The sequence below is a fragment of the Castanea sativa genome, chromosome 3, assembly GCF_040712315.1.
Source record: "Castanea sativa cultivar Marrone di Chiusa Pesio chromosome 3, ASM4071231v1".
Classification (NCBI taxonomy): Eukaryota; Viridiplantae; Streptophyta; class Magnoliopsida; order Fagales; family Fagaceae; genus Castanea; species Castanea sativa.
In genome coordinates this window covers 58,623,763-58,683,853 of record NC_134015.1, presented here as the reverse complement: position 1 = coordinate 58,683,853, position 60,091 = coordinate 58,623,763, and the positions used below count along the sequence as shown (strand labels likewise).

General features: G+C 37.4%; 5 protein-coding genes across 5 annotated transcripts in view; all 5 read right to left on the bottom strand.

Annotated features, from left to right (window-relative positions):
- The window catches only part of LOC142629251 (uncharacterized), a 13,446-nt gene extending 719 nt beyond the window's left edge, over nucleotides 1-12,727 (bottom strand). The window contains exons 1-3 of the mRNA XM_075803208.1: nucleotides 12,561-12,727; nucleotides 12,008-12,453; nucleotides 11,481-11,924 (exon numbers count right to left, since the gene is read on the bottom strand). Of these exons, the coding sequence (XP_075659323.1) occupies nucleotides 11,481-11,924; nucleotides 12,008-12,451 (888 nt within the window). The 5' untranslated portion in view covers nucleotides 12,452-12,453; nucleotides 12,561-12,727. The remainder of the gene's footprint in view (nucleotides 1-11,480; nucleotides 11,925-12,007; nucleotides 12,454-12,560) is intronic.
- Nucleotides 12,728-17,796: 5,069 nt separating this feature from the next.
- On the bottom strand, nucleotides 17,797-22,589 carry LOC142629250 (putative UDP-arabinopyranose mutase 2). The gene is made up of 4 exons (XM_075803207.1): nucleotides 22,266-22,589; nucleotides 18,951-19,201; nucleotides 18,676-18,844; nucleotides 17,797-18,123 (listed from the first exon to the last, which is right to left on the bottom strand). Exons 1-4 carry the CDS (start codon nucleotides 22,587-22,589, stop codon nucleotides 17,797-17,799), a joined length of 1,071 nt encoding a protein of 356 aa, XP_075659322.1.
- A 2,679-nt stretch (nucleotides 22,590-25,268) lies between these two features.
- LOC142629249 (cytochrome P450 85A1-like) lies at nucleotides 25,269-31,262 on the bottom strand. The gene is made up of 9 exons (XM_075803206.1): nucleotides 31,078-31,262; nucleotides 28,889-29,210; nucleotides 28,294-28,443; nucleotides 27,785-28,030; nucleotides 27,610-27,696; nucleotides 27,172-27,250; nucleotides 25,661-25,767; nucleotides 25,466-25,590; nucleotides 25,269-25,356 (listed from the first exon to the last, which is right to left on the bottom strand). The coding sequence occupies exons 1-9, from the start codon at nucleotides 31,260-31,262 to the stop codon at nucleotides 25,269-25,271; spliced, it is 1,389 nt and encodes a 462-aa protein (XP_075659321.1).
- Nucleotides 31,263-34,703: 3,441 nt separating this feature from the next.
- On the bottom strand, nucleotides 34,704-38,881 carry LOC142629248 (cytochrome P450 85A1-like). The gene is made up of 9 exons (XM_075803204.1): nucleotides 38,697-38,881; nucleotides 37,168-37,489; nucleotides 36,534-36,683; nucleotides 36,189-36,434; nucleotides 36,016-36,102; nucleotides 35,558-35,636; nucleotides 35,122-35,228; nucleotides 34,899-35,023; nucleotides 34,704-34,791 (listed from the first exon to the last, which is right to left on the bottom strand). The coding sequence occupies exons 1-9, from the start codon at nucleotides 38,879-38,881 to the stop codon at nucleotides 34,704-34,706; spliced, it is 1,389 nt and encodes a 462-aa protein (XP_075659319.1).
- A 17,327-nt stretch (nucleotides 38,882-56,208) lies between these two features.
- Nucleotides 56,209-57,443, bottom strand: LOC142629247 (uncharacterized). Its single transcript, XM_075803203.1, has 3 exons — nucleotides 57,246-57,443; nucleotides 56,716-56,966; nucleotides 56,209-56,515 (listed from the first exon to the last, which is right to left on the bottom strand). Exons 1-3 carry the CDS (start codon nucleotides 57,441-57,443, stop codon nucleotides 56,209-56,211), a joined length of 756 nt encoding a protein of 251 aa, XP_075659318.1.
- Between the last annotated feature and the right edge of the window lie 2,648 nt (nucleotides 57,444-60,091).

Sequence of the window (60,091 nt, the reverse complement as noted above, 5' to 3'; positions counted from 1 at the left end):
TGAGAATTTGAAATGTTATTCAAGTACAATTTCCTCGTCTAGAGTGTTCTAGACGAGCTTATGAACAATGTCTTTTACTGTTTATTTTATAAGGGTTTTTGGACGGTGGCCGTCTACCCTTTTCAAGTTAAAGAATATCTTCTTTGTTTGTTTTCATTTATGTCATTGTCCTTTAAACTATGCTCTAAGTGTTGAATGACCGTCTACAATCTTTTTATGGACGACCCACTTAGGACTGATGATGACTGCATTACTTTAGCCTGTCCTTTAGGCAATTATTATTCGCCTTCTCGAAAGCAGTTTATAATGTTTGTGTTTTCTCGTCTTGACGAGTGCTCGTCTCTGGAATGTTATATCTTAAGGCTTACTTTTCTTCCTTAGACGAGTGGGCCTTGGCCTTCTTCCTTTTGCTTTATTCTTTTTATTTTTTTTTGAAGGAAAGCTTTGGACGAGCAGTCCTTGGCTTCTTTCTCTTGCTTTATCCTTTTTGAAGGAAAGCTTTGGACGAGCAGTCCTTGGCTTCTTTCTCTTGCCTTTTTTGAAGGAAAGCTTTGGACGAGCAGTCCTTGGCTTCTTTCTCTTGCTTTATCCTTTTTTGAAGGAAAGCTTTGGACGAGAAGGCCTTAGCATTTTTCCCTTTGCTTTGTTCTCATTTTTTTTTTTTTTTAAAGGAATCTTGGACGAGCATGCCTTAGCATTTTTTCTTTGCTTTATCCTCATTTAAAGGAAATCTTAGACGAGTTTGCCTTCGTCCCGAGATTTTATTTGTCTAAGGCTTTTGCCTCGTCCGTGGATATTATCAAGGAAACTGGAATTCAAGTACATAAGAAATCCAAACCATATTATTACATGAACATTGTTCACAAACTTGGCACACGCTTACAAGCTAGTGCCTTATTAAGATATCAAGTACATAGCATCGTCTTTCATAAGCTAGTCTGTAAGTAATGCAAAAGTTTAAGAACTAGTGCACTTTTATTCATAACACACCATAATAGTAGTAAAAGCACAAGTAAATATAAGCAAACACGCAAATCACAATTGTAATTTTGCCACTGACTTCCCTTGTCCCCGCTCATCACTGATAGTACCTTCGCAGATGTTCCACGTTCCAAGAATGCTCTAACTTCCGCCCGTCTAGGGCTTCCAAGTAGTAGGACCCTTGCCTTTTGCAATTGATTACCCTGTAGGGTCCTTCCCAATTGGGTCCCAGTTTTCCATGAGCTGGGTTCCTGGTCGCCAAGGAGACCCTTTTGAGGACAAGGTCCCCCACACCGAACCGTTTGGGTTTCACCATGGCGTCATGCTGTCTGGCCATGAGATTTTTGTACCTTGCCGTCTGTTGTTCCGCATCCATTCTTACCTCATCGATAAGATCGAGGTCGAGGCGAAGTTGTTCCCCGTTGTCTTTCTCCTGGTACTCCATCACTCGGTGACTCGCCATGTGGACCTCCGCTGGTATGACAGCTTCACTCCCATAGGCTAGTTTGAACGGGGTCTCTCCTGTTGGAGTTCGTGCAGTCGTCCTATAGGCCCAAAGAACACCCGGTAGCTCGTCTGGCCATATCCCTTTTGCCCCCTCAAGCCGAGTCTTGATGATTTTCAGCAGGGATCGATTTGCTACTTCTGCTTGCCCATTTACTTGTGGATGGGAGGGTGAAGAGTAGTGATTCTTAATTCCAAAATGATTGCAGAAATCCCTGAAGGGTGCGTTGTCAAATTGACGCCCGTTGTCAGATACTAATACCCTGGGTACTCCGAACCTGCATAGGATGTTCTTCCATACGAAATTTTTCACGTTCTGCTGAGTGATTGCTGCAAGAGGCTCGGCTTCTACCCACTTGGTAAAGTAATCTATTCCAACCACCAGAAATTTCATCTGCCGGATTCCTACGGGGAAAGGACCCAGGATATCCAGGCCCCACTGTGCAAAGGGCCATGGGGCCGTCATTGGGGTCTGGTACTCTGACGGCTGTCTAGGCACGTTGCTATAACGCTGGCATTGGTCACATACCTTGACATAGGCTTTAGCGTCTGCCTGCATTGTTGGCCAATAGTAGCCGGCACGGATGACCTTATGGACAAGGGACCTTGCCCCTGAATGATTTCCACACGATCCTTCATGAACTTCCCTTAGAACATAGTTTGACTCATCAGGAGCCAAGCATCTTAAGTAGGGTTGGGAAAAGCCTCGCTTGTACAACACTTCATTAACGAGGACATACTTGGCCGACCTGACCCTCAACTTTCTCGCCTCATCCTTGTCCTCTGGAAGCCTCCCATCCTTGAGGTAAATTATTATCGGACTCATCCAATTCTCTCCTCCTCCTATCTGCTGTATGTCAGGGATGTCTATACTCGGCATGTACTGGATGTCGTCGAACTCGTCTATAACCCCTGCCGAGGCGGCTTTCGCCAAGGCGTCTGCTTCTGCATTCTCCTCCTTAGGAAGTTGAATAAAACTTATGGCTGAAAATTTTCGGGCAAGGCGTTTCACTTTGTTAAGGTACTTCTTCATTTGATCCTCCTTGACATCACACATCCCATTTACTTGGTTGATGACCAGTTGAGAGTCTCCTTTGATTGTTAACGACTCCACCCCTAAGGACTTGGCCAATTCCAACCCCTTGAGTAGAGCCTCATACTCAGCCTCGTTGTTGGTAGTTGGATACTGCAGACGGGCCGCATACTCCAACTTGTCACCCTCAGGGGACTTCAGTACAATTCCAATCCCTCCTGCATACATTGTGGACGATCCGTTTACATTTACCACCCACATTTCATTTCCTTCGTCCTTGTTCAGGTCGTCCTGACTGGGGGTAAATTCTGCAATGAAATCTACCAACGCTTGCGCTTTTATTGTGCTCCTTGGGAGGTACCTGACATCGAACTCGCTGAGCTCAACGGCCCACTGTACCAGCCGTCCGGTAGCTTCCAACTTGCTCATCGCCTTTTTTATGGGATGGTCTGTCAGGACGTTGATGACGTGTGCCTGAAAATAATGTCTCAGCTTCCTGGAAGCCGTGACTAATGTGAAGGCTAGTTTCTCCATTATCGGGTATCGTCCTTCTGCCCCTCTCATCGCGTGGCTTGTGTAATAGACCGGCCTCTGGACTCTCCCCTCTTCTCTGACCAACGCTGAGCTTACTGCGTGTGGGGACACTGCCAAGTACAAGTACAACTCTTCCCCAGGTACAGACGGACTCAACAATGGGGCCGTCATTAGATACGCCTTCAGGTCTTGGAAGGCCTTTTGACACTCGTCTGTCCATTCAAAAGCCTTCTTAAGGACTTTAAAGAAATGTAAACATTTGTCAGTAGCTATCGATACAAACCTGTTGAGGGCGGCGACTCGTCCAGTAAGAGACTGGACTTCCTTGATATTTCTCGGTGGCTCCATGTTCAGTATCGCCTGGATTTTATCCGGATTCGCCTCAATTCCCTGTGCGACACCATAAACCCCAAGAACTTACCCGACGAAACTCCGAAAGCACACTTGCTCGGATTTAACTTCATGTGGTACCGTCGTAACATATCAAAAGTCTCTTGAAGGTCGTCAAGATGTTTATCCTTAACCTGGCTCTTCACCAGCATGTTGTCCACATAAACCTCCATATTTCGCCCGATTTGAGGACGGAACATATGGTTAACCAGCCTTTGGTAGGTCGCCCCTGCGTTCTTCAAACCGAAGGGCATAACCTTGTAGCAATACAACCCTTGACTTGTGACGAATGAGGTCTTCTCCTGATCCGCTTCATTCATCTGAATCTGGTTGTACCCTGAGAAAGCGTCCATGAAGCTAAGTATCCTGTGACCTGCCGTCGAGTCCACTAACTGGTCAATGCGCGGCAGTGGGTAGCTATCCTTGGGGCAACCTTTGTTGAGATCAGTGAAGTCCACGCACATCCGCCACTTGCCATTGGCTTTTTTAACCATGACTACGTTCACCAACCAGTTTGGGTAATGAACTTCTTGGATAAACTTTATGGCGACCAACTTCTGCACCTCTTCCTTAACGGCATTATCTCACTCGGGAGCAAAAACTTTTCTCTTATGACGCACTGGTTTCGAATAGAAACACACGTTCAGGATATGTGTAATGATGTTTGGATCAATGCCAGGCATGTCCTCATGAATCCATGCAAAAACATCGAGGTTTTTCCTCAAAAACCAAACCAAAGTGTGCTTTGCCCCCACTTCCATGTTTGCCCCAACTCTGGTAGACTTCTCGGGCTGGTCATCGTCCAAAGGGACGTCCTCTAATGCTTCAGTGGGCTCAGCCACGACCCTTTTTCCGTCTATACTCATCGTCTGCATATGCTCGTCCATGGCCAGCATGGCTAAGTAGCATTCTCTGGCAGCCAGTTGGTCTTCTTGTACCTGGCCTACTCCGTACTCGGTAAGGAATTTAATGGACAGGTGGTAGGTAGAGGTTACTGCCTTCCAGCTGTTCAAAGTTGGCCTTCCAATAATTGCATTGTATGACGATGCACAATCAACAACAAGGAAATTCACCTCTTTGGTTATCTGCTGCGGATACGTCCCGACGACTACTGGCAACATGATGGTGCCCACAGGTTGCACCTTCATTCCTCCGAATCCCACCAACGGCGAGTTCACTGGTCGAAGCCGATCTCGTCCTAGCTTCATTTGTTGGAACGCGGGGTAGTAGAGAATGTCTGCAGAGCTGCCATTGTCTATCAATACCCTCCTGGTCGTGTAGTCAGAGATGAGTAGGGTGATGACTATCGCGTCATCGTGTGGATGGTGAATTCGTCCTGCCTCCTCGTCCGTGAAAGTAACAGCCTGTTGGTCTACCTCCCTCGCCCTAGAAGGTCATCCAGACTGTTGGATGTTCTGCACCACCCTCAGGTATGTCTTCCTTGGTTTGGACGACTGCGCCGTTGAGCTTCCTCTTATAATTACCCTTATTTCTCCTAGTGGGGGGCGTGATGATTCTTCCACCTTGGCCTTCATTTTCTCATCTCTCTGATCTCGTCCAAGGAAGTTCCTCAATTTCCCCTGTCTAATGAGATTTTCTATCCGTTCTTGCAAGTCAAAGCACTCGTCTGTATCATGCCCGTGGTCCCTATGAAAACGGCAGTACTTGCTCCTATTACGCTTGTTGGGGTTTCCCTTCATTTTGTCTGGCCACTTCAAGGACGGATCATCCTTGATCTGCATAAGAACCTGCTCTATTGGCATAGTCAGGGGCGTGTATTGCTGATTCCTTGCGGAGGAACTGGCCTACTTACCATCCTTATCTTTTCTCTCGTCTACCCGAACTTTCTTCGGACGAGGTACCTGGTCCCGGTAGCGATGGTGGCCCACCTCCGAGCGCTGCGCCCTTTTTCTTTTCTTGGCTATGATGGCGTCTTCGGCATTCATAAAATTCCGGGCCGAATGGACAAGCTCGGCCATAGTACGTGGTTCCTGCTCGTAGAGCTTATGAATAAACAAGTCAGAATTGACCCCATTGTGGAAAGCGGCCAGCAATAGCTTGTCATCCATCTCGTCCACCGTTAAGGCTTCTCTGTTAAACCGGGTGATAAAAGATCGCAAACTCTCATTGTCCCCTTGCTCTATGGTCAGCAGGCTAGAGGAGGAACGCTTGTGACGCTGTCCTCCAATGAAGTTGTTGACAAACAGCTTACTCAGTTCTTCAAATGATCCCACTGAGTTTGGGGGAATCTTGCTGAACCACACTCGCGCTGGTCCCTTGAAAGTGGTGGGAAAAGCTCTGCACATGATCTCGTCTGGGACCCCCTGCAGGTGCATGGTCGTCTTGAAAGTTGCAATGTGATCGCAGGGGTCGCGATTTCCATCGTACGAGTCTAGAGAAGGCATTTTGAACTTCGGGGGTAGAGGGTGACTGTTGATGGAGGCTGTGAAAGGGGAGTCCGTTCGGTGGACCATATCATCTACTGGGTTTGCTCGCCTCATGTTTTCCCTCATTTCATCCATGGCTTTTCTCATCTGGTCCATTTCTTTTTCCAAGTGCGGCACCCTTCTTGAAGCGGTACCCCTTGTTTGATCTTCGGACTCTACATTCTCCCCTCCTCCTTCCTGACTTGGGGCCCTTCCCTCCATGTGTCCTTGACGCTGCCTCCTGAAGTTGATCTCCTTATTCAATTCCTGGTTCTGACGCGTCAGTTCTGCCATAGCGGCAGCCATGGATTGTATGTGCTGCATAGAAGGCGGTTGCATTACAGGTGCTGATCTGCGATCACGAAGGGGATTGCTGGAAGCATCCCTACTCTCCTGGTGGCCTGGGCTGGTAGCCCTTGATCTTGTTCGAACCATTCAACCTTTTGTCTGGGATAGAATAACAAGTTTACTTTTCCTACAGACGGCGCCAACTGATGATGCCAAGAAAATCAGTAGGCTGGATGTTTCGGACTTGAAAGGACTACTGGTTCTTTCTACGGCCTGAAAAAGAAAGAAAAGCGTATCAAAGGCGACCGGGGCTGCTGGCCAAAAATCCTCCGATGGTAAAGTTAGTTTTTTCCTCTAAGTAATCTGAGTTCCAACTTTTTTTGAGTAAAAACTGAACATACCTTTGCCTTTTCGGATATTCAGATTCAGCTCTCTGCCTCTCTCACTTCTCCTCACTTCCTCAGTCCTCACGCCTCCAGCAGAGTAGCCTCATTCCTCAAGCTCTCTGCCTCAGCCCCTCGCCCCAGCCCCTCGCCCATCCCCTTGCGCGCGCCCCAGCCCCTCGCCCCCTCGCGCTCGCCCTCTCTCAGCCCCTCACCCCCTCGCGAGCGCCCAGCCCTAGCCTTCCCCCAGCCCCTCGCGCATGCCCCAGCCCCAGCCCCTCGCGCGCGCAAGCCCCAGCCCTAACCCCAGCCCCTTGCGACCCTCGCGCCCCTCGCGCACACCCTAGCCCCTCGCGCGTGCAAGCCCCAGCCCCAACCCCAGCCCCTCGCCCCAGCCCCTTGCCACACCCACGATCACTCTCTCTGCCTCCACATATAGTTTGATGTGGGATGAAAACACTCAAACCACCCAAACCGTCCATGGACGGTCATCACCTCGGCAGCCGTCCAGAAGTTATCCTCAGGACGAGGGTAACGAACAAGGACGTCCAGAGGGTGATAGCGAAGCTACATCCCTCGTCCGTGGGATGCGCACAGCCTACCCTGAGAGGACTCGTCCACGTAAAGATCCATGGACTAGGATTTTACACTTGGAATCAGCAGGTGCACTCGACGAAGGAAATTCAGGACGAGGATATCATACTTAGGAGAATCTCCGAATATAATGTGACAATCCCTTATCCCACGCATAACGGTCATGTATCCGTTGTGAAATAGAAGTGTAACTCCTGAACGGTTATGGCAGTTACGTTTAAGCCTCGAATCCAGGAGAGGTTCCTATTTCGATAACCGTCTATGAAGGCACTATATAAAGACTGATTCAGACAAGGCAAGGGTATGTTCAGTTTTTACTCAAAAAAAGTTGGAACTCAGATTACTTAGAGGGAAAAACTAACTTTATCATCGGAGGATTTTTGGCCGGCAGCCCCGGTCGCCTTTGATACGCTTTTCTTTCTTTTTCAGGCCGTAGAAAGAACCAGTAGTCCTTTCAAGTCCGAAACATCCAGCCTACTGATTTTCTTGGCATCATCAGTTGGCGCCGTCTGTGGGAAAAGTAAACTTGTTATTCTATCCCAGACAAAAGGTTGAATGGTTCGAACAAGATCAAGGGCTACCAGCCCAGGCCACTAGGAGAGTAGGGATGCTTCCAGCAATCCCCTTCGTGATCGCAGATCAGCACCTGTAATGCAACCGCCTTCAAGAGACTTTTGATACGTTACGACGGTACCACATGAAGTTAAATCCGAGCAAGTGTGCTTTCGGAGTTTCGTTGGGTAAGTTCTTGGGGTTTATGGTGTCGCACAGGGGAATTGAGGCGAATCCGGATAAAATCCAGGCGATACTGAACATGGAGCCACCGAGAAATATCAAGGAAGTCCAGTCTCTTACTGGACGAGTCGCCGCCCTCAACAGGTTTGTATCGAAAGCTACTGACAAATGTTTACATTTCTTTAAAGTCCTTAGGAAGGCTTTTGAATGGACAGACGAGTGTCAAAAGGCCTTCCAAGACCTGAAGGCATATCTAATGACGGCCCCATTGTTGAGTCCGTCTGTACCTGGGGAAGAGTTGTACTTGTACTTGGCAGTGTCCCCACACGCAGTAAGCTCAGCGTTGGTCAGAGAAGAGGGGAGAGTCCAGAGGCCGGTCTATTACACAAGCCACGCGATGAGAGGGGCAGAAGGACGATACCCAATAATGGAGAAACTAGCCTTCACATTAGTCACGGCTTCCAGGAAGCTGAGACATTATTTTCAGGCACACGTCATCAACGTCCTGACAGACCATCCCATAAAAAAGGCGATGAGCAAGTTGGAAGCTGCCGGACGGCTGGTACAGTGGGCCGTTGAGCTCAGCGAGTTCGATGTCAGGTACCTCCCAAGGAGCACAATAAAAGCGCAAGCGTTGGTAGATTTCATTGCAGAATTTACCCCCAGTCAGGACAACCTGAACAAGGACGAAGGAAATGAAATGTGGGTGGTAAATGTAAACGGATCGTCCACAATGTATGCAGGAGGGATTGGAATTGTACTGAAGTTCCCTGAGGGTGACAAGCTGGAGTATGCGGCCCGTCTGCAGTATCCAACTACCAACAACGAGGCTGAGTATGAGGCTCTACTCAAGGGGTTGGAATTGGCCAAGTCCTTAGGGGTGGAGTCGTTAACAATCAAAGGAGACTCTCAACTGGTCATCAACCAAGTAAATGGGATGTGTGATGTCAAGGAGGATCGAATGAAGAAGTACCTTAACAAAGTGAAACGCCTTGCCCGAAAATTTTCAGCCATAAGTTTTATTCAACTTCCCAGGGAGGAGAATGCAGAAGCAGACGCCTTGGCGAAAGCCGCCTCAGCAGGGGTCATAGACGAGTTCGACGACATCCAGTATATGCCGAGTATAGACATCCCTGACATACAGCAGATAGGAGGAGGAGAGAATTGGATGAGTCCGATAATAATTTACCTCAAGGATGGGAGGCTTCCAGAGGACAAGGATGAGGCGAGAAAGTTGAGGGTCAGGTCGGCCAAGTATGTCCTCATTAATGAAGTGTTGTACAAGCGAGGCTTTTCCCAACCCTACTTAAGATGCTTGGCTCCTGACGAGTCAAACTATGTTCTAAGGGAAGTTCATGAAGGATCGTGTGGAAATCATTCAGGGGCAAGGTCCCTTGTCCATAAGGTCATCCGTGCCGGCTACTATTGGCCAACAATGCAGGCAGACGCTAAAGCCTATGTCAAGGTATGTGACCAATGCCAGCGTTATAACAACGTGCCTAGACAGCCGTCAGAGTACCAGACCCCAATGACGGCCCCATGGCCCTTTGCACAGTGGGGCCTGGATATCCTGGGTCCTTTCCCCGTAGGAATCCGGCAGATGAAATTTCTGGTGGTTGGAATAGATTACTTTACCAAGTGGGTAGAAGCCGAGCCTCTTGCAGCAATCACTCAGCAGAACGTGAAAAATTTCGTATGGAAGAACATCCTATGCAGGTTCGGAGTACCCAGGGTACTAGTATCTGACAACGGGCGTCAATTTGACAACGCACCCTTCAGGGACTTCTGCAATCATTTTGGAATTAAGAATCACTACTCTTCACCCTCCCATCCACAAGTAAATGGGCAAGCAGAAGTAGCAAATCGATCCCTGCTGAAAATCATCAAGACTCGGCTTGAGGGGGCAAAAGGGATATGGCCAGACGAGCTACCGGGTGTTCTTTGGGCCTATAGGACGACTGCACGAACTCCAACAGGAGAGACCCCGTTCAAACTAGCCTATGGGAGTGAAGCTGTCATACCAGCGGAGGTCCACATGGCGAGTCACCGAGTGATGGAGTACCAGGAGAAAGACAACGGGGAACAACTTCGCCTCGACCTCGATCTTATCGATGAGGTAAGAATGGATGCGGAACAATGGACGGCAAGGTACAAAAATCTGATGGCCAGACAACATGACGCCATGGTGAAACCCAGACGGTTCGGTATGGGGGACCTTGTCCTCAAAAGGGTCTCCTTGGCGACCAGGAACCCAGCTCATGGAAAACTGGGACCCAATTGGGAAGGACCCTACAGGGTAATCAACTGCAAAAGGCAAGGGTCCTACTACCTGGAAACCCTAGACGGGCGGAAGTTAGAGCATCCTTGGAACGTGGAACATCTGCGAAAGTACTATCAGTGATGAGCGGGGACAAGGGAAGTCAGTGGCAAAATTACAGTTGTGATTTGCGTGTTTGCTTATATTTACTTGTGATTTTACTACTATTATGGTGTGTTATGAATAAAAGTGCACTAGTTCTTAAACTTTTGCACTACTTACAGACTAGCTTATGAAAGACGATGCTATGTACTTGATATCTTAATAAGGCACTAGCTTGTGAGCGTGTGCCAAGTTTGTGAACAATGTTCATGTAATAATATGGTTTGGATTTCTTATGTACTTGAATTCCAGTTTCCTTGATAATATCCACGGACGAGGCAAAAGTCTTAGACAAATAAAATCTCGGGACGAAGGCAAACTCGTCTAAGATTTCCTTTAAATGAGGATAAAGCAAAGAAAAAATGCTAAGGCATGCTCGTCCAAGATTCCTTTAAAAAAAAAAAAAGAGAACAAAGCAAAGGGAAAAATGCTAAGGCCTTCTCGTCCAAAGCTTTCCTTCAAAAAAGGATAAAGCAAGAGAAAGAAGCCAAGGACTGTTCGTCCAAAGCTTTCCTTCAAAAAAGGCAAGAGAAAGAAGCCAAGGACTGCTCGTCCAAAGCTCTCCTTCAAAAAGGATAAAGCAAGAGAAAGAAGCCAAGGACTTCTCGTCCAAAGCTTTCCTTCAAAAAAAAAAAAAAGAATAAAGCAAAAGGAAGAAGGCCAAGGCCCACTCGTCTAAGGAAGAAAAGTAAGCCTTAAGATATAACATTCCAGAGACGAGCACTCGTCAAGACGAGAAAACATAAACATTATAAACTGCTTTCGAGAAGGCGAATAATAATTGCCTAAAGGACAGGCTAAAGTAATGCAGTCATCATCAGTCCTAAGTGGGTCGTCCATAAAAAGATTGTAGACGATCATTCAACACTTAGAGCATAGTTTGAAGAACAATAACATAAATGATAACAAACAAAGAAGATATTCTTTAACTTGAAAAGGGTAGACGGCCACCGTCCAAAAACCCTTATAAAATAAACAGTAAAAGACATTGTTCATAAGCTCGTCTAGAACACTCTAGACGAGGAAATTGTACTTGAATAACATTTCAAATTCTCAAATACATTTTAAATAAAAAAGAGAAAAAGGGAAAAGAAGAAAGCTAAACAACAATAACAACTTCTTCAAGAGGAAGGGGCATCAACGTTGGGGTCGTCCTGAGCTGGTTTGGTGGAAGCGTCGTCCTCGATGTTGACATCGTCTGAGCCTGTGTGGACGAGGGAACTTGTAGCAGCAGCAAGGTTGAGTTTAATGGTGCTAAAGTCAACTTCAGGAAAGTTGTCCATAGCATCCATTCTAAAGTCCTCAAACCCTGTTGTGTAGTTTGTATCCATCAAGTCAGTGAACTCTTTGGACGCTTTGAATTCTTCCACTGCCTCGTCTTTAGCCTTCTTCAAAAGTAGATTCAGCTCGTCGTTCTCCTTTTGAAGAAGTTCAAGACGCTCGTCTTTCCTAGCAGTGTCAGACTTCAGCTCCCCCACCAAAGCCTTGAACTCCTCAGCCTCGTCCTTGGCCTTGTTCGCCACCTCTGCCCACGTCCTACAGTCGTTTTTGACCTCTTCTATTCTTTTCTCCAGGAGGACCCTCGTCCTGTCCATCTCTGTGGCCTGCCTGGACACAGCTATGAACTTGGACATTGCCTACATAGAAGAATAGGAAGTTCAGATGATAGAAGTAATATTGGGAAAACATGGACAAATCAGGACGAGGCAAAGATGGTTACCTTGAAGAGATCGTGGACGCCAGAGTGCTCGAACTCTTTCAAGGACATGTCGTAGCACGCAGCTACGTCCTCGCCCTTCACAGCCTCTTGGAATCGTTCCCAAGCCAGATCCTCGTTCTCCAATAAATTAGTAGAAGTCCTTTGAGGAGGCTGGGACGAGTCAGGAGCAGGGGACTTGGACGGAGTGGCGCTGAGGGGCGTGGACGAATCTACGTCAACGACCAAGACGAGTGGCTGAGGAGGAAGTTCAGGCCTAACGGTTTCAGTCCTGGACGGCCCGGACTTAGCTTTCTTCCCCCGACGACTTGGCAAGCTAGCCAAGTCCACATGCTTGGATAGGCTTTTCCTTTTTTCTCCAGAAGCAGGACGAGGCTGGGGCTGAGGCTCAGGTCTGGCTACCTCGTCGACAACTTCCTTCCCCTTGTTTCCCTTCATGGTTGCCATTCCTAAAAAAAAAAAAATATATATATATATATATAAATATATAATAAATAAATATAAATAGTAATCATAAACAAAAATGAAAAGTGCATATCTTAAGAGGAGCACTCACGTCTACGGGTAGTTAACTCGTGTGCTAAAGCTTCGACGGACGGTTCAGGGCCGAGTCCCCACTTGTATAGACGCTTAAGGGTCACTAACAAGTGAAAGTCTCGTTCAGGATGTAGACGGGCCCTGTGGACGCGGTCACGATGGAACTTGCTCAAAGAGGGTCGTCCAACGGCTGGAAAGGGAAGAAAGAAATTAAGGTTAGACCATCGTCCAAACAGAAAGTATAATATAAAAGAAACAAAAAAGAAGAACGTAACATACCTTCTGGACGAAGGTTCCCTATGTCTCCAGTATAAGGAGCAAATGAGTCTCTACCAATCCCAACGGGATGCCCCGCCCAGAAACCAGAGACGAAGAAAAACTCCGTCTTCCAGTTTCTGTCAGACGAGGGCAAAGACTTAATCAGTCTACAATCATTGCCCCTGGCTATGAACTGATGGAAGCCTCGAGATTGATTTATTTTGGAGGGTTTATAGCAGTACAAGAACTCGTCCACGGTAATAGGACGGTCCCCGTCAAACACCTCCATCCATAAGACTTGCATGGAGACAATTAGTCTCCATGCGTTGGGGTTAAGCTGATACACCCCCAAGCCCAGCCTAGTGAGTAATTCCCTAGCAAAGGCATTTAAAGGAAGTCTAAGCCCCCCTAACAAATAGGCTTCATAAACACCTATTCCAAAACGAGGCTGGCAACACCACTCACCTCGGACAACTAGCCTAGGGTTTAGATCATCAGGAATCTGAAACCAAGTCCTAAGGGAATCTAACCTTCTCTCGTCCGTCCTAGAAGGAACCTCTAGAGCGCAACTATATACGGTTTCCTGTTCGTCTAAAGGGGAGGACGGCGGGGAGCTCGTCGAGGTATCAGCCCCAGAGGCTGTCCTCGTCCTAATACTCTCTTGAAAAGTTTCTACAGGAATTCTAGGAACACCAGATGTGTATTCCTCAGTTGTGTGACCACTACTACTACTGACGTTACTAGAGGTGTCATAACTAGAGCCGTCGTAATACTCGTCTATGGCGCTGACCACACTGTCGCTAGACGAGCAGGAGGCCATTGAAAACGTCCTAACACTTAACAAGGAAAGCTAAAGTAAGTATAGAAAGATTACCTGGCTCTAGACGAGGGACACTAAGGACGCTGAGGATATTCTTAGACGAAGCGAAGGACGAGAGTGTCAAAGTGGAAAATTTGAAAAAGTGAGAGGGGCATGAGAGAGAAACCACTATTTATAAGCAGAAAAGTCTTGGTAACCGCAACGACGGACCTAATCATAAGTTGACACATGGCGCATGCCTCGGAGGAGTAAACCAGTTGACTAACCTCCTATGGATGTGCGACACGTGGTGCGTTTTAAAATCTGTTGATACATCGTATAACTCCTGGACGAGGGGCAACTGATGTGGGATGAAAACACTCAAACCACCCAAACCGTCCATAGACAGTCATCACCTCGGCAGCCGTCCAGAAGTTATCCTCAGGACGAGGGTAACGAACAAGGACGTCCAGAGGGTGATAGCGAAGCTACATCCCTCGTCCGTGGGATGCGCACAGCCTACCCTGAGAGGACTCGTCCACGTAAAGATCCATGGACTAGGATTTTACACTTGGAATCAGCTAGCGCACTCGACGAAGGAAAGTCAGGACGAGGGTATCATACTTGGGAGAATCTCCAGATATAATGTGACAATCCCTTATCCCACGCATAACGGTCATGTATCTGTTGTGAAATAGAAGTGTAACTCCTGAACGGTTATGGCAGTTACGTTTAAGCCTCGAATCCAGGAGAGGTTCCTATTTCGATAACCGTCTATGAAGGCACTATATAAAGACTGATTCAGAAAAGGCAAAGGTATGTTCAGTTTTTACTAAAAAAAAGTTGGAACTCAGATTACTTAGAGGGAAAAACTAACTTTACCATCGGAGGATTTTTGGCCGGCAGCCCCGGTCGCCTTTGATACGCTTTTCTTTCTTTTTCAGGCCGTAGAAAAAACCAGTAGTCCTTTCAAGTCCGAAGCATCCAGCCTACTGATTTTCTTGGCATCATCATAGTTAAAAATGGGTATGGTAACTATGGTTCAATTTCATTTTTGCCTTTATTTTTTCATTTCAATTTCCCTTTCTTTCTTTTCATTTTTCTTTTCTTTTTTCACTTAAATTTCTCATTTTCATGCTTCAATTCTTGTTTGCAGGAGAAATTTATAGTTGTGATCGTGGACTCTGAAGTCTGAAGTGTTGTTTGCTGAAATGTTATATACTTCTTTAAAAAATTTATTAATTATTTATATAATTTAAATAAATAATAATTAAATTATTTATGACGTCACCGGTTCGACCATCGGTCAGACCCCAGTCCGACCTTAAAACCGGTAATTAGCTGCTTTTCCGGTTCGTTCACCGTACCGGTTTTTAAAACCATGCTACTAACGTTATGCTAAGAATATAACATAACTGTCAATGAAGCAGCTTCTCTTTATACATAAACCCCTCCTCCTAAAGCATCATCTAAGTAGACTGAAATAGAATTAATGGATAAAAGTGGACCATATGGACTGAAGGGGACCAAAATTGACCAAATGGACCAAATAGACTGAAATGCACCAAAATGGATTGTATGGACCGAATAGACTAAAGTGGGATGTAATGCACTGTAGTGGACCATATAGACCGATACGGACCAAAATGCACCAAAGTGGATCGTATGGACCAATGTGGACTGAATTTGACTAAATGGACCGAATATACTGAAGAGGACCGAAATTCACTGAAATGGACCATATGGGCCGAAATGGAGCAAATGAACCGAATAGACTGAAGAGGACGAAAATGCACTAAAGTGTATGGTATGGACCGAAGTTGACCAAATGGACTGAATAGACCGAAGTGGACCAAAATGCACCAATGTGGATTGAATGGACTGAAGTGAACTGAATTTGAGCAAATAAATCAAATAGACCGAAGTGGCCGAAATGCACTGAGGTGGACCACATGGACCAAAATAGACCTAAGTGGACTGAAATCAACCACATAGACCGAAGTTGACTGAAATGCATAGAAGTGGACCATATGGATCAAAGTGGGCGGACATAGACCAAAGTGGACCAAAATGGGCAGAAATGAACCCAAGTAGACTAAAATGCTATGTTGATGTGACTCAATTGGAGTGTGGTAACAATAAATGCAACACTTTAGTTTTTAGATATTATATAAGGAAAATGTTAACAAGCATCGTGCGGTACTTGTTAACATTTCTTTTTTTGTGTTTCATTTAAAAAGAGGAAAAAAAGCTGTCAAAAGAATTGTCAAAAGAGATTAAAAAAAAAAAAATTGCCAAAAACTGAAAAAGTGTCAAAAGTTATAAAAGTTACACAAAAAATTACCTAAAATGTGTTGTTAACGAGCACCTTACGGTGCCCGTTAACACAACCCATTATATAAATAAGTTATGTTAACGGATGTTCTTAGAGCAATTGTTAAAAAAACATAATAGGAAAGTTTTGACACCACTTTCATAAAAATAGAAAAAGCTATCAACAAAATTTATTATTTTATTATTCTCCCAACAAAATGTTTTCAAAAATAGCTCCTAAATCAATGCTGTATATAAATATAGATGTATAAATGTAGATGTATAATTTTTTCTATCACTCCGTCAATCTCGATAAAATTGTCATCTTTGTTAAATGAAAAATAAAGCAATATCCGAGGCAACAGAATTACATCTCTAGAATTTTATTTTTTATTTTTGGGTGGGGGGGGCGGCGGGGGGGCTAGTAAGTTATTAAATTCTTGGGTGTTGAACCATTGAAACCCATGCCCATTACAGATTTGCATGCACCGTAAGAATCTTTGTACACTAGTATCAAAATGTGAATCTTAAGGTCAATTATTATATATTCGAGGGGTTTTAAGCAATGTATGGAAAGTTTGGTATATATCTAAGACGAGCACACAACTTTTATCCCTTAACTTTTTTGACAATATATATTTCCCCACCCAAATTTACAATTTACTAATTTGTGCGATTGTAAATGGTTGACAAAACATGGTGGGTCCAAATCACAAAAAGTGTCTACCACCAATACTTGCTTAAATTAGCAAGTAGTGAAATTAGGTGTGTCATGTGCGATTAGTGTGACTTATTCCTACTTTTATGTTACAACATTTGCTACAATTTTGATATGGCAACCTATAAGTGGTGGATAAAAAGTGGTTGATTTATGTAAACTGATACACAACCACTCACAATTGGTCAGATCAGAGATGTTACAGAAGTTTTGGTCCAAAAAGTAGTTAAGTTATGTAAAAGTGATAAACAACTACTCACAATTGGTCAAATCAAAGTTGTGACAAAAGTTTTGTTATAGAAGAACACTTATGTGAGTTTTTGTTAATTGAAATGACTATTTAGAGCTGAGGTTGACATATTTATGTAGGATAACTATAAATATATTTCATAATAAATTTGAGGTTTAAACCCATATTTCCCTCCTCCATTATCCGCTTATCAATATATAAAATTAATCAATCAAGATTTCTATAAGACTAAATTTTAAGGTTTGTTGATTAGGTTGGACACATACTTTTGTCATTTTGTGATGATGGTTTGCCATTTTTGTAGTTATAGAATGGTGAAGAACACTATGGACTCAATGGTTCGAGCATTGACTAAGGGTTCGTTTGGATGCAGCTGAAACTGAAAACTGAAAAATACTGTAGCAAAATAATTTTTTAATGTGTAAATAGTACTGTGGGACCCACTTTTAATAACAAAAAATTGAAAAAGTACATGAACAGTGCGCACAGTGCGTGCACAGTATGCGCACAATGCGCGCACTACGGTTTTGTCCCCCGGCAGCCGAAACAAAAAAAAAAAAATTACTAAAATGCGTTTTGCGTCCAGACGTGGACACAAAACGCAGCTCCCAAACGCATTCTAAGCCGAATTCCCACCATGAAATATCCTCCACGGAACCATTCTTTACTCATTTGCCTTTTTTGTCTTCTTGAAATTTGCCTGTCGTTTGATTGTAAATATTTAGCGATTGAAACAAATCTACTTACTAAAGCATCTCAAACTACAACGAAAAAAAAAAGAAAGACATATTCAATAGAAAAAGAAACTAAAAAACCAAGCTATTATTAGGTCTTATTTTCAATCAACTTTACCACAACTAGTACTCTAGCAATTAAGCAACTTGCAATTTTAATAAATAGTTCTCCACTTTGCAGGATTATGGGTTAGCTGCTGAGTTTTCTCCAGAGGGGTTAAACTCTTCCCAAACTTCAATCCAAGTCACCATGGCATCTGCTAGCATGTTAAAGAACGGATCGAGCTTGCTAAGCTTATCCTTGACCAGCTTGGAGAGTTCAATGTAGCATTTTTGAGGAGTTGTGGATTCCTTAGAAAGAACAACAGATTGGAAGAATGGGATCAGCTCTTCTTGCCAAAAGAGACCATTGTACTCCTTTTTGAGGTTAGAAAATGGATTGCTGGCTTTGCTGTGCCATAAGTAGGGGAGACCAGTCTTGACTCCCAACCCCAAATGGTCACATACAACCTACAAGTGCATCAATATGATGAGTATATTAGTGAAGAAGTGAGCCTAAAGGTGGACACATTTGATTTTGAACAATATATTGAAAAGACAATTAGATTGAGCTAGGCGATATATTCACCCAATAAACCTAGTAATCATTTATAAGACTAGGATAATAATTTATACCATAATGAAGACAGACTTGATTATGAGAATTTTGCTTGTTAAGATGAAATATAGGAATTATCAGTATTACTTGATATCTAAACAAGGTCATGTATGTTATTTAGAAAGAGACTCGTGTAGTTTCAAACGCTAACAAAATTATGATGAATATAGATTTCCTACTAGATTGAAGAAATAACTTCAAAGGAAGACTTTTTCATGATCAAAACCCACTATCAAATCCTTATTTCTAGATAATTTTGTTATTTAAAGTTTAAAACTCTTCAATTACAAGACTTTTGATGAAATAATCAGCCTAAACTTACTAGATATTCAAGCAGAACCATGGCAAATAATGAACATGAAAAAAATGGGAGAATAATATGAATGACGACTAAAAAAAAGTACCTTGGAGCACCAGCCAGCCCACATATCATCATATCTTTGAATTGGCTGACCTTCACCAAAGAGTCCAAAGTACATTGCAGGTCCAATCAATTCACGATTGAATGCCAAATTCATACCACACATGGGGTACAGGGTTCCCTTGGGTATTGTCAACACAGCATCAACATACCTGGGAAAAAAACTAGTCAAGGCATACATAGCTAAACGAGCAAATGTTCATTGAAAACATTTTACAGCGAAACAAATAGAGCGATTAGACAGATGTATACATATACCTGGTACTTCTCTCCGTTGGCTTAACGAGCTGGGTAGGAGCATCATAGTCAGGGATGTTGAGCCAGAGGCCATGAGAAACAGCAGTAGGGACACCCTCGCGGAGACTGAAAGGGTATCCACGGACGAAGTCAGCACCCTCTCTGTATGGATCGTAAAGAGTGTTGAAGAAAAATGGAGCGGATGGAGTTAGAAGATTCTCTATGTGCTGTTGAAGCGCGTTGATGTCTTTCCCAGATGGGTCTTTGGCAACCTGCATATAAAATGTGAAATCTTACAACTACTCTGGATAATGCAAAGAAGCAGATGTGATTCATGATGAAAATAATAAAAGGTTTCTTGAGCATGAAAGGGGCATGTTGTAAAGATCTAGCTCATTATCAATTAGTTGAGACCTGGTTAATGGCTATAGGACATTAGGACTATCTCCATCCAAGAAGCAAATGAAAGTAGATTAAAGATTATCATAAATTTGTAAACCAATGATGAATTATGGAACTTGGAGGATTTCTAGTCCACTCTACATGTTATTAGCAAACTGCACCGATTCAAATTAAGGGGGAAAAAGGACGAATGAATATTTAAATTCTAGGTACATTTTTTAAGCACATAAAAAAAAAAAAAAGGAACTAGAATAATGGAGATCTAAGTCTGATATACCATTTGAGCGATTTGTCCGAGGCATAAAGAACGCTGAAAATGTCATGAAAGCATTTTCAATATGCCCCAGTTCCATTAAGTAGAACCAGCCATTATTTCCCAAAAAGACAAAAAAAAAAAAAAAAAAAAAATCATATACTGGAATTCTACTCAATTGCATATGAATAGAGGACCAAAAACAAGAAGCCATTATCTAAGGCAAATTCTTGACATGACAATGCCATATGCAAATATATATATTCTTTTTTTAAGAATATTGCTACTATGAACTGCAATTTATAATTAAAAGCTTTCAAAAATTTTCAAGAAAAAAAACAGTTGTGATATTATGAAATTCAAGTGACATCTTACACCTAGTGATATAAGGAACAAAGCCCTTTATAAAATTCATTACTATAAAAAAAAATCTATTGTCATCTTGTACCTATTCAAGTCATTTAAACTAAAGATTGAAATCGAAATTTTGTTTTAGAATTCCTTTCTTTATGTTAAAATCTAAAGATTAAATTGTAGAAATTGATGTAGAGAAGTGGAAGCAAGAGAGAAGAAAGTGATCATGAAGGTTATTTGATTCGGCCTGGTGGCCTACATCCATGAGATAAAACCTTTTAGGGCTACATCGTTACAACATCCTCAATTCTGTGTTACAAGAAATCCAATGTGAGGACATTTAGAGCTAAATACTAACCATAAAATAAAGTATGGTTAATGGACTAGTAGTATAAGTAATATCCTTGGTTTAAACATCAAGGTTGGGATTGGGTCTTGTCTATAATTGGGCTTAATACTTATAACAACCCAAATGAACCCCAAAGAAAAAACATAATTTTTAAATCACATACTGAATAAAATACCATGAACAAGGAATTTTTTTTAATAAAAAAAGTACCAAGTACAAAGTGCTTAATTGACACATCTTCATGCACAAAATGTTTAGGAGTCTGGAGGAAATTAAAAGAGTTCAAACTGCAGGGTTAGTACCATATTGTAACTATCTAAAAAAAAAAAATCTTCATGCTAAATTTAAAACCAACCTCAATTGTGTGTCTATGTCGGACAGGAATACACCTTGAACATGGTTGCATGCATGTCCCCAACGTATTTGGCCAAAAAATAATAAAAATTTTTCAAAAATTATTTTACTAACTTTAACTTCATTTCTTTGTTTAATATTTTTTTAATTGTTAAAATTGATAAGATTTGGTTATTAATAAATGATGGTCTTGTTAGTATTTGACGGGTTAGACTCTTTTTTTTTATAAAATTAATTATATTCTAAACATCATTTAATAGTCATAAATTCACTTTATTATCCATGAGTACTCTTAAATTAATACTCCATATGTTTAACAATATATGAAAAATAAATGCTGAACAATATATACAAAATATTAGACAAAAAAAAACAATACATAAAAAATAAAACATCTAATAATTATATATATATATATATATATATAGAGAGAGAGAGAGAGAGAGAGAGAGAGAGAGAGAGAGAGAGAGGTTCAAGTTACACATTTTCTTCACTATTAGATTTAAGTAGATTTAAGGGTAAAAAATATGAACCTATTAATATTGATTATCATATCATTTATTATTCCTTATTTTTTGACTTTCCATATCTATTTTTACTCCTAAATGTTTTTACATTATCTCTCTTCTCTCATCCTCCATTCCTCCTACTCAATATAGTCATCATGAAAAGACAAGATTGAGTTTATAGTTTGATTTATAAAGATTTGTGTTGGAGCATTATAGTTTGTTTCAACAATTGCACAAATGATACCATTATAAATATTTGTAGTTTGCATGAATGATACCATTATACAAAAAATCATTATGTTGGAGCATTATAAAGATTTGTTTCAACTATTGCACCAACAATTTGTTTTGTTTGTATAAGTCACAAAAGTCCAGGACTTTGAGTTCGCAAAAGAAGCTTTTGAATTGGTTTCAAGTCTTTGTATAACTTGGAGTAGAGGTGGTGTTTTCCTCTCTGAGGATGCAATGACGCTTAGTTTCTTAATGTAGATTTGTAGTGAACTAGTACTAAAACCTTTATCTAAGATTCTAAATTCTCTTCTTTTTTTTTTTTTTTTTTTTTTGATAACCGATTAGAACTAAATTCTTTTTTAAACTATTCCTAAGGGTCATGATATGGAAATTAAAAAAAAAAAAATTTTGAAATAGAGACAGATATATGAAAATAAAAAGTTTCACATATTATGGTTGAGATGAATGTAAGCACATTTTGGGAATAGAGATAGATATGGAAATTAAAAAAATAAGGGATAATAAATGATATGGTAATCAACATTAATGGGTTCATATTTTTTACCATTAAACCTACTTAAATCTAACAGTGTAGAAAGAGTGTAACTCTAAAGAGTTATATCAGGTGTAACTTGAATTCATCTCATATATATCACCGCCTTGTCATATTCTAATTTTTCAGAATCTATACGTGTGCCCATGTTCATGATTTCTAGGGAATATAATTTGCTCATATATCTCAATTTTGCTACCAAAAACACAATCACACAAAAGTCAGTTCAACAAACCACTTTCTCTTACTTATATCAAAGCATACATTTCAAAACTTTTCTCAGCCACCAAAAGAGAAACAAGGAGAGAAAGAGTGAAAAAAAAAAACTTACGAAGCAATCATCATCAATAGTGAAAATATACTTCTTCTTGGAGATAAGGAAGGCAAAGGAACGACAAGCTGAGTCCTTGTAAGAAATGCACGAAGCTCTTGGACCCAGAATCCGATTAACATCATTACGATTGTATAGCTCATAGTCAAAGCCTTTTGGGACCTCTATGGTCTTTGATGGGTCACCATCTTGCACTATGATCAGATGGTACTGCTCGAAGAATGGCCTCCAACTCTCTAAGAAATCTAGAGTCCTGATAGTGGGGATCACTATGTCTAGCTCGTCTTTCAAGAGGGGTGTGACTTTGGTCGAAGGCTCTGCCATTGGTAACAAACAAATAAAAAGGGAGAGTTGCAAAGGTTTTGAGAGAAAGACAGTTGGGTTGGATGAGGAAAGCAAGACTTTGTCTATGTGTATATATATATACTAGATGCTATTTTATTTATTCATTTATTTATTTTTTTGTTGGTAGTAGTGATTTGTATTTTTTTAGAAAGATAATTAAAGTATTTGAATTCAAATAGATAACATATATAGATAGGAATCTAACATTTGAATACACATTTGGAGTAATTATTTTCCATAAACAAAAGAGTAATATTATATACACAAACTATTTTACAACAATTTTACAAATGTTGTAAAATAGTTTGTGTCTGTAGCATTACTCTAAACAAAAATGGTAGAAGATGATGACTTGAGTTATTACTTCCTAATTAGACTTTGTCCTGACATGTTTGGAGTAATTATTTGCCATAAAAAAATTGGTAAGTGAGGATGACTTGAGTTATTACTTCTTTAATAAGACTTTACCATAATAATGGAGATAATTATGAGTGCAGGATATGCATTTATAATACTTTGATCCCACCTATGAACAATTATGGAAAACTTTCAAAGGTGTAATCTGGTTGGAATATGATCCTCTCTAATCAATATGTATTACTATTCCCAATAAATATATATAAATGTGCATTAAGTGTGAAGTTGAGGCTAATTTAGGTTTTTAGCCGTAAATTTAAGCAATAACACAATCTTGCAAATCGCACGATGCTGAAAAATCAGAAGAAAATTGCATTTTCTAAATCACGAAAATTTGCGAAATTAAAAACGCAATCCTGCATATATTGCCTAGCCAAATGTATCATCGAAATTGTGTTTCGCTAAACTGCCATTTTGAGCTCTCTAAACACCTAAACAACGGGCTCATAAGGTCTTCCGTTATACAATACCTTTTGTAATTTCTTACAAAATTTTAGTTTCCACTAATTTTTCCCAAAAATTGGGAGATTTTGTCTAAATTAATTTGGACATTTAAGTATGATTCTTATTTCTTAAACTGCTAATTAAAACTAATGACAACAACAAAAAATAAAAGAGAAATGTTATATCCATAATATTTTCATAACAATTTTGCTACAAATATTAAATGGTAGGTTGTTACTAGCTTAGTCTGGCTCATTAATTGACAAAAAAGTAATTTAAGTAGTGGATTTCAATTATAACCGTCACAGCTTATTACCTAGGATTTATTGTGCAAATGTTATGAATATAGTACTTCTCAAAATTTAAATAAAAAAAAAAATACTACACATCCACGGCTTAAAAGATTAATAAAAAAACACACTACACATTAATGATCGAACATGAAAAGCTTTTTTTGATAGTAACCTAAACGAAGGGTCTGTAACAATGGAAGGTATTAAGTATTTAGTATGACTATTTAGTAAATTCTAATATAAATATATAAAACTATTTGGTCCAATTGACGTTAATTAGTTGTAAAAGTTTTTTTTAAACCCTTAGATGTTGAGTTTTTTTTTTTAATAATAAAATATCCAGGTATTTAGTATTTTTTGAAACAATTAGTTCCAATTGACATTAGCTTTAAAAAGTTAAATATAAAAAAAATCAGTGATGTTAAAAAAAAAAATCTATATGATGTTAGTTTGTCTGTACATCAAAATGACATCGTTTTGGAGTATGAACCAACATAGTAACTCTATTTTTTATCCTTGGCAGCCTCCAAATTCTCTGGCTTGACTCTTCATCTCTTCAATTAAATGACAAATTAATTGTTTGTCGTTCTTTTTTGTCCATGATACCTCATTGCTTTCGGATTTTATCGCTTCAGCATCAAAGGCTTGCTGCTCCATTCTTTTTTTATTTATTATTTTTTCCCTTTTACTCTAATTTTAATAGAAAACCATCTTCTTCTTCTTTTTTTCGTTGAAGGCATAGAAAACCACCTTTTAATGTATGTTTATGATTATCCATGTAGATATACCCTTATCCCAAAGTATATTTGGTTCAGGTATTGATCACTATAAATTGTGGATTTTCTACTATTTGAGTTGCGGTATGATTAATTACACTTTCGGCTAAAAATGGGATGCTTACGGGTGATTCCTATTGTAAAAGCAGGTAGATAATTTTGAATTTTCTTTACATTACATGAAATAAACATCTCCATTAAAAATATTAGAAAGTATAGTTTTTTTTTTATAGAAAGTATAGTTAAGTTACAAGATTTTTGCCACTTTTTAATTAAATTAAATTCAAATAAAATTACTAAAAATATTTATCAATCTTTCAAAGAAAGTAAAGAATAAGTTTAGAAAAGTTAATCAATTTGACTTCTAAAACAAAGACTGCTTTTTTGGGGGAACCTAGAATGGGGGAGAAAAAAGAAAGAAAGATGGAGCAAGTATATAACATTGGAAGGGACAATGGCTTCAATTAGAGAGTCCAGTCGGTCTAGTACTAACAGGTAGGACTTTAATTTTGATCCTCTCTAATTTACATAAAGAAAATAGACATAATACAAAATGGCCTTAATTTTAAAGCTTTGAACTCAAAAATGGCAAAACAAAGGAACCTTTGATTCTCATTTGTACCATGCATAAGGAAGAAAAAACTTGTTCCATACATTCTTTGGATAAACTGTTCATCTTTATGTTCCTTCTAATATTTCATATATCCTTACTGTATAAAGTATAAACACTAGTGCTTTGATACCCTTACGTGCAGCCCATTTGGTACTTCAACTCTAGGAAATTTTATGATCTCTACTTCTCCAACTTCCTCCCATCTGTAACCAGGACAATTTCTTTAGCCAAAGTTTCACTTTTTCCAAAGAAAACAAAAAATGCAATAGGTTTAAGGTATCAGAATTAAATTAGTGTACTAATGCAACAAACCTGTATTTAGTAACAAAGTAGTGAAGGAATGTAGAAACTTTAACCAAGCCCAATTCCTTTCCAGGACACAGCCTGCCTCCAGCTCCAAATAAGAAGCAATAGCTGTGAGACTCCAAGCTCTTATCCTGTATTCCATTTCATTAATAATTACTTTTTAAGAATATAGAAATGAAATGTTTGGCTTAAGTAACTAACCATCCATCTCCAAGGATTGAATGTAAAAGGCTTTGGATAGAGGTGTGGATCATAATTGATATCCCTTGTGAAAACATATATTCTCCATCCTTTCGGAATTAAGAATCCTGAAAATCCAATAGAAATGTTATAAATTGGTTAGACAACATTTCCCACAATGATTTGAATGATACTAGGGACATAACATTCTTCACAATTTTTTTCACAATTATCGATATGATATGTTGTGATTAGAGCAACATTACTTTTATATGGATCAATCAATAACACTACTTTTATTTTATATATATGCACACATCATAACAAACCATGTCAACAATTAAGAAAACTAGTTGCAGACCTACGCGATGCATGAGAATATAAATATCATGTAATGAGGCATAATATATAAAAAGTAAAAATTACTTCAAGTATTGTCTTTTTTAAAAAAATGAATTCTACAAATATATATATATATATATATATATTTTATCTTTTTATCTCTACAAATATATCATTTTATTATTATAACTTTTGTTGTAGTGTATTATTATATTTGCCTAATATACAACTAAACTTTATAAGTTTCAAATTTATTATTCAAAATTTTCATCTCTTAAGAAATAAGGAAATTATCATAATAATAAAAAATTATCACAAAATTACAATGTTATCTTAGCCAAAATTAAAATGAAATTAAAAGAATAAAAAATGGACTTTATACTCAAAAAATTGGTAGGCATATTCAAATTCTTATTTTTTAAAAAAACTAAATATTAACCCAAACCAAAGTTTAATCAAAACTATAAAAGGGAAAGAGAAGAATTTTTTATGGGAAATTAAAAAACACACACACACACACAATACCAAAACACATATTAAAAAAGAAAAGAAAAAAGAACCATTAACCTTAATGAAAGTTATAAGAAATAACAAAAATCCACCGAGAGAGAGAGAGAGAGAGAGAGAGAGAGAGAGAGAGAGAGAGAGAGAGAGAGAGAGAGAGAGAGAGAGAGAGAGAGAGAGAGAGAGAGAGAGAGAGAGAGAGAGAGAGAGAGTACCCACAGTTTTGTGTGGGAAAAATACGAATTGAATTGGGAAAATGATATCAAATTTATGGAAAATAAAATGGGGAGACGCAAAGTCAAAACAAAAGAAAGGAGAAGAAAGTGTAACAGTAAAATAGAGAGTAGTGGGAAGATAAAGAGACAAAATGGAAGGGAAAATGTCGGAGGAAGTGTAATTATAAGTATGAACTAATAGAGAGAATAAGAGTTTTTTTTTTTTTTTTTTTTAAATAGAGGGAAGAAACGTTTAAATAGATAAAAGATAATATAAAAAATAAGTGAATGATGTGGCTGCTGATGTGGCTCAACAGGAGGGTAGCAACTATAAATGCTACGCTTAATCTTTTAAATATATATAGATATAGATAAACTTGAAAAATATTGTCAAAAAAAACTTCTTCTTTCAGTTTTACCGCTACACATTGCAAAGGCTTATAAATGAAGTTATAAGTTTGTTGAACATACCATTCAATTCCAAATCTTGTGTTGTCTTCCTCAGTACTCCATTAACAACAGTGGCCAACCTTGAGGTTTCAAGGATCACCTATATGAAGAAAATACGAAATATCTTTTTTATTAAACATTGAAAAAATTAAAAAAGACTTTTTTTTTTTAAATGGGGGTCCTTTTTTTTTTTGAATGAAAAGAAGCATTTATGTAAACTTGTTTGAAACCAATTTCAAGGAATTTTCTACCCATTATGTAGCAATTGATGAAATTATATATATATATATATATATATATATGTATATATGTATGTACAAAATCAAATGACTCATTAAATAAGTTCTGTGACCAACAATACACGTGGATACTCATTTTAATCGTCACATAGTGAGTTAAAAAAATTTTCTTCTAAACTAGTTTGGAAGAAAACTCTGATTAAATTTCAATTTTACTTACGGCACGAGTGAAACTCATAGACTTGTAGTCATTCCAGTCAATTGGCTCCTCCGGTTTTTTTCTTTCTCGTATTGCTAAATGTTCTTCCTGATTGAGATTCAGCCAAAAAGAGTTATGAACATTTTCATGATTAAAAAAAAAGTTATAAACCATAGCTGATTAGTAAAACTCTCACTCTAAGTTCTTGAAGAGCTTTAGGGTGATCATGTAAAAACTTGATGGCCATCATGCTAGTAACGGAGACAGTTTCATAACCGGAATACAGTATTGCAAATATTTGATCAAATATCTGCTCTTCGGATAGATGATATCTGGACTTCTCATTTCCTATAAGCTCGGCAAACATGTCATCATGAGTTTTCCCAGAAGCACTTCTCTTTTCCATAATTTGTTTCAAAAGTATATGGATCTTCTTCCTTGCCTGTAAAGGAATAATCTCAATTTCACAATGGTCAAAATGTTCCTAAAATATCCATTAATAAAAATATGACATGTGTCCCATCATATGTAATTCACATGACTTACGGGTATTATCTTCCTATTGGTGATCAGATTCTGAGACTCCAAACTTGTTTAGAGTCAAATTTTGTGTGTTCCAATATCAATATATATAGATATATATATACACACACATGTACATGAAATAGAAATATTATGTGACATGATGCATCTTCAATTACATACCTGTAAACCCTCGTAGTAATTTGTGCCTGGAATGTTGATAGGCAAAGAAAGTGATGCTGTTGCTACCTTATCAAACTCCGCTTTAAAAGCCTTACAAATTAAATCATATTCAGCTTTTATAATCTGCCTGAAGGCTGCGTAAAAAGCCATCTGCATAAATAAATAAAAAATTGAAAAGTGTGAATTGCTGCCATCATTTTTTATTTTTTTGGAAAAAAAAAATACATTTTAAATCCTAGACGTTTGGCATATATCAATTTTTTATCATATAGTTTCAATTCAAATGTAACAAATTAAATACAAGGTTCGGAAATAAACATATTAAACCTCAGCCATATTAAACTTCAAACATGTCTTCATTCCAGTTAAAATGGGTTAGTGTTTAAAATTTAAATTGTTATTTTTTGAAATTTCACAATTTAATTTGTTACCCTTTAAACAATAGGGTTTAATTTATTACATTCCTAAACTATGAGGTTTAATATATATATACTTCTGCCTAATTTTCTTGTAGCCAACAACAATGGAAGGGGTTTGGGCCACTATGGTGAAAACATGTGTTTCTACTTTCTAGAGATGTATTGTGATTATATACCTCAATGGCTTTTTCCTGAATGTCAATAGTTTTGCCATCCCAGTTGTTGATAAAATTTCTCATGAACTTATCAATTTCTGGAAGAAGTTGATCTCGAATTGCTTCAGGACCAATAAGTGTTAGCAATGCCCCCCTAATGAATTTGTGAGCAGAACCATGCACAGCAGCAATATTGGTCTTCCCCATTACATCCAGCATGGACTTTGGGTATCCAGGAACAAGTCCTTTTCCTTCATTCATAAGGACATATCTGTTGAGCTCTTGATTCAGAGAGATAATTGTAGGACAACCCAATAAGTGGGTCTTGAATACACTTCCAAACCTGTCAACACAAAAATCACAATATGTATTTTCATTTTTGTCAAATCGTTATCAACATAAATCTAATTGATATTACCCTTTTTGATGTGTTTTCATTTTTATTTTTTTATTATTACCTTAGAATTTGATGTGAAAGTCATTTTCATGTTCGGAGTTTGGACTTTTGATTTAACCAATTATACCCGAGAACATTGTGCTTGTGACAAATTAGACCTTTTGTTAGTATTTTCCTTTAAAGATAAATGGATTAATCACGTGACGTGCACATGATTTCTACCAGGGCCGGCCCAACAAAATTTGGGGCTTAAGGCGAAAATTTTATATGGAGCCTTTTTATATGTAAACATTAATTAAATAAATTTATATAATACTAATTAAATTAAGAATAATTTGATGCATATGCAGATTTTGATGAATAATACTAATTAAACTAAGGTTAATTTCATACAGACGATTAAATATCATAGTTTAACCATAAATTTAAATAAAAAGAACTAAAAAAATTATTTTTTTTTTTTAAAGAAACTTACTTTAACTTAAATATATGACTATGCATAGTTAAGTACAATTATAATATAAATTTTAATTTTATATATTCTTTTTAAGAGAAAGAGATAGATAGATATTATTTGGTGTGTGGCTTTGTAGGAGATTAGTTTACAAAACTAAGATCTCAAACTATCAGAGGAGATTAGTCATCATTGATGATCTATCACATTTGCAGCATTTTCTTTGAAACATTTTAGGGTTTTAATTGGTTTAAATTTCTATTGGTCTCCTATTTTGGAAGCCTTGTTAGAAATGAAAAAAAAAATACTAAAAATACTACAAAATGTTCACAATATAATGTGATAACGACTATAATTGATGAATTTCAATAATTTAATTTATTTGTGTTTGAATTACTTTTTTATGTGATTGGTGATATGTTAGTTAAACTTAAACCTATAATAAAATTTGTGATATCTTTAACACCACTCTTTAAAAAAGAAGTACCAATTATTTAAAAAATGTTATATTTTTATAAATTTTGGGGCCTTTACAAAAGGGGATGGGGATTTTTTTTTAGTAGGGAATTTTTTTTTTGGTTGTGGGGCCTTAGGCCTAGACCTTGGGCCGGCCCTGATTTCTACCACTTCATTAATAATTTGTAATTATTATTATTGTTATTATTATTACAATCTTTTAAGTAAAGCCTCAGTAAAGTTAGTTATTACATCATTTACATGTAATATACAACTACAACATGCATTCGAAAAGTGACAAAAAAATAGCCAAAGTGACATGTTTAACACACAAATTATCTTATGAAATGGCTTCGTGAAGCCACTCTTTTATAGCATGCACACATCAATGAGAAGATGAGAGTTGCTTCATAATTAAGATGCCTCCTTTCCAAACACACTATCATAAGTCATTTGTGTGTGTATTTAATTAAATTTGAGACAATTAGATAAATAAGAAATTAATTTTGAGGGAGAGAGAGAGAGAGAGAGAGAGAGAGAGAGATTTAGGTCAACTTTTAGTTTTGGGGACTAAGTATTAATTTTTTAAGATTCAAACTTGAAAAACATATATATATATATATATATATATATATATATATATATATATATACACACACATATATACTATTTAATATATATATATATGTATTAAAAAATTTTTTTGTCCTTGACAATGAATTAAGGTCCATTCCTTTTGATATGGAGAAGATCTTAATTAATTTACTATATGCATTGTCGTGGGATTTTTCATTCACTAATAAATCTATGAAAGATGGGGTGACATTCCACTCGTAATTAATAATATTTATAATAAAATTTAAAATAATAATAACAAAAAGAAATCCATCATGAAAAGCTCACTTTGCTTTTTTTTTCTTCATGAAATCCGGTCCATATTTGAGAAAATCTACAGTCTCACCGAAAATTGGCCACCCCATTGTTCCTGGTGGCAAGCCTTTCCTTCTATATTTTAAGTCACTCCATTTCAGCAGAGCAAAGCTAATACCGAAGGCCAAAATTAGCCCCCAAAACACCAAGACTGTCATTTGAATATTTGATGTTATGGTACCAAACTGAAAAGATTTGAGCTAAGCTATTGAGATTGCAACAGTGAATTAGCAAGGAAAAAACAAAGTGTTTGTTCAGAGAGAAAAGGAGAGAAAATAGAGAAAGAAAATTCAGAGAGAGAACGCAGGAAGAAGAAACTTTTGGAATAAAATCCGTGCTTAAACTCTGATTACAATGAATGTCATATATACATACAGTCCACAAGATCATTAACTACCTAACTAATTTCCCTTAAAATCCGAAACTGGTCCGTAAAGATTGGGAACTAAAATAACTGAAAATAATTGTCCAAAGCCAATAATAGTTCTGTAAAGTTGAATTTATTCAATCATGTGTTAGCTTTATTCTGTGTCAAAATTGCTTGTAATTTAGCAATTAGATACCCTATATTTAGGTGGGAATTATGTAAGGGTTGTGTGTGAGAGAGTGTGAAAAAATCTCAAGATGTGTGCACTCAAAGGAGGCTCGCAATTGGATCTCGCCAAAGTGGCACGTGTGGGTCACGACAGCTGGAGCACTACAAGACAAAAAGTACAGTCTAGTTTGACAGTTAACTCATGACTCAGACTCGCGACTAGTTCCAATCGCGAGGTCAAGTCGCCAGAATGCCCTTTTTGGATGAAAAATATCTTTTGACATTTCTCATGTACCCTACTATAAATACCTTTATACCCACAAAATATAGAGAGCTTCTAGAGAGAATTTTGAGAGAGAAACCCTAGAGAAAACCAAGATTGACTCATCCACAATCTTAGACATTTGATTCTCCAAATTCCTCTACTCTCACCCTCTCCATTGATATATCCTTAAGAGGTTCATTTGCCAAATCTTTATCTTACCATACCCATAACAGTGAGGAGGTATTTTGGTGCTTGGGAGGCAGTTCAGAGAGGACCAATTCATTTGGTTGATGCAATGGGCTTATTGCAGGATTCAGTAACCTAGAGAAGACAAGGTTCGACGTAACCCTGTTGAAGCAAGAAGCTTAGAGGGTTTAAGTGCATTGGGTAGATTAGGCTTAGAGGGTTTATTGCTATTCATGTATCTCAACTTCATTCTCTAATGGATTATTTAACCACTTGGAAGGTGGCGGAGAGGTTTTTCGCCGAATACTTCGGTTTCCTCTTCCATAACACATCATTGTGTTATCTTTGTGTTAATTTGCATCTCTCTTCCCTTACTCTTTACCTTTTAATTACTGATATGTTTGTGATTAATTTTGGTTTAGAGTGTTTTATCAATTTGAATTTAGCTTATATTCATCATTCTGCACATATATTGTTTGTCTATAAGCTTGTATTGATAATTTTGTATTTGGGGTCTAAACGTTCATTGGTATTTTATACACTATTTGAACTTTAAATCTAACCAAAGCGACGTCGTTTCCTTCTTAATTATAAGACTCAACTCACTTAAATAGAATGACATCGTTTTAGAGAAATCACTTGCAAGCCGTTGGATGAAACTAACCGTTAGTCATCTGTAACAAACACCGTTGGATGAAAACTAACCGTTTGAATTGCTCTGGCTTGTGTGAATTACTGGCTTGCTCTTAACACAAACAATCAGGATTTACTTCTTCAATGGTGTGTATTTTGTGGTCTCTGAACAACTCATTCTATGTGAAAATTAAAGGAAAGTATTGCAGTTTAAATAGGCCAAGCCATGCGCCTATTTTTATTATTATTTTTTTTTTTTTCGCGTATGAGCTATACTTGGCATTCATGTATTCAACTTAAAGAAACTTTTCTAAAGTCTAAACTTAGATGATGCAAAAGTAATTGTGTAAAAAAATTAACCTCCAAGCCTTATCCTTAGCAACAACATCACATACAATAATTGCATACTTTTTTTTTCCTCATATTTGGTAATATAAAGATATTATATTCCGAACGAAATCCTCATATATCACTTCATCTTTTTTTTAAAAAAATATAGAAAATATCACTTCATCTTAACTAGTACAACCAATATTTTTTGTACCAATGTTGAACCAATATATGTAGGAACCCTTAGTTTTGTATTAGTTAAAATATCAAGTGCTACCAACCAATATCAAGTGCATGCACTAGCTAAATGATGATTATAATTTTTTTTTAAAATTAATAATGCCATTAAATATTTTAATATTTTGTTTGACAGGACGTTATATAAGCCTATTATATTTATAATGAGGAGTTATAGTCTTACAGCAACAATAAAAACAAAATTTTAGTCCCAAAATTATGAGGCCGACTATAAATTCTTAATAGATATTAGTTAGTGTAGATCATATATTTTCTTTCCTTAATTCTAGTCTATTTGAAGTTATACTTTATATTACTTCTTTAATATACATTCTTTTTTATTATTTCCACTAACAAGAATAAACATATAACACAACATTTTTTTTAGAAGAATATATATAAAACAGAACCTTATAATACATATATAACAAATATTTTGTTCCAATATGTAAACGGGAATGGTTACCAAAACAAGTTTAAAAATTTGCAAAAGGTTCATTTTTTTTGGGAGAGAAATTTGCTAACACCATTGATAGAATTCTTATTCCTCCTCTACCATCTTTGGAGTATTAGACCTTAGTCCAAGCAACACATGCCACCAACCACAATGGTAAAAGGAAGGTTGGTTCCATTGGTAGAATCTAGCATTGGCAACATCAAATCTTCCTTATATGCATGGTAGAACAAACTGAAAATTTTATGTGGATAATTTCAACAAAATAACCTCTTCTTCACTGTAATTCATTTCTTTACGTGAATATTGGTAACATAATGCAATTTTGGGTCTTCCAATTCAAGTATGTCGTGCGAACATATTTATTTTTGGGACTGCAACGAGTGCTAGATGATATATAACATGTATATAGGTTATTCTGTTCTGCTTTTACAATTTCACAGTGATACCAACTTATAATTAGAGGTTAGTTTTCAATGTATGTAACGTGCCACATTGCACTGAGCAGCTAATGAATTTCAGCTTCTAAAGTCTTGACCTTGATACACGTTTATTCTGATTGTATCATGTTCTTCATTTTTCTCAACTGAAACACGTTTGTTCGAAATGATTACTGGTAAAATGTTAAAACAGCCGCTTTTGTTGAGGTAAGATCCTCAAAGCTCAAATAAATCATGTCACTTAATCTCAAAAACAATGGAAGGAACAACAATGGCTTCCCTTAGAGAGTCCAGTCGGTCTAGTAATTTTGATCCTCTCTAATTTGCATAATTAAAATAGAAATGGCCTAAATTTTGAAGCTTTGAGGTCAAAAATAGCAAAACATAGATAAAAATTGATTCTCATTAGTACCATGTATAAGGAAGAAAAAACTTATTCCATACATTTTTTGGATAAACTGCTCACCTTTATGTTCCTTCTAATATTTCATATATCCATACTCTATAAACAATTAAACATTAGTGCTTTGATACCCTTACGTGCAGCCCATTTGGTACTTCAACTCTCGGAAATTTTAAGATTTCTACTTCCTCAACTTCCTCCCATCTGTAACCAGGATAATTACTTTAGCAAAAGTTCACATTTTTTAAAGAAAAAAAATAATGCCATTAGGTTTAAGGTAAACAAATTAGTGGGCTAATTATGCAACAAACCTGTATTTAGTAACAAAATAGTGAAGGAATGTTGCCACTTTAACCATGCCCAATTCCTTTCCAGGACACAGTCTGCCTCCAGCTCCAAATAAGAAGCAATAGCTGTGAGACTCCAAGCTCTTATCCTGTATTCCATTTCATTAATAATTACTTTTTAAGGATATAGAAATGAAAAATAGAAAAGGCTTTTAGTTTTATAAGATGTTTGGCTTAAGTAACTAACCAGCCATCTCCAAGGATTGAATGTATAAGGCTCTGGATAGAGGACTGGATCATAGTTGAGCTCCCTTGTGAAAACATATATTCTCCATCCTTTTGGAATGAGAAATCCTGGAAAGTGAAAACCCGTAGAAATGTAACAAATTGACCAAACAACACTTCCCATTATGATTTGAGTGATACTAGGGACAACATTCTTCACAATTATGGTATGTTATGATTGAAACAACATTACTTTCACATGAATCAAGCAATAACACTATTTTAATGATGCACCAATCCTAACAGATAATATCAACCATTATAAAAATAACCGTGAATAATATTGTCCCTAAATTCATTCTTTTGGTTTTACGGCTGCACATGCATGTTGTTTCGCCATGTGGCCAAACCTTCACTGCAAAGGCCAATAAATGAAGTAATAAGTTTGTTGAACATACCATTCAATTCCACATCTTGTGTTGTCTTCCTCAGTAATCCATTAACAATAGTGGCCAACCTTGAGGTTTCAAGGATCACCTATACCAAGAGAATTAAGAAATATCTTCTTTTTTTTTTTGGTAAAACATTTAGATAAACAATGCTTTTTTAGGAATATAAATATATATATATATATATATATATATATATATATATATATATATATATATATATTCCTATTTGAATAAAAAAAAGAAGCATGTAACACGGTTTGGAAACTAATTTAGAGGAATTTTCAATATATTATGTGACGATTGATAATACTATTCATTTGTATTAAATAAAATGACTTATTAAATAAGGTATGTGACTAAAAGTAAATGTGGATAATTAATTTAATCGTCTCATAACAAGTTGAAGAAATTTTCTTCCAAACCTATTTGGAGGAAAACCTTAATTAAATTCCAATTCTACTTACAGCACGGGTGAAACTCATAGACTTGTAGTCATTCCAGTCAATTGGTTCGTCTGGTTTTTTTCTTTCTCGTATAGCTAAATGTTCTTCCTGATCGAGTTAAGCCAAAAAGAATTATGAACATTATCATAATGAAAAAAAAGTTATAAAACATAGATGATTAGCAAAACTCTCACTCTAAGATCTTGAAGAGCTTTGGGGTGATCATGTAGATACTTGACGGCCATCATGGTAGTAATGGAGACAGTTTCATAACCTGAATACAATATTGTAAATATTTGATCAAACATCTGCTCCTCGGTTAGACGATATCTTGACTTCTCATTTCCTATAAGCTCGGCAAACATGTCATTATGAGTTTTCCTTGAAGCTTTTCTCTCTTCCATAACTTGTCTCAAAATTTTATGGATATTTTTCCTTGCCTGTAAAGGAATAATCTCAATTTTACATTGGTCAAAGACTCAAAATGTTCCTACATATGTACGTGAAATATAAATATTTTACATTCTTCAATTACATACCTGTAAACCCTGATAGTAATTTGTGCCTGGAATGTTGATAGGCAATGAAAGTGCTGCTGTTGCTACCTTATCAAACTCCCTTTCAAAAGCCTCATAAATCAAATCACATTCAGCGCTTATAATCTGTCTGAAGGCTACATAAAAGGCCATCTGCATAGAAAAACATGACAAGTATGAATTGTGCCATCATTTTAATTTGTTGGAAAAAACATTTTTTAAAGCCTATTCGTCTAGGGTAAATCAAGTTATATAATATATTTATATAGTTTCAGAAGTAACAAATTAAATCCAATGTGTGGAAAGATAACAAATTAAACCTCTACCCATATTAAACTCTTAACACATGGTCATTCCAGTTAAATGACTTGGAAGTTTAAATTATTATTTTTTGAAATTTCAGAATTTAATTTGTTACCTTTCAAATTATAGGATTTTATTTATTGCACTCCTAAACTATAAGATTTTAAAGATAATTCTCCCTCACTTTTTAGTGTTGAATGTCATTCACTTAAAACTTTTCAAAGGAGGTTTGATACTTCATACTTGGTTGAAATAGGCCAACAGCAACAACAATGGAAGGGGTTTGGACCATTGTAGTGAAAAACTTTTGTTTGTAGAGATTGTGATTATATACCTCAATGGCTTTTTCCTGAATGTCAATGGTTTTGCCATCCCAGTTGTTGGTTAACATTCTTATGAACTTATCAATATCTGTAAAAAGTTGATCTTTAATTGCTGCAGTACCAACAAGAGATAGCAATGACCCCCTAATGAATTTGTGAGCAGGACCATGCACAGCAGCAATATTGGTCTTCCCCATTACATCTAGCATGGACTGTGGGTATCCAGGAACAAGTCCTTTTCCTTCATTCATAAGGATGTATCTGTTGAGCTCTTGATCCGTAGAGATAACTGTAGGACAACCCAAAATGTGGGACTTGAATACACTTCCATACCTGTCCAAAAAAAAAAAAAAAAAAGGATGTGACAAAATGTTTTTTTTTTTTTTTCATTTTTCTTAAATCTTTATCAACATAAATCTAATTACCTTTTATTTTTATTTTTCGTTAAAGGTTAATGGATTAATCAGGTGAAATATGTGACGTGCACATGATTTCTACCTCATCATTAATAATTGGGAATTATTATTAGGTGCTCATAACTAAATTAAATCTGTTGGATTTTGAGGGGAAAGTGCTAAAAGAATGTTTAGTTTATTACAAAACTAAAGTTCAAAGGGAATCTATTTATTTTTATAATACAATAGTTGCAGTTGGGGAGTGGATTGGAATCTCAGATGTCTTTATTGGAAATACTAAAAACTGCTAGTTCAATTACAAGACTTTTGAATTATCTACATTTAAAAAAAAAAATTGGACAAAAAAAAAATCAAGTTTTGTGTTGGTTTTCCTATAATCTATAATTAAAAATAATACATCCAAACTCACAAAAAAATTAATAATAAATAAATAAATAACAAAGAAAATACTTAAAATATCTTTTAACTAAAGCCGAACACCCGAACTCAAAATTTTCAAAATTTTAATTTTGGATCTCAATCAATAATTAGTTTAATTGACAAACTTAACACAAAATTATCATATGAAATGACTTCATGAAGCCACTCTTTCATAACATATGAGACCCATATCTTTATGAGAAAATAAAAGTTGCTCCATAAGATGTCTCATCTCCAAACAAATCATCGTAAGTTATTTATGTGATATATAGTCATTGAGATTTGAGAATTAAATAAATAAGCAATTAATTGAGAGAGTATTAATTTTTTAGATTCAAACTTGAAAATCTTATATGTTTATATATATATATATATATATATATATATATATATATATATATATATATATATATTTTATTTTTTAAAAAAAATCAAAGGGGACCATGCCCCCCTTATAGTTTCAATTTAATTTTGTCCTTGACCATGAATTAAGGTCCATATCTTTTGAAACAGTGTGGATCTTAATATACTATGTACGTGCATTGTCGTGGGATTTTCCTTGCACTAATAATTTTTTTTTTTTTTGAGGAACACTAATAAATTAATCTATTTACATAAGATATGGCGTAATATTCCACTCGTAATTAATAATAATAAATTTAGAATAATGATAACAAAAAAAAAATCCATCATAAAAAGCTTACTTTGCACTTTGTTTCTTCATGAAATCCGGTCCATATTTGAGAAAATCTAGAGTCTCGCCAAAAAGTGGCCACCCCATTGTTCCTCGTGGCAAGCCTTTCCTTCTATATTTTATGTCACTCCATTTCAGCAGAGCAAAGCTGATACAGAAGGCCAAAATGAGCCCCCAAAACACCAAGACTGTCATTTGATGGTACGGTATCAACAATAATCAGGATTTACTTCTTCAATGGTGTGTGTGTTTTGGTCTCTGAACAACCAATACAATGTGAGAGAGAAAAAGAAAATATAGTAGGTTAAATAGGTCAAGCCATGCACCTTTTCTTCGTGTATGAGCTATGGTACTCGACATTCATGCATCCAACTCTAAGCAAACTTTTCTAAAAAACACTTAATATTAATTATGTAACCAAATTAACCTCTAAGCCTTATCTTTTTCAAGAATGTTATATACAATAATTGCATATTTTCCCCCCTCATATTTGGTAATAGAAAAAGATTATATTTCGAACCAAGTCTTTAAATACTGCTTTTTCATGAATAGTACGACCAGTAATTTTCGTACCATTGTCAAAACTTATATGTAGGAACCCTACATATTGAGTTGGTTAAAATACCAAATAGTATAAATAATGATTAGCGTTTTTTCAAAATTAATAATGCTATTAAATTTTAATTTCTAATATTTGGTTTTGAATGGATATTATATTAGCCTGTTATACTTATATATTTATAATGAGGAGTTATAGTTTTACAACAATAACAAAATTTAGTCTCAAAATTTTGAGGCCGGCTATAAATTCTTAATAAATTTATTAGGCTCATTAGTTAGGGTTAGTCACACACACTACATATATGTTGGGTATGTTTTAAAATTTAAGCCATTGATAATTTGTTGTAAAGCCCCAAGCCCATGCTCTAGAATTTTCCTTGGCTGGAGTGGGAATTTTTGGCAGCAAACAAAACCCTCAATCTTCTCATATTTCTTTATAAAATAGTTAGCTGCACCTTCCCATGTTTTTGCATAAAATACATAGCAGCTTGTGACATCAATAGGAAAGAAAATTCCTTTGTTTTGCCTTTCCCTTTTCACTCTAATCATCTTTAGCTACTTCCTTTTAGAGCTCTTAGACTATCAAAATTCTACATATATGATATTAGTTAAAAACAATAAAACATATATTACTTTTGATACTCTAGCTACTTTGTTTTTGCTGAAAAATTTTTCTTGGGCATTTGTGACGAGTTTGAATTTCTGTTTGTGAGTGTACATTAACAGAGATGCCGTTGTATCCTGGAGAGCGACTGCCTGAGCCATTTGCACAGACGGATTCATTCCAATGGGGGCGAAATCGCTTCTTAAGGATAGCAGATTTAATTTCATGCCTTGGCTATAAATTTTACTTAATCCTTAATTTTATATGTACTTGTCTATTTTGCTTATAAGTTAATTTGAACGTATCTTGTTTTATTGATATTGCTTTGTAACTTTGTTAATCAAATTGGACAATTTTCCAAACTACACTTCCAACAAAATATATATATATATATATATATATATATATATATATATATATATATATATGTAAGTGTACAATTGCACCTAGACCCAAAGACAATCACGGGCTCAGGCCCAATGAGCCTTAAACAATAAAATTTGTAGAGCGTGGGCTTGAAACCTAGGTTAAAAGTACTGGGAGCTTAATAACAGGCTTTTATAAACAAATACAGGTAAATAACAAATGATCGTTGCAAATGGATCTTCTCGGACTTGAGCCGAGGACTACTTCTTTATTATTTTTCTTTCTTCCTTACAGATTACAATTTCTTAATTAATTTCTTAGTTTTCGATCCCCCTTCTCCTTGGCCTTTACCCCCCTTTTATACTTCTTTCCCTGATACTTTTTGAATAGTGACTAGAAGTTTCCACCTCACTGTTCAGGGGTCACCTCCCCATTAATGCGGCCAGGTAGGTAGGTGCAGAGCCTTTAATGCGGAGGTGGCAGCCTTTACTCTTGATATTTTCTTTAATACTGGTGCATCTAGAAGATTCAGGATGTCCCCTTTTAACCATTAGTCTTTCCAGAGTTGTGCCTTGACCTTTATAATGAAATCTTGAGTTCTCTTGGATCTGTCCGAGGTGAAACTCTCCCTCGGCTGTATCCTCGGACCCTCGGCGCATGGGCCAACTCATAGAGTTTAACCCTGGAGCAGGTCGGCCCTTCATGTTACAGAACAAAGGCCCATATGCCCACTTGGGTCCTTTTACTCCCCACAATATATAAAATACATTTGTACCAAATATTTTGTTCCGATATGCAAATGGGAATAGTTACCAAAACAATTAGAAAAATTTGCTAATACCTTTTTTTTTTTTTTCTTTTATAGAGAAATTTCTAACACCATTGATAGAATTGTTCTTCTTCCTCTATCATCTTTGGAGTTTTAGACCTTAGTAGAAGCAACACACGCCACCAACCACATTGGTAAAAGGAAAGTTGGTATTATTGGTAGAATTGAATGTATAGCATGGGCAACATCAAAACTTCCATATATGGTAGAACAAACTGAATATTTTAATTATGTGGATAACTCCAACACTTTGTCCTCTCCTTCACTGTAATCCATTTCTTTACGTGAATATTGGTAACATAATGCAATTTTGGGTCTTCCAACATAGAACATGTTGACATTTTTTTTTTCCTCTGAATTTGGACATGCTGACATAGGTTCAATTAAGTGTGGTGGATGTTTAAAAATATAAGACTATCCAATAGCTGAGAGTCTTGTAGTTTATCTAACATCTCCTAATATTTCCTATTTAGAGTTCAAATCCCCTCTTCTTATCATAACTATAGAATTATTGAGAAAAAAAAACTGTCCGACGGCCATGGGATTATTTATGTTATGATGAGCGTTTTTACTAGAAAGCATAAACTTTGCTCAGATAATGAAGATGTTTTTTGATTATTTAACAAATGAAAATTATATAGACCAGCAGTTAGGGACAGACAATTAAGAGATAAGGCACCAATGAGAAACAAATTTATGGAATAGAAATTGTAGGGATGAAAAGTCCAAGAATGTATATTGGGCCATGGGTCTTGTCCGAGAACATTTAGTAGTTCGAGGACAAATGGATGTTAGTGAAGAAGTACAAATCAGTGAATTATGGAAGGATTTTGGTCGTGAGGGTTTGGGAAGGTAGTCTGAGTAGAAATGCCTCCTTGGCTTAGCAGAGTAGAGGTCAAAAGAGTTAATCTGCTTTTGAGAGCAATACTTCGGACGATTCTATTGGTAAAGGCAAACATTAGGAGGGAATAGGACAAAGTGAAACTGAGAAATATCTAAGAGAAAATTGTTATCACCGCATTAAATGCTTTGTAGCTAACTCCTTGGCCGCATTAATGTGGAGGTGATACCTGAATAATAATATTCAGCCTTACAGCTACCCATGAAGACTTCAGGAATGTGTTGATGGGACAAGTATCAAAGCCAACAATCTGGTCTACATGTGGAGGGTTGAGATGAAGTGGTGAGGCTAAATATAAAGAAGGAAATCTTCATTACAAAGGGATTATCAAATAATTTAGGAAATGAAAAATCATTGTATACTCAAGAACTGTAATAGGTTTAAGTTTGAAAGTAATATATAATAACTACCATCATCGGACTTTGCTAAGTGTTATTTTCTTTGCATTAAACCGTTTATTTTTCAATTATCATCTAGCCTACTATTATTACTATTTAACACCTTGAAGTTCAGTTTCTAGCCCACTTTCTACAAATTCATTGTTTTGGGCTTTTTGGGCCTTAGTCCTTTTTTACTTTTGGGTTGTCCAAGCGAAACGTGTCCTTACAAAATTCATCAGCTCGAGGAGAAATCTCTCTCACAACTTGCATGTCATAAGATAATTTTTCCTTTTAAGGGTGGAAGAATTTGACATTACCCAATAACATGACATGTTATTATTATATTTGTTCAAGATCAATTTAGTATAAATGTGTTCATGTCAAAGTGGATCTACACATTTTGACACAATTAATAAATAGATCAATTTTATGTTGACTTGCATAACCTATAATTAAACCAAAGTGATCCAGTTTAGCAATCGTCCTAAGGTAGGTTGATGTGTTTTAACATGAGTCTATTTAATCTGTATTAATAAATATATATCATTTTTTTTTCTAAATTTTTCGCAACAAATAGGTAAATATCATTTTCGTCTGATATAAATTTGAATTTTAAATTTAGAATTAATGTTGACAAATTCTAAGTCTAAAGCTCCTAATCCAGTTACTTGAATTGGGAGGTGGTATCCTTTTTTAGATTTGGATGGAATTTCATTGCCTTGGAAAAAGAATTTTTAGGTCACATGATATTAGTACGCACTTTAAATGATGTTATTATGAACTATAATTTGTATAAAATGTATTTCTTTATAATTATTATAATTTAAGCACTTAAAAAATATTAAAATTTGCTAATTATTTTGTGTTATATTTTTTAAAAAGGTTGAAATGTGTGGTATTCATGTCAACCCAATATAACTCATTTAGTAAACAGATTGAAATAAGTTATTTATATGTCCATCAAACATAAATATTAAGCATGTTACATGAATCATGTCAAGTAAAATTATTTATTAAACATATTATTTTTCTTCTTTTCTTTTTTTTTGATAATTAATAAACATATTATGTTAGAATTAAATGATTTTGGCATAATTATTAACACGTTAGGATTGAAGTGATGGTAATGGTATTAACATAGCAAACCCAAACCCATAAAGCATAATGAATTTGATTTGGGTATCCACTTATCATTTAAGGCCCAACAATGGCCCCTGTCTACCTGGTCGGCTGAAAATCAATTTTAACACTACTGTGAGGCCTAATAAGGTTAACTTTGTTGCTATGTAAAAATCATTGGGGAAAGATCACGCATGCTTAAATTAGTGATCACTATTATGGCGATGGTTATCTTTGGATGTGGTTCTTGGTAATTTGCAATTTCTCCACTGTTCCATAATCTATATCCTCCAATATTGGTGACATCAATATTGCTTCTAAATCCTCTCTCTTTTGTTCTTCCTTAATTTTCACATCTAATAATTAGAATTTATGAATAGTCTAGCCCACATGTTAATTGTTTGGACTCACTTTTGTAATTTTCTTGAGGCTTGAGGCTCTTTCTACCAATATTTCATAGGGAAGAAAGGAAGATTGGACGATGTACCATATCTCATCAAGAAGTAAAACATGTTGATGTTTATTTTGTAGTTGACCATACATATTAAACGTGTCAGACTTTGCTGGGTTAGAGTCTTAGCCATTCCACATGTTTGTTTTTTTAAAGAGTTTCAACCTATGGTGTCCGTTTTTAATAATAACTCTTTATCATTAGACTAAGATACCAATCACTTTTTTGTGTAAACAGGAATTGAAACCTAATTAAATCTCTTACTCAACCATCAAAGGTCATTCCACATGCTTAGTAATTCATTATACTATATATTAGGCCAAAAATGGAGATATACCCCTTTCGCCAAAAAGTTTCAGCAAAATGCCTCTTCTTTGAAACTATTTAGAAATATGCCTCTGTTTTGAAACTCGATTTTCTAAAAATCGAGTTTCAATGTAAAGCTCGATTTTTAGAAAATCGAGTTATAGCCAAATTAAACTTTAAACCAAAAAAAATTGTGGAACTCGAGTTCCACACTAAAACTCGATTTTGATAAATCCGAATTTCAAAATAAAGGCATATCTCTAAATAGTTTCAGACAGGGGGCATTTTTCTGGAACTTTTCGATGAAAGGAGTATATCTCCATTTTCTCCCTGTATATTAGCAATAATAATGAATATTCGTTAAGATATTAATGGCCTCATGTGGAAAGAAAAATTAAGTAGTCCAATAAAGGATAAAGCAATATGGTCCACGATAAATTTTTTATGGTTTTTAAACTTTTGACCTCATGTATATAATTATTATATCAATGGGTAATCTAATATTGGCTGATTAGTAACTACAGTGGAAACCGAGTTAATGTTTGATATTGATAGGCCAAGAATTTATTGACCCATTGTGATGAATTAACTAATTAATTAGCTAAGTTAATTAATTAATTCAATTAACATGCAATATGTGTGGTAGCACAAACAAATCACCAATTAAGTTAAATGCAGCAGAAAATAAAGTTGACATGGTGATTTGTTTACGAATAGGGAAAATCTCCAAGGTAAAAACCCCACCGGGTGATTTTAAGGTCACCACTTTTAAGAATCCACTATTATCATAACAAGTGGTTACAAGTAAAGGAATCTCAGTAGCTTATACCAACCTACAGTTAAACCCTTATCCCAATACATAATTGGACTTGTTCTGTAGTGACAATCTCTCATTTTCACTGCACAGCTCCTAATACGTGACTAACCAATCGATGCACAAATCCAAGTACATGACTAACCACCAACTTAAGAAGGATGTTGGCTGCAAAGTTCTTCAGTTCGTCAACACGATGAAGATTACAAAGCTCTTTGGTTACAAAACCCTACGGTGTACAAACACAGCAGCTTCTTCAAGAGAAAGATGAACTAGAGCAAATTCTATCTCTAGTCATAATTTGCTTGAACAAAACCTTTGCATCAAGTTTCATCCCCTGAGACGGCCTTTAAAATAATCCTTATATATGTTTAGAGTTGTGAGACAAGAAAGCCTAAACAAGTATACACGAATATGTGTGAAATAAGATCTAATAAATTGATTTTCGTAAATCTCAATAGATAAGTTATATATCGAGTAGCTGTCGAGCATCGGGCTGAAGATCCCTTTTAAACCTCGATAGATGCTATATGTCGAGCTTTAAAATACAACATTTCTTCACTTGATTCTTGGACAGATTTGTATGGCTTTAACACTTGGACTTGAACTCTTATTCCTTGAAGTATTAAATACATCCTAGATCTACCCAATTACAAGTAAAGTGTGTTTTGTCATAGGATTAGCTCAATTCTAAATGACATATGTTCTTAACATGATTCACATATGTCCTAACAGATATTTGGTATATATATATTAAACTGAAACCTTTGAAACTCCCACAATTTTTCTCGTAAACACAATATTTAAATAAAATTATCATTATATTTAAATAAAAATATATTTGTTTAGTCCAAATTTAATAAGGAGTGAACCTCTATTTCTCTAACAAGTCTAATTTAAACTCAAACTCATCATTTTTGTTATCATTTTTTAAATAAAATTATTTTTGTTTAGTCCAAACTTAATAAGGAGTAAAACTCTATCTCTCTAATAAGTCCAACTTAAACTTAAACTTAAACTCAAATACATTATTATCATTTTTTTTAAATAAAAATATATTTGTTTAGTCCAAATTTAACAAGAAGTGAAACTCTATCTCTCTAACAAGTCCAACTTAAAATAAAACTCATCATTTTTTTTATCATTTTTTAATAAAATTATTTTTTTTTAGTCTAAACTTAACAATGAGTGAAACTTTATCTCTCTAACAAGTCCAACTTAAACTTATACTCAAATTCATCATTTTTTTAACAAAATTATTTTTGTTTAGTCCAAACTTAATAAGAAGTGAAACTCTATCTCTTTAACAAGTTTAACTTAAACTCAAACTCAAACGTTGATAAAAAATAAAATAAATAAAAAAAGCTTGAATGAATCCTATATTAAGATTATGAGATAATTACAGTAAACTCACCTGTGGTTAGGCCCGTTTTCACTTTACCTACTCGTGATTTAATCATTTACACTTTGCCCACTTGAGGTACCTTCCGTTAGGGATTTGTTACCCACCTTTCCCTTTGCCGTTAAAAAAACACATTTTTAGGGAAAACAGACATAACAAAGATAAAAAAAAGTTAAGGGTTTTTATTTCTTAAGAACTTCTTTGAGAACAAAACAAAGGAATAGCACCCAGATCAAAGGCTCAATGAAATCACTTTTAATCTATATCAATATCAACAATCTCATAACATCTCAAAATTGTGAATTAATTTTTACAAGATGACCAACAATCTCAAAACAACCAGCAACTTTATTAACAAAAGAGAGTGAGATAGAGATAAGCAATCAACAACCAAAGAATGAGTTAATGAGAAATCCAGCTGTGGGTTTGGATTGTGGTGGATCAGCCATGGGTTTGGTGGCGTGGTGGCGACCCTAAGTGCTGCTTGTGCCTCTCCTAATTCTCAGTCCTTTTCTGCACAACCAAACACCACCAATTAAGGAAAGGAAAGGAACCTTCCAACTTCAAACCCGCCCCCAATTCCAACTTCAAACCCACTCCAAATCCCCACCACAGTAGCAAACCCACCCCCAATTCTAACTTCAAACCCACTCTAAATCCCAGCCACAGTAGCAAAACACCTGAATAAGCAACCTGACGAAATCGAATCCGTCGACCCCACAACTCGGCGAATCCGACGGTTCTCCTTGCAGCTCCTCAACCCAAATGATGATCGTGATCAACACTAAGAAAGCCAGAAATTCAAGCCAAAAGAACGCCCATCTCATCTGGATGGTCCACCAGCTGTTTCATCTTCTATTGAAGAAGAGGAAGAAACTTTCTCTGATGATGATGAAGACGAACAAGAAGAAGAAGAAGTTGAAGAAGAAGGAGGAGGAGAACAAAGTTCATCTGAAGAAGAAGAAGAAGAAGAAGAAGAAGAAGCTAAAATTGAATCTTTACCATCCACTCCACTAGTGAAACCCCATCCTTCATCATCCGGACCCATGGAACCCGAATCTACTCCGGCAAAAGCCACACAAGCCAGATCCACGAGATCCTCCACCATTAAGAACAAGAAGCGTCCAAACAGTGAAACGGAAATGATGCTGTTGAAGTCGAAGCGGGTCAAGAAGAAAGACCCAGACCCGGAACCAAAATTCCAAGGCGGTAGTGGGGAAGAGAAGAAGCTTTTCCAGAGGCTGTGGAGCGACGACAAATCCCGTGTTTAAAGAAGAAGGATTTTGAGAAGAAGTACCACACTATTCCTGTGTTTTGTTCTCAGAAGTTCATAAGTAATAAAAAAACTCTAACTTTTTGATCTTTGTTATGTTTGTTTTTTCCTAAAAATGTATTTTTCTAACGGCAAAGGAAGAGGTGGGTAATAGATCCCTGACGGAGGTACCTCAGGTGGGTAAAGTGTAAATGATTGAACCACGGGTAGGCAAAGTGAAAACGGACCTAACCACAGATGTGTTTACTGTAATTATCCCTAAGATTATCCTAAACGGGACTTTATTTGGATAAAAATAAAAATCATCAACTATTGATAAAATTCAACTTCTTTGGATAATAGAAGAATTCTTCTGAAATTTCTTATACAACAATGTAGTAATTAAGATGCTTGGTGGGCATCATTATCATTTTTATAAAACAAAATTATTTTTGTTTAGTCCAAACTTAACAAGAAGTGAAACTCTATCTCTCTAACAAGTCCAACTTAAACTTAAATTTTGCGATGTTAATCATGAACACTATAAACGTAATGCAAACACTATTTTTTTTTTTAAAAGTCAAGTAGAAGTATGAGTTCTTCTTATGTTATTTTCTTCTCCTCTACATAGTTAAAAAAAATATAAATATTTTATGGTTTTTCATGTATTTTTTAAAAAGTAATTTTCGTATATAAACCACCAAACTCTTTTAAGCCATTTTTTACAAGATAAAAAAGTTTGCAATAATTGAAATTATTCTTTTGAATGTAACTCATCTTTCTTTTATATTTCTCTATTGTTTAATCATATATATTTTTTGTTTGTTTCAATAATTTCTAAACAGTGAATCATCTAATTTTTTAATATTTTTTGGTCTTTCAAAAGTTTTAATATCTGAATTTTTGAATTATTTTTTTGCAATATCTAAAATTGTCTGACAAATTTTTTGTAAGCCATTGCATGTTTAAGTAATGACTTTTTTATCAAATTGTAACACAAATTGAAATCATATAAAAGCAAATCATACAGTAGTATAGTTTCTTAATCAATTTAAAATTTTATAAAATTATTTTAATTTACTTCACAAATAGGTAGATTTTTGTGCATACTACATGTTCCCGTGCTAAATCCAGCCAACACGTTTGAAACTTTTTTTTTTCCAATGAATGTATACATCACGTGTGAAACTTGGACCAAAAAGATCAACTTGAAGCTTTTGTGAAAAACACACACATTAGCTAACAATTAAGAGCAAGAAACCAGAGACAAGGACATTGTTTATATACATACATATATATATATATATATATATATTTTGCTAGTAGTTTTTAATATTGTTATGTCAAACTCAATGGGAGGATTAACTGACATGGTGCCAGGAGATTCTGTATCCAAAATTCTGTCTTTCGCCTCTCCAACAGACGCATTCAAATCGTCAATGATGTCATCCATGTCTCATTTTGCAGCGGAGTGTAATATTGTTTGGGAGATGTTCTTGCCAACTGATTATAAGGATATTGTGTAAAGGCTGATCACTCCTTTGACATTTAAGTACGAAGAATGAGCTTTTTGTCTGTCTGTGCAATCCTGTTCTCGTAGATGGTGGTAGAAAGGTAGGTTTTAAATGATTTCCAAACACACCCTTAAACATTTCTCATGCATTTACTCAGATTGTCAGCCTTTGAAGGAGTTGAAGGTACTCTCGAAAAGGGTGAGGAAGGTGCAGCAAAATTTGCAAATAAGGGGAGAGAGAGCAAAGAGAGAGTTTCCTATTGACACATATAAATTGATACAGGAAGAATCCATCAAATGCATACCCTAGTTATATATATTTTACTTGAGTTATGCAAAAAGTAATTAAAAAATTTACTTGAGAAGACCTTGAAAGTGGAACTATGCAAGTTTGATTGTAAGGAGGAAAAAAAAAACCATATGCTGCAATGGTACACGCATGGAGTCCTGGAACTATCTATTTAATTGACTGCTGGCGTCAAAAGAAGATCCCCAGTGGTGCATGGGGGACTTCGGACTCCAAATCTGTAATTCTAATTTTGGCCGCAATCTAGTCGATGATTTAAGACGTGCTTGATTTATGTTCAAAATATAATTGAATAAACAATTTTAAACTTTTAATAATTGACTTAGCTCAACTCATTTATAACTCTACTTGCAAAACCTTTACATGGGCTATCATTTTTTTTTTTTTTTACGTTGGTTTGGGTTAGAAAGGAAAACATATCTTAGGCCAACTAAAAAAAAAAAAGTAATGAGCTCGTACTATTTTCTTGACTTGACCAAGTCATTTAACTTGTTATCCTTAACGCCTTAAAATTGATTCATTCGATTCTTCAAAACCATGAATGCTATTGGTTTGGAATTTGATGATATTTGGACATTGATAGGAAAAATGGATTAGAATGCAAATTTATTATGAAGTTTCTAAAATTCTATCTATCAATATTTTTTTTTATGAGTATTCATCTATTTTGAAGTGAGAAGATTTCGTTTTGCAACATCATTTCAAAATGGATAGATATAGTTTTAAAAACTTCATAATAAAGTTATCTAAGGACTATACTTCATAATAAAGTTATCTCTAAGGACTATAAAGGATCTTAATCAATAAAAATAGATTTCATAGGGTACATATAAAAAGAATTTGTACCATAGAATTCTTCATATTTCATATATGATATTTTCCATTTTCTTAGTCTTGTACTTCCGTGTAGAAAATCTATTTCTTAAGGAAACATCATTAGATATTATTTTTAGGGAAACAACATTTTTTTAAACAAACAGTTAATGCAATGTTTTCCAAGATAGTAATTAGTATTTAGATTGCGGACTATAGAGTGATTTATCTTTTTTTTTTTTTTTGGTATGGTACTTTACGTTTAAGAAATCAAATACTGGATAATTTTTTTTTCTTTTGTAAATTTTATATTATTAAATGGATTATAAATATTTAAGATAGTAATTAGTATTTAGAGTGTGCAATGTGAAGTGATTTATCTTTATTATTTTTTTTGTATAGTACTTTATTTTCAAACAATCAAGTACTGGGTAAATTTTTTTTTTTCACTTTTTTTTTTCTTCTGTAAATTTTATATTATTATGTGAATTAAAAATATTTGAGGTAGTAATTAGTATTTAGAGTATGTACTGTGCAGTAATTTATCTTTATCTATTTTTTTTTCCTGTTTGTATGGTACTTTACTTTCAAGAAATCAAGTACTAGGTAAATTTTTTTTCACTTTTTTTTTTTGTAAATTTTATATTATTAAGTGGATTATATATATTCAAGATAGTAATTAGTATTTAGAGTGTGGACTGTAGAGTGATTTATCTTTTCTTTTGTAAATTTTATATTATTAAATGGATTATAAATATTTAAGATAGTAATTAGTATTTAGAGTGTGCAATGTGAAGTGATTTATCTTTATCATTTTTTTTGTATAGTACTTTATTTTCAAACAATCAAGTACTGGGTAAATTTTTTTTTTTCACTTTTTTTTTTCTTCTGTAAATTTTATATTATTATGTGAATTAAAAATATTTGAGGTAGTAATTAGTATTTAGAGTATGTACTGTGCAGTAATTTATCTTTATCTTCTTCTTTTTTTCCTGTTTGTATGGTACTTTACTTTCAAGAAATCAAGTACTAGGTAACTTTTTTTTTTCACTTTTTTTTTCTTTTGTAAATTTTATATTATTAAGTAGATTATATATATTTAAGATAGTAATTAGTATTTAGAGTGTGGACTGTAGAGTGATTTATCTTTTCTTTTTCTTTTGTTTTTTGTGTAGTACTTTACTTTCAAGAAATCAAATATTAGGTAATTTTTTTTTGTAAATTTTATAATATTAAGTGGATTATAAATATTTAAGATAGTAATTAGTATTTAGATTATAGACTGTGAAGTGATTTTTCTTTTTTTTTTTCTTTTTTTTTTTGTATGGTACTTGTGCGCGCCCAGATACGACTAGTGGGCCTAAGAGGTATTTGGGCTCACAATCTATTTATATGGTGGACTTGTGGATTTCCTACTATGGGTGATGCTTTGCTCGGCTCTGTAGCTTAACCTTCCTCTAGTACCTTCCTTCTTTTTCCTGGTGATGACTCTTCACTCTACAACTTCTCACCCCAGAATCGCCAACCCTCACAACTGAGTCTTCCTTGCCTATTTATAGCCATACTTAGTAGAGTGACCATGATTATTTCCCTGGTGGGTGGAAAGAGGGGTCCAATACTTTTAACCTTAAGTGGGGGTTTAGTTGGGAGTGGGAGGAAGTGAGAGTGGCATTGGAACTGGTTCCACCGATGGCTGTACTGCTTGGTAGAGATGTTCCTGAAGCCTTTACTGGACTCACGGGGACCCGACCTTCCGGGCGGTCATATTTTCCTAATAGACAGGATTTTGCATTTACAGCATGCCATCGGTGTTCCCCTTATTCCAAGTTGGGTGCCGAGGATCATCCAGACGGTACTCATAGGCCCGGTTCCACAAGTGATCTTCAAACATGATAGTTCTAGAACTTGAATCCCAACGATTCGTGGGCTTTGTGTAGGTGGCATTGTTGAGATGGACTTTAGTGAGTATTGGGCCCGCAAATGAATAGCGTCCCGTACATTAGCCCCCCCTTGACTCGTGCCCGGCCCCGGGCACGAGTCAAAGTCGAGGGACAAGCGTTATCCGAGATACTGAACAGACAGGGATTTGGAGCGGTTCAGAAAAATCATTTAATGCGCCTTTGAAAAGTCGTGCGTTACGTGACTGCTGGCTCAGACTCTCATCATTGCGCGATGGTTCACGAACCGAAGCAGCGTGCGTGCGACAGTTGGAGTGGGGATTAGTGAGATTTCCTGCTCCCCATTCATTGATCAGTACCAACCCCATCTCTCATGGTTCCTATAAATAGGTCATTTTAGGACCCTCTTCGTTTTTTTGATCTCCATTCTCTGAACCACCCTCTCTACCGAGCATTCATCTGGTGTTAATCCCTCAGCCCAGAATATTCCTCTCCCTTAGAGCCCGAAGTAAGTCTTCTACCTCTTTCTCTTTTACTTTAGTTCTGTTCTTCAACCCTGGTTTCTAGGATGGGTTTCACTCACCTTTTGAATATTGAGGCGTCTCTAGCCAGCCTTAGGCAAACGTTCAACATCCCTAAAGATGTAGATGTGGCATACTGCCATGAGAGCGAATTTCCGCTTTATAGGGGCTCCAATACTGCCTTTTCCCTTTAATGTCTGTTTTGGAGGGCAGGTTTAGATTTTCGGTGGATGCCCTTTTAATTGATACACTTAGGTTCTATGGCTTGTGTCCGGACCAACTTCCCCCCAACTTTAACCAGGTAGTTAGTTGCGTCAGCAGGCTGAACCAAATATACGGTTTGAAATTGAGCCAACATGACATAAATTACATGTACAGCCTATATGGGAGTAAAGAGACCAATTATTATTTGAAAGTCAGGGATACGTGGCTACGACTAATTTTGTGTCCACCCGATTCTAACAGGAATTCTGCCGGAGAGTTTGTTCGAGTACGTGGTAATTGGTTTACCGGTGATGTCCCTTGTCCTCTCTCACGGCGTGAAGTTGGTTCGTGCCGAACACTAATCCGTCACACTTTCTTTACTTTTACTCGTTTTGTTTGGACACTAACCCCTCGTATTTCTATGTTGCAGACGGCAAAATATTCATCCAGGACCTTAGAGTGGTGAATATAAGAGATTTAAATTTTGTGCTTCGGTTCGAGATATTCGTCTACAGCGACGGACAGCTCAGGGCATCGCACCTCATACTCGGTTGCACCCCCGTGTACAAGACTTGGCAATCCTTCAGCCAAGCCCTCTTGGTCGACAGTCCATTGTTGTCCTACATAGACGTTTGCCACGCCAACTTTCTTCCCCCCTCTTTGACTACCAGCGAAACCCGCGACCTCGGTCCCGGCTATACGACTGCTGAAGACCTAGCCCCGGTCCGGGACGAGTCAGCTGAACGAGTTTCCTGAGCTCTCAGAGAGTTGGCACATGTTCCTGTTGAGGGAAATAATGCCCAAGTCCAAGTGGCCGAAGGAGTAGCTGAGCCAATCGGCACATCGAGAGTCAGAACTGGTCCGTCAGAGAAAATGGTAAGCAAAAGGACAATGACTCTTTCCCGGTTCCTGCCCGGGGCCATTCTTGCGGCTCAGCCTCCATCCCCCTTAGGAAAGGGGTCGAGCCTTCCCGCTGGAGAGGGCAGAAAAAGGAAACGGGCTGTCGAACAGGTTTGTCCCCCCCCGGGCGATGTTCTCCCGAAAACTTCGCCGCGTGCGAAAGTGGGTCCCAAGGCCTAGGAGGCGGCAGGTGTTGTTCAGCCAGCCATCCAGGTTGGGACAAAAGGGGCGTCTTCCTCTCAGGTCGGGGTTAGTTAGCAGCCCGATTTTAGGCTGGGTGACAAACCCTTATCTGCGACCGCCACTGTTCAAATATGGGCGCAGGGCGAAGGAGGTCGGGTTGCCTAGAGCCTGGCACAAGGCCTCCTGCTGCCCGAGGATGCCCACTTCTTCTCGGACGGCAATGATGAGTTGCTTGCTAGACGGCTGCAATGGCATACCATCACGGTAATTGCTACTTCCCCACTTCCATGCATCGCAATACCCTTTTAAGCATATGCAATGTTTTTTCAGTTTCATTATCTCATCACCGTTCTTGTTTTCAGGTTGCGCAGTTAACTAGTGTTATCGACGGGAGGTTGAAGGAGGCGGCTGAGGTTATCGATCGGGCCAATGAGCAGAGGACCGCTGCCGAGAACATGGTCAAGGAGAGGGAAGAAGCTGCTAATGCATCTGAAAGGAAAGCATTAGACGCCAAAAAGGCCCTTTTAGCAGCGAAGAAGAAGCTGACCGGTCTAACATCCAGATTGAACGAGACCGAGCTGAGGTTGGCCAAGGCGAATAGCTTGAACCTGTCCCAAGTCGATGAAATTGCTAGCTTGAAGGATGCTCTTGAGGCCTGTGAGGACAAATGGTATAATGCAAGCTTTACGGAGGCCGAGAACTCTATGGAACCTATTATCCATCAAGCTCAGAACCACAGGTTCGGGGAAAGGTGGATGGTTGCCCTCCAAGCGATGGGAGTAGCTGAGGATTCCCCTCAGTGGAACCCTAACCAGATTCCATACCCGGTTCCTCCTCCACCTGTTCAAAGTCAGGTCGGTGCTGAAGATGAGGAAGATACGCCAAGCATGAGGGACCTCATGTAGGCAATCGATTCCCATGTTGAAATGGTTGACTTAGAAGCCTTAAGCAATGTCTGTGTTGAAGCCGAGACCATTCGTGAACAGACCCCCCTCACAGCTTCGCTAGCCAAAGATATGCCCATTCAGCCCAATTCCCAGACTTCGCCCCCCAACCCACCTAAATAAAGACTTAATTTTTCAGTGGAGCACAAAAAATGTGTTATTATATTTTGTTTTGTTTTGTCTAATGTGCCTAGTTCGCTGGGCTGTGGCGACGGAACAATTTCTCTAATGTTTGGATGGTTTTGATCGGCATTGCCGAGACATAAATTTGTACGTTTCGTTCCTATTTTTAAGTTTATGCACATTCATTTTGCAAAATGTCAGCTTTGCACATGATTAGGGTTAGCTTAATCATCATATCTTACTTTCTCGCTTACGGTGGTCGAGAGCCATGTTTCCGCCCCTAGGAATTTTCTGCTCATGTTCTCGTTGCTCGGTATGGAGGCTCATGGTCTTTATCCCTTAGTTTTCGCACGCTCGGTGGTAGGAATCGAATCGAGGAAAGGTCTCTATACTTAGAAAATGCATAGTTTAAGGTTTCCACATGCTCGGTGATAGGAATCGAACCAAGGATAGGTCTCTATACTTAGAAAGTACATAACTTAAGGTTTCCACCTGCTCGGTGAAAGGAATCGAACCGAGGATAGGTTTCTGTCCTTAGAAAGTGCATAGTTTAAGGTTTCAACCTGCTTGGTGATAGGAATCGAACCGAGGATAGGTTTCTGTCCTTAGGAAGTGCATAGTTTAAGGTTTCAACCTGCTCGGTGATAGAAATCAAACCGAGAATAGATTTCTGTCCTTAGAAGATGCATAGCTTAAGGTTTCCACCTGCTCGGTGATAGGAATCGAACCGAGGGTAGGTTTCTATCGTTAGAAAGTGCATAACTTAAGGTTTCCACCTGCTTGGTGATAGGAATCGAACCGAGGATAGGTTTCTGTCCTTAGAGAGTGCATAGTTTAAGGTTTCAACTTGCTCGGTGATAGGAATCGAACCGAGGATAGATTTCTGTCCTTAGAAGATGCATAGCTTAAAGTTTTCACCTGCTCGATGATAGGAATCAAACCGATGGTAGGTTTCTTTCCTTAGCGGGAATGGGGTGCCTTCACACTCACAATTCTCTCGATATTTAATGCCCGGGGATAATGACCTAAAAGTGATGGGGTAATATGCATCTGTATAGTTTAAATGCCATCATATTAAATACGTGATAATGCAAAAATTACATCAGGTTCACATCTTTGGGAGGTAACTGGTCAATGATAGAACTTTTTCAAGTTATGAACATTCCACGGCCGGTGAAGGGGTTTTTCCTCCAAGTCTTCCAAGTAGTACGCCCCTGCACCGGCAGTAGCGGTTACTCGGTAGGGCCCTTCCCATGAAGGGGCTAGCTTCCCTGCATTAGCATCCCACTTATTCCCTATGACCTTGCGAAGTACTAGATCTCTAGCCGCAAACTCCCGTTTCCTCACACTTCTGTTGTATCTCTCGGCAAGCTTCTGCTGATATTCTACTAGTCGAATGATGGTGTTTCTCAGTGTTCTTTTAGCAAGTTCAACTGCTCTGCCATTAGTGTGTCATTCTCATCCAAAATGAATCCCGTGACTCGGGCGCTGCACAGGTTTACTTCAATGAGGATGACAGCCTCTGCCCCATATGTTAGAGAGAATGGTGTCTCTTTCGTTGATCTCTTGTGAGTTGTTCGGTATGCCCATAAGACGCTTGGTAACTCCTCGGCCCATCATCCTTTGGCGTACTCTAACCTTTTCTTCAATCCATTGACGATGGTCTTATTGGTTGCTCCTACCTGACTGTTACTCTGCAGGTATGCTGGCGTAGAATACCAGTTCTGGATACCAAGGTTGTTGTAGAACTCTTGGAATGCCTTGCTGTCGAATTGTAGACCATTGTTTGAGACGAGAGATTTTGGCACGCCAAACCTCGTTATGATGTTTCTCCATACGAATCTTTTGACATCAACATCTTGGATGTTCGCCAGCGCCTCTGCTTCTGCCTACTTCATGAAGTAGTCTATGGCCACCAGCACAAACCTTCGATTACCCTATGCTCGGGGAAATGGCCCGACTATGTCTAGCCCCCAGCATGCAAATGGCCACTGGCTGCTTACTGGGTTCAAGTTTCCGGCGGGCTAGTAGATCATTGGGGCGTGTACCTGACACTGCTCACACTTGCGGGCATGCTCGGTTACGTCTTTCCTCATTTGCGGCCACCAAAACCCTTGAGTCATTGCTCGGTGAGCCAGTGATCACTCCCTAACATGGCTACCACATACCCCTTTGTGCAACTCAGTCAAAAGCTCTTCAGCCTGATTGGGACGAAGACACTGCAAGTATGGCCCTTCAAATGATCTTCGGTACAACTTCCTATCGGCAGACAACCAGTACAGAGCAGCGGTTCGTCGTACCCTGGCTGCCTCTTTCACATCGTCCGGGGTTTGACTCTCCGCAAGGAATTCGATGATAAGGTCCATCTAGTAACTCTTGGTTGTGGCGATCTGTGCGATTAGTGTCCTAGCAATAATACTTGGTTCCGGCACTAACTCTACCCTTATCAACCGAGGAACCATGTCAGTTATTGTTGATGCCAGCGTTGCAAAGGAATCGACGTGCCGGTTCTACCCCCTGGCTACCCGTTCAACCTTGACCTTTGTAAAATTACCCATGATCCACTTCATCAGCTGCAGATATTCAATCATCCGAGTATCTTTGGCCTCGAAGTTCCCTTACACCTGATTAACTACCAAGAGAGAATCCGAGTAGATTTCCACTTCCTTGGCTCCCAGATCCATGACCACTCTAAGTCCAACTAGTAGGGCCTTATTCTCAGCTTCGTTGTTAGAAGCCCTAAAGCCTAGCCTGGACGAGTGTTCCAATTTTAGCCCTTCTAGGGTGATGACCACAATTCTAATCCTTGCCCCTGCCACGTTGGATGCGCCGTCCACAAATACTCTCCAAGGTTTGGCTTTTGCGAGGCAAACTATCTCCGCACCTTTGGGCGAGAACTCGGCAATAAAGTCCGCGAGCACTTGTCCCTTCACCGAGTTCCTCGATTTGTACCTGATATCAAAAGAGCCTAGCCGAGTCCCCCACTTGGCTATCCTTCCCGTAAAGTCAGATCTTCTCAATAACGATTTAAATGGGTACTCGGTCAGCACATGGACAATATGGGCCTGAAAATAATGGGGTAATTTTCGGGTGGAATACACGAGAGCCAGCACCAGTTTCTCTAGTGGTAAATATCTGGTCTCAGCGTTAACTAATGTCTTGCTGATGTAGTAAACCAGGATCTGCACGCCATTATCTCTTAATAGCATTGCACTGGCTGCATGCTCGGATACGAAAAGGTACATATACAGGTCCTTTCCCGATTCTGGGGTTGCTAGCGTTGGAACCCATCCCAGGTAGTCCTTAAGATCTTGGAAGGCTCCATCACACTCCTTGTCCCACCGAAACCCCTTCCATCTTTTCAACAGTTGATAAAATGGTCGGCACCGATCAGCAAACTTGGAAATAAATCAGTTGAGGGCAAGCAGCATACCGATCAATTTTTGAACCTATTTCGGGTTGCTCAGTGGTTTGAGATGTATCACTGCTTCAATCTGATTGGGGTTAGTTTCGATCCCCCGTTTGGTAATCTGATAACCCAAGAACTTGTCGGACCCTACTCTGAAAGCGCACTTATCAGCGTTGAGGAGCAGTTGGTGTCGCCTGAGTATCTCGAACACTTCTTTAAGGTTATCAATGTGCTGTCCTTCTTGTTTACTTTTTATCACTATGTTATCAATGTACACCTCGACCGTCTGCCCAATCTTGTCTCTGAACATCCTTGTCATCATTCATTGGTAGGTGGCCCCTGTGTTCTTCAGCCTGAATGGCTTCACGGTATAGTGATAGTTAGCATCGGGTGCTACGAATGCCATTTTCTCCTGATCCTCGGCTACTAAGGCAATCTAGTGATAACCCTGGAAATCGTTGAGAAAGCTTATTCTCGGGTGCCCGTAGGTAGCGTCCACCAATTGATTAATTTTTGGCATCGGGAACGGATCTTTCGAGTATGCTCGGTTAAGGTCGGTGAAATCAACACAAACCCTCCACTTACCGCTCTTCTTCTTCACGACCACCGTGTTTGCGAGCCATTCCGGAAAGAACGTTTTCTTTTGGCCCCTGCCTGTCTCAGCTTCCCAGCCTCCTGTTTGACAGCTTTCACATGTTCCTTAACGGACCTTCTTGGTCTCTGCTTCTTCGGAAGGCATAAAGGATCCACATTTAGCTTATGAACTATAAAGTTGAGGTCGACCTCGGGTACCTCATATGGACTTCAAGCAAACACATCCATATTCTGTATGAGAAAAAGCAGTAACTCCACCTTCTCCACATCATTCAAGCTCGCCCCTATTAGGAAACTCTTTCCTTCTCCCGGCAGGATTCTCACTCTTATCAAATTCTCGGCAGCGTTGGTCCCTTCTATTTGGGGCTACTGTAATTGCTATAGGGGGCTTTTCTCGACTGACTCCTTTAGATCGGTTTGTTTGTTGACTGCGGCTACCAAGTACTGCCTGGCCGCTTGTTAATCCCCTCTTACCACTGTAATCCCTTCTCCAGTTCGGAACTTAACTTTTACGTGTAAGGTGGACGGTACAGCCCCCATGTCGTGGATCCACAGCCTTCGAAGTATTGCCGTGTATGGCGAGAAAGAGGTGACCACAATGAACGTCACCACCACCTCCTTGCCTCCCATATTGACCGGGAGAGAAATCTACCCTTCCGGAGTCACCATATGCCCATCGAACCCCATCAGTGGCGTATCATACTTGGATAAATCCCCTTTTTTTAGGCTGAGCCCCCTATACAGATTTGGGTACATCACGTCTACGTCGCTTCCCTGATCCACCATTATTCTCTTGACTATAAAGCCCCTTATGCGAGTTGTGACTATTAGAGCATCGTGGTGCGGTTGAGTGGTGCCTTCTAAGTCATCGTCTTCGAACACTATAGGTTGTCTAGTGTACCTCGGCCTTTTCCTAGGGGATTGTTCGCCCGTGCTGTCTTCTGCCGACATCACAACCAACACCCCTCTCATTGCGAGTGCTCTAATGCCCCTCGGCACTGCGTGGATGAC

What these genes read in the sequence shown, in the direction of transcription:
- LOC142629247 (XM_075803203.1), bottom strand. Translation starts at nt 57,443, where the DNA reads ATGGACCTTATCATCGAATTCCTTGCGGAGAGTCAAACCCCGGACGAT. An exon ending in TGACTGAGTTGCACAAAGGG is followed by an intron (nt 56,967 to 57,245) that starts GTATGTGGTAGC and finishes TTCATGAAGTAG; the next exon opens with GCAGAAGCAGAGGCGCTGGC. An exon ending in GTCAATGGATTGAAGAAAAG is followed by an intron (nt 56,516 to 56,715) that starts GTTAGAGTACGC and finishes CACTAATGGCAG; the next exon opens with AGCAGTTGAACTTGCTAAAA.
- LOC142629249 (XM_075803206.1), bottom strand. Translation starts at nt 31,262, where the DNA reads ATGACAGTCTTGGTGTTTTGGGGGCTAATTTTGGCCTTCGGTATTAGC. An exon ending in CTATGAGTTTCACTCGTGCC is followed by an intron (nt 27,251 to 27,609) that starts GTAAGTAAAATT and finishes TTCTTCATATAG; the next exon opens with GTGATCCTTGAAACCTCAAG. An exon ending in ACAAGATTTGGAATTGAATG is followed by an intron (nt 25,768 to 27,171) that starts GTATGTTCAACA and finishes TTGGATTTTCAG; the next exon opens with GATTCTTAATTCCGAAAGGA.
- LOC142629248 (XM_075803204.1), bottom strand. Translation starts at nt 38,881, where the DNA reads ATGACAGTCTTGGTGTTTTGGGGGCTCATTTTGGCCTTCTGTATCAGC. An exon ending in CTATGAGTTTCACCCGTGCT is followed by an intron (nt 35,637 to 36,015) that starts GTAAGTAGAATT and finishes CTCTTGGTATAG; the next exon opens with GTGATCCTTGAAACCTCAAG. An exon ending in TCAATCCTTGGAGATGGCTG is followed by an intron (nt 35,024 to 35,121) that starts GTTAGTTACTTA and finishes AATGGAATACAG; the next exon opens with GATAAGAGCTTGGAGTCTCA.
- LOC142629250 (XM_075803207.1), bottom strand. Translation starts at nt 22,589, where the DNA reads ATGGCAGAGCCTTCGACCAAAGTCACACCCCTCTTGAAAGACGAGCTA. An exon ending in CCAACGGAGAGAAGTACCAG is followed by an intron (nt 18,845 to 18,950) that starts GTATATGTATAC and finishes TTTTTTTCCCAG; the next exon opens with GTATGTTGATGCTGTGTTGA. An exon ending in GGGCTGGCTGGTGCTCCAAG is followed by an intron (nt 18,124 to 18,675) that starts GTACTTTTTTTT and finishes ATGCACTTGTAG; the next exon opens with GTTGTATGTGACCATTTGGG.